This window comes from Varroa destructor, unplaced genomic scaffold (genome assembly GCF_002443255.2).
Source record: "Varroa destructor unplaced genomic scaffold, Vdes_3.0 BEIS01000005.1, whole genome shotgun sequence".
Classification (NCBI taxonomy): Eukaryota; Metazoa; Arthropoda; class Arachnida; order Mesostigmata; family Varroidae; genus Varroa; species Varroa destructor.
The window spans coordinates 20,592,335-20,664,423 of NW_019211458.1; the positions used below are offsets into that span (position 1 = coordinate 20,592,335).

Consider the following 72,089-nt stretch of genomic DNA (forward strand, 5'->3'; position numbering starts at 1 on the left):
TCGTATCAATGATATGAATAGGGCGAACGAAAACAAATGATTGAATCAACCTAAACTGTTTATTTCCAATTTCGAAATCGAATAAAAAAAGTACAGCATAGGCGAACTGTCAATGTAGTGATTAAGAAATACGTTGTTATGTTCTGCTTCTTTTTTTTATTCATACGATCATATTTATTACAATGCAACAAGAATTTAATTGATAATTGAATCCCTTATACTACACGCGTTGGCGTATTTGAGCCTGTTTAACTTGCACTACGAGGCAAACGGTTCACGTAAAAACCTATTGTTATTATCCTGTTGTATTGATTACGTTTTACGGGCAATACCCTTTTTCTGGTTCGTATGAAGCTCGTTTAATCTCGCAGCTATCTATATTATGTGGCGCAATCAACTGATTCTGAAGGTGATACGAAGTTATTACAAAAGCTGTCGCTGCGTCGTTACTGAACTAACAACCTTACGTAAATGACTCTACTAGAATAATCAGCACGGACTTATTTCAACTATTGATGTCCTAGCTTATCCGTGAGACGATCCACCGGTGATTTCTGCTGCAGAAGAAGGCGGGCTGAAGGAGCCCAACAAACAACGGTAAGCAATAATAGGACCAGAAAAGGACAGGAGGCGCGAGAGGAAATTTACTATAAAGCAACAAGGGAACTAGCCTCTGACTCGGTGGATGTTAGCTCGTGAAGTTACGTTACTTCATATTTTAAATGCGCTGGCCAGGTTCCAAGAATAAGCGGGGGGTTTGTGCCATACGAAAAACGTAGAAGCTGCAGTACATTTTGTTTGGCGTATGACGCCGCTGGCCCATGACCTACGTCGCCTACGACCTGCCGAACCTCCGGCCAGGGCCCGTGGCTCAAACAATATGTCGTTATATATTAAATCTCCTTTCCTAAACTAGTGCTAGCAACGCTGCGGCCGCCGCGTCAACCAAAACCTGGCCTCGTTTCCTCCATATACTGTGTCTGTACGCGAGTATATATATAAATACATATATATATATAGAACAAAGAACGCGTAACGGACATCTGCTGCCGATATGAGCCAAGGCGAGCCATGCTGAGCCCCCCAAATCGGCTGCATGCCACGAGTCAAAGTGGTGTCGGCCTTAGACTGGGGGTTGTATTGCTAGCATTACAGGCCGCATATATGGTAGAAAATATTGCAATAGGAATTTGTGAGAGCTGCCTATTGTTGCTCGCACGGGAGCAGCCGTGTAACCACATTTCGGTGATGCTCAACGACGTTGTTGTTTTTTCGTTGGCCTATATCGTGCCGAAGGTATATGAGTACTAAATAGAAAACCGAAAAACGAGCTGAAGCGATGAGTGCCGAACCTCGGAAAAAAAACACTTTTTTTTTGCGGCAGAGGCACAAGCTAGGAAGAATTTTTATGCTGGGTGACTTTGGGTTGATTATCTTTCATTGAACTGAACCTGTCGATGGATTATCGTGCCGACGGTTCTACAGCTTATACAGCATTAAATCGATCCATTGAAAATGCCCATTTAAATTAGGAAATAATGAAATGTCTAGGGAAGCGGTTTATTGCAATATTATGTCAAAGCTAGGGCTTTACGGTTTTACGTACGAGGCAAGTCTTGTCTTCTGACAGGCACAATATGTGATAATATCGCCGGCTTTAGACAGATGGTCTATGTGGCCGTATCATTGTGGGTATTATACTGTCTGAGGGCTAGCTTCTTATGTTATCTTGGACGAGGCCCGTCCAGACAAGATTGTCTTCCCCCAAGATGTTAGTATGGCAGCATATTGATATATTTATACCCCATCCGATGAACGGCTCGGTCGATGCAATGGATCCTCGGCTTCGATAATTATGACAATATCTGTAAAGCTTAAGTCCTTGTCATAGGTGAGGTAGCACAGACTAAAATTCCGAGCCAACTTTGGGCGTGTACGAGAGTGATCACCCAGGACATTGTAGCCCCTCCCCCAGGCCAACGTTGATAGCGCTGATGCTCTGAGGGTGACATTCACACCTTTTATGGAAGGAGACACGATAGTTACGTGGTGTATCTCATTAGAGAAAAAACGACATAGTCCTGCCATTCTGAGCTTCAGCCAGGACAGTATAATCTTCTCAACTGAGGTTCGATTGTATTCGACTTTAATCTAATCAATGTGTTATACTTTTGGTAGAAGTTTTTCGCGTGTGATTACATTGAATTTTAGGCAAAAGAAAAATGCTCAAAAAGTACGATCTTTCTCCTCGCCTGAACAAAGACGAACGATGTATTTTCAAAACGGTAATGTCCGTTGGCTGATCGGTAAGCCGCGGATCTATTTCACTTAACTATATAGTATCCTTTTTATCAGCAGACCCAGTGCTACAGGAACTGTCTAGCGTCAAATTGTCGCAATTGTTGAATAAAGAATAGCTCGATAACGAACGAGTGTGTAACAATATGTTGATTTTTCCGACCGGCTGATAAGTGACAGCTGTCGCCATTTGCAGTTGCTTAGACACTTGTTTGGGTTATTAAGCTGCTGAGACGGGGCGTTCGTTTTCAATGGCAAAAATTCTACCGTTTCTATATGTTTTCAGTCGATGACATTTCCGGTGATTAAAAATGTCGTTGCGACGGCCAGCACTTATTAATATTTGAACTTAGCGAGTGCACTTCTACAAGGTACGCTTCAACCCAATTAGCGACTTGCATGTAGCATACAGGTATGATAAATGTGGATAATTTTTTTTTATAAAGAACACACAGGTGGTGCTTTCTACAGTAATTAAGGGAACCGAGTCTATGTCAACGTCCAATGTCATATAATGGCAGTTTTATTAGACGCTTCGTGAGTTCCTTGGATTGGTGGCCATTTTCTGCTTACAATATTGTTATTGACCATAATGTATGTATTAACAAACTAACTTCGGCGGCTTCGCATATCAGACGAAAACGCCATATGGATTATAATCAACGCAAACTGTTTCAGGTCTGTTCCTTTCAGAAGAAGCAATAGTTTGAAACGTGCCCTTTGTCTCGTGCTCTCAGGAGGCTTTGCAAGGCCAAAAGGAGCAAGGCATGCATTAGACGGAGGAAAGCTCTCACGATAATCGACTGCACGAATGGGCCTACCTCGAGTTCGTGTCCGGGTTATCAGAACACAAAGGTTAGAGAAAGTATCCCCGAATGGATTGAACATGACTTGGAATGAGGAAACGTGCGTGATACACACTTCTTGGACTGCAGTGAGCTCTTAGACACTTCGGATTTTACAGTCCAGTATAGTCACTTGTTTCTTGTTCAAAAAATACTTTGTAAGTTATGTTAGCGACAAAATGTTCAGCAAGAACCTAGCGCATCTAAGTAGTACAAGACCAGTTTAGCCTTCCTGGGATACTGTTGTAAAAACAGCTTAGTGAAGGTTAGCAGAAAGCATATAAGAGTGAAACCGTACGAGAAAGAATCGGTTATCCTCAAGCTTCAGACTTCAAAAAATAAGTAGCAGTTATAGGGTCCTTTCTGTTGACTGTCAATATCTATATATATACATATATATAACAATTCGATAGTACAAGACGATTACAAGTGTCGATAACCATTTGGCCTCGTTACTCAATATATGAATTGATTTAACAAAGCGAGGACGTTTGCAAAACGAGCCTATAGCAACATCTTGTAGAAACCAGAAACCTTACTGTTTCAAGGGAAGCAAGTGCGTCACAAGTAGGAGATTCTATCTACAATCCGCATACATATGTAATCGAGTAGATAAATACTAAGTTCTTAAAATATCAACAGTTGAAGTTCGACGGTGCTTGGCCTTACCGCCATCCTGTTCAAACGGAAACAGAATGCTCGTACTGACTGAGAACTAGAAGCTCAGGATTTGCAGCCGAAAGTTAAATACCGCTTATTTTTCTACCAACAAAGGATGTATCTAAAAGAAACATCTAGAGGAAATATCTAAAGGACTGCGGACCAAACAGGAAAGAGACATGCGTAAGATCGTGCGTTTGGAGAAGCCAATAGGCCCTATGAAGAATCGCCCGATATTTAAATCCGGCCAATTTCAAGATTAGCCCAGTTACTCCTTCTGTAATCTACGCAACTCAATATACGTTCATTTTTAGAGTCTTTCAGTAAGATAACGAAGCCAATGCAAAACATCGAACGGTTAGAACGACTATTTTCATTACGATGGCGCCCAGTGTATCCGGTGCCGCGCAAGCTGCGCGAAACATCAGCCCAAATGAGGATCCGAGGAACAGTCTCTACCAGTCTCTGGCGCAAGATCTGGCGGGGTTCTCTGAGCACAAAATTCGGACTCAGTTTGTGATTAAAGTCTTATCAATTCTTTCGTGTATGCTGATGATCACGACGAGTGTGGTCAGCATTATCACTGTGAGCAAAAGTACACAGTTGTTCCTTCTAGAAAACTGGTGGCTATCATTAGTAGCAGGGATTTTGCTGTTCAGTGTATCGATCATTCTTGGCTGTTCGGAGAAGTTGCGAAAATCGTTTCCCCTAAACTATGCACTGTTGCTTGCTTTGACTTTGACACAGTCGATCCTTCTTTGCTATGTCGTTGCCGCCTATGAGACAAACAGCGTGTTCGTTGGTATCTTCATTACGTGCATAGTCACGGGGGCTGTGGCGACATTGTCTGCTTCCACTACATATGATCTTACCCAGCTAGAGTCTCACCTAGTGGTCGCGGTTGCCGTGCTTGCTGTGGTCCAGCTGGGGGCATTCGTATTCGTACCGAGTCTACGGAAGATAGACACTGTTTTCGGTGGGGTAGCCGCAATGGTATTTTGTCTGTACATTGCTCTAGATATTCACCTCTTGTTAGGAAACCAACACAATCAGCTCTACCCTGAAGATTACATTGGGGCTGTGATCACGCTCTATATTGATGTCATTAATCTTTTCATCAGTCTATTGCATCAATTTGGCAAGCGGAAGGAATCAAATGCTAGTTGAAATTGTAGTGCAAGAAGCAGATGTAATAAGGACATTTTGCTGTACCTTGCCTTTCAAATTTTACAAAATAAATTTCATGTAATGACAGTTTGGGTTCGGCTCATGCCAGCTATTATTTTACTTATTGTTGTAATAATTTAACGTATGGATGGGTGGGATTATACCTAATTGTATTGTAAACAATTTGAAACAAACGCCACTTATATCCAGTAGGCGTAGTGGCTTTGATATATCAATAATAGTAACTAATGCTTAAAAAAATTAGAAGTTAACGCCGAAATAGTTATACGGCGCCATTGAAGCAAAGCTAAGAAGATCGATGTAGAAGCACGACAATCTTGCTTTACCTAGACACCGATTAAGAAACACTCTACGCTCGACGGCAAGTCGTTGTACTGGGCTTATATTGCACACCGTAAAATTCGCTGTTGCCCATTTTCTGTCATTTGTAAAAAAATACAGTATGACGGTTGGTAAGCTCTTCGCATCTGTTTCTTGGCGCAATCCCTTAGGCGAGCAGGGAAGTTCAATCTAGTTGCTCAACAGTACAAATGAATCACACAACGAATACTGCGTATGCTGCCATGACACCAAAACAATTCGTCCGTCCTGACAAGCGCAGGCATTTCTCTCCCTGTGCCCGTAGAACACGGACTTCTGATTCGCTATGTGGCTTCATGCGTAGCGATGTACAGTCGCGGATGCAGCCGACGTGGCGCACCAGCCATCTTTCACGTTAATCTCTGGGACGTGAGCAGGTCGCAAATGAGATCCACAATTGCACAACACATACACTCGACGACATTTTGCCGAGGACGGGCGAGGTTTTCCCTGCAAATGGTGAAATTCTTTCGAAGGGAAAACCACGCTAAATCATGGGTGCACTGCAGCAAACGAAAGACCGAAGAGATGGAAGAATTGGCGGGGACGTTTCAGTTCCCCGGGTGACAGCTAAAGCAGAACGAGTAACGGTCCAGTAAAGGAAACGAACAAGGAGGCTTGCCGAGTAGATCGTGGGAGATATGCGCCGAATGGCTTGGGAGGGAACAGTGTTTGTTCTAAGTTGTCCCCTTTCCGTCCAGCTGGCAAAAGCTGAAGCCAAAAAGACACTACACAGCTCAATGCTAAAAAATAAATCATTTTAGCTGGATGGTACATTTAGTCAAATTGGAGTTATTTACTCTTTCTTTATGTAGAATATTAGCTGTCTGTCTTATTTACTCTTCGCTCTAACAGGTACTACTATTGACTTGAGAAACAAAAATATCACGGGATGGACGAAGTATAAATCTCTTGAAAAAGCTATCCTTAAAGAGGCCTATAGAAGTAGGGTAAGCTTTTTAGGTTTATCGAGAGGTACTGATGTTAGACATCTGTCTAAAGATCCACATCAATATGCGGTCCTTGCGTTTAATACTGCGTTAGACTATCTTCCAGTAAAATTCACATGAAACCTTTTCGTAACGTATAGCCATCTTTTTTCAAATATGTTAATACTATATACGCTATTAGCGGTAGCGCTTACTCGACAGTCAGCTTTCAAAAAATATCCAAAAATCCCGACTCGTTACTTGAATTAGTGGCGAAACAGAATTTTGCCGTAATAAAATAACAATGGTTTGTGTAAGGGGAGCGCGATTAGGCAAAGGAACACGTTTACGATTGTTGCCGAAGTAATGGGCCGAGCAAGGTCCGGTTTTCGTTCGTAAAATTTTGATTTTTTCTAATTAGCATTAGGCATTTACGAACTTGACGAACGGTTCAACCTAGAGGCTACCCGTGGATAAACAAAACTGATTGATCGTTGCTTTTGAACATGGCCTATTTCTAGGAGAAAAACGAATAATTTTACATAGGCCTTTGGTATTCAAAGCACTCTACCAATCTGAGCTCCTATGAACCGCAGATAAATGACGTATAACTCATCATTCTCCTATAGAGACAAGCTATATATTATTATTTATGGCCATGTTGTACTGTCTTCGGTGAGAGAGATCTCCTCGTTCGGGAATTGTTTGACTATTCTATATTTACTCGAAATGAAATCGAGATACCGGCCATTAGTTGTCCGCACGTGGCAGAAACAATAACTTGCTGCGCCACTCGCACTTCCCCATCCGCTGGAAGCTAACGTTCGAGTCAAACAACGGCACGGAGAAAGCTTATGACGGTATCTGCATCAACCAATAATCAAGCAATGTATAATCATTTCGGCTAGACCCCTTCAGCACGTAAGTGGCTAGGTCTCCAGTAGACCCGATCCATTATTCTAGCGGCAATCGTAAGCGTGTTCCTTTGCCTAATCGCGCTCTGCTTACACGGACCATTCTTATTTTATTCAGACGAAATTCTGCTCTGCCATTAGTTCAAAGGATGGGTCGGGATTTGTCGATATGTTTGTGAAAAACCCCAAACATGTCGGAGAATTAAAGTTATCGCACTTACTGGAAGTTTGTGGCAATTTGTACTTTGAAGAATACTATAACTTGTATCTTTGACATTTCAAGTGTTATAGAAGTATGTATTTTTCTAAAAAAGTAAATAAAATCATTTTGATACGATATATGCGAACAGGTCTACCCCCACTATCCTAGCTGCCTCAATGTATTTACTGCCTACGAAAATATCTGCATTGAAAAATAACCAGTTGGGAATCGCTGCAACGAGACAATCAAAAACGAAGATTAGTCGACCCGCATTTTCAGTTAAAAAAAAAGTATGATTTACGCGTACTTGTTGATTATGACTCGGATATGATGTTCAATATTTTGTCACCCTTTTAATTTTTTTTTGTTTTTTCGCTATTTGAATTTATTGTTACACTTGGCTAACGTGTTACCTATATATAGGTTGAAGCTTGGCTTTCTCAAGTAACTGGGTATATGTATACATGAAACGTTTGAACAGTCACGCAACCACAAACAGTCCTGCAGAGAATAACATAATTAGATCAAAGGCGTTTAACAATACTTGCAAAAATACAAACATCTCATAACAAAACAGAAAAATTTTAACTCGATACCACAAAATGATCATCGAAAATCAACACAATGTTTGGAGACCCTTTGAGAGCGATTTACATTTAATAATAATAAATACTTTTTGAAAACTCACAGTATCAGCATGATTTTGAGATGTTTGAGCAGTAATAAACGGCAATTAAATAGCTTCTGTTGAAGTGAAGTTTTTTTACAGGCAATTTTCGGCTTCTATGTCAAGTCTCAAACGTTTGTCATACATTACAAAAGTTCTGTAAGAGTCTACTATTAAAACTTCTCAAAGACGTTTCTTAGGACAAGATATATTATTGTTGACCTCTGTACTTCTGTCAAAGTGCGTATTTCCAGGTATTAATACACGAAACCACTAAAACTAAATGTTTTAGCTTCCGGTCCGGCATCGCCGTTTCAGATAGCATTTCAGACAGCTGGCTCTACGCACGAAACGAGATACGTCTATGCTTAGATTCAAACCTATTTCACCTCATGTCCCTTATGTTGATCAAGCAAACATGCTGTCCCAGTATGTCATCATGGGAACGATACGACTCTTACCACTCGTTTCTTCACTAGTTATCTATGGAGCAATTTTCCTATCTACCAAAAAAAAAAGCCTTACATGTATGCAAGCAGGCGTCAGTCGATAATTCGTCTTTGCAATTAAACCAGTGATCTATGATCGCAGTCCCCAGCAACTTTATCCGCTAGTCTTCATAGAGGAGCGGGCGCTTCTTCCATTGGCTCGAGAGGCATTGGACATATAGCGATACAGACCGATAAAGTGAGTGAAGTAGCCTGGGAGCTTCTTCAGTTTATCCTATTCGACGGATATTATTTTCACTCAAATCCTTCTCGTTTCTAGCCGATATCACAAAGCTGTGCTCCAGCCACATCCGACCTCCTTCCACTTTGGTTTTCTGAGACGGGCAACAGCCCGTCATATCCATAGGCAAAATAACGTGGGATACAGATTTGTCATTTGAGCAGACGACAAACGGCTAGTAACAACTTGGTTCGGCGTCGGCTGCTGTACCAAAAGCGATCCGTTCCTTCGTCCGTTAGCTGGGTGAGGCAGAAAGGCTTTAGAAAGAAGCGAACGCTCCCTTATTTCTGCCACCGTGGGAAAGGCAAAAAGGAAGTAATGGAGGCGACACTTCTGCCGCCGTTAAACCCCCGTAAACAAATACAGATACGAAGCCTAGCTGGCGTCGCAGCCCAAAACGCACGAGAGGAGGAAGCCTCAAAAGCCGGTGATGCCAGGGGTAGCTAAGGCGGCTTCAGCAACGCTTTTTCCGACGCCGTTACCGATCCGCCATCGCCCTCACGAACAGCTACCGCAGGCAGACTACTCTCCGCATACGTCACTAGGATAAAATGTATGATTGGCTAAAGCTGAGAGAGTAGGAGACAAAGTGCGCACGACGGAAAAGAGGATGCGATACACAAAAAGTACAAAAGCAAAAAACCTTACGTCTGTAAAGAGAAATCCAACGATGAGAACATGAAATACATCAATAGATGGACAGAGACAGGCGGCGAGGAGGATGACGACGCTATAGAAGGATATGACAAGAGGACTAGCTGAAGACGTTAGAAAGGAGACGTATCCTTGAAGGTACAACATAGAACAACAGAAATATCGCTCGAGATGACAAACAAAGGCTGAATAGAGGCCGGTGGAGGATTGTCACAAACAAACTGAAAAAAAAAAGGAAAATGGAATAGATCAGTAAGGACTTGCCTAGCAGAACCGGAAGACTGCAAGCAGGCGGGGATTGATCAAATAAAAATGGTAGATGCGGGGCAGACAGGGAGTCATGTCGAAATGACAGAGTGCGATAACCACTGATTGATTGCAGTCTAAAAAGAAAATAGGACCAATCTTCACATAGGCTATCTGTTTCTGACAAAGAAGGCCGCGCAAACCTTTTTTCAGCGTCGTTAAGGGACTGTTGCAGAGACAGAGTTCTCGCGAGTTGAACCGGCTCGCAGCAACTGTTACCTTCATTCACTATTACTCTAGATTAAATTCATGCATGTCGCCGTACTGGAATCGTAATAAACTCAAGTATGCATGAAATAAAATCTCAACATCGATATATTATCTTTAGTTTTCCGGGTGTCTTCAATACAACGATTAGTCGGATCCGGTAGTCCTATGGACAACTACACGCAAGTAGAGGATACTTTCTTATTATGACATTTGTGCAATATAGTTAGCTCGTATTCAGCCCCTTTATTGTTTCTTTGTTCAGGTCATGATCGACGTCGTACAGATTTCTCGATACGTTTCATTACTTATGACCTGTCCTTATTTCGGTCTAGAAATTAACGCACTGTATCCTCAATTAGGAAACAGAGCGTAGGTCTGACATGATGTTTCTAGTCGCTGAATCGGCAAAATTTCGACAAAACGCAATAGGATGACCCCAGAAATTCCCTTCCGTAGGTTAAACCGTTGAAGTTAGCAGTAATATAAGAAAAGATCTCGACTAATAACACCAACTAATAGCGGAGCAGTACTACATTTTTCTTGGATAAGTATGAAATACTTACAAAAACAAAGAAGGAGCCGAGTATCTAAACGCAAACTGTTACAACAATTTAAGCTTCGTAAAGGCTATTCGCAAACTATTTACCCAAAGCAAAATCTGTCATCACTTTCATCATCATTTATTCGTCATAGTTTGCGAGTGTTGAAATTATTACGCAGCTTACAACCTTGTTCAGCCGTTGTCATGTCTTTATTTGCTAGTGCCTCTAAGTTAGACGTGAACATTGGACACACAGTAAATCGATCAGGAGGTTCGACTTGATCCTTGCGAAAAATAATCGAACCTTATATTTCACAATGATTTCTGCCGCAAGCAAATCGAGGAATGGCACATTTAACGCGCCATTACTCGACGGTTGCGCGACCGTGAGCTCTGGGTATTCTGAGGCATTCGCGGGTCGCGGGCTTTCCATCGATACGAGCTACACCGTTTCACGCGAGGAATGCGGCCTCAGTTTCTGAGTGAAGTACGTGAAGGTGGCTGGGATGGCATGCTGGGCCTGAAAGAAGCTCGGACCCTTCGCGACAAACATGACACACAGCAACATCCTAACAGCGGATGAATACCTCCTGTAGACAACTAGTTTCGCTCTTGTTGCGTCGCTGCATACCAAAGCGCGTCTCACCGCTTATGAAATGAATAAAGATATTGAAAGCATCGATTGAGAAGTTACGTGCGGTTCGAACACGAAGTTTGGCGTTTGCGATACAATATTGTACCTACCGCTTCCTTTGTGTCAGGTAGGTTATTATATAAATGGTACTAAAACGAATCACTATATATATATACCTCGTAGTCACCGACGTTTCGTGACAATGAAGACACAATGCTTATTACAAAACATTAAGTATATAGATTACTTTATATAGATTTATTTATATGCATTTAATCATGAACCATGTTCGTATACGGTACACACATACACGTACAGTCTGTTCTCTGCGCTGTTCTTATAGTAATGGAGGCTCGCCGCATGCCAAATGCATTCTATTGCCATTGTCACTGTTTTTGTTATAGCACAAGTCGGAGTACGGCTCCACGATCTCACTAGCCACAAACGGGTAAATATGGCTACAGTCACAATGTTTAAATGCAGGCAGCTGACACATGCGTGTCACTGCTCAGGTTGACCAAGTGGCCAGGTCGAGTTGTACTTTAACAGAGGATCGATCTCTCGCCCTATCTTTGAACTGAACCTCAGTTCTCTTTGCCCCGCACAATGTGCTCAACCTTGAAACAACCACACTATATAAAGTTATCTAAGGAATCGTATGACTGTTCGAATATGACCGTTGTCTTATTTCGCTATTCGAAACTACGGTAATCTTTCATTCACTCCAGATAGTAGCAATGGCTACTGCGAAACCATTCAGTCATCTTGTCATGTTCTCGCCGCATGTCAGTCCTCAATACATGCTAAGGTCGTCCTGAAAATTGCGCGGGTTAGCTGTGTAGTACATGTTTTTGTGCATTGTAGGACACCTGCCCTCCTTAGCCCGCTTGAAATCGATGTTAGTATAAACGACCCGGTTATTGAGCGGCTGTCGGGGCCGACGATTGTTCCATAGCGGTGCTTTAGGGTTGTCCTGGTCGCCCTGCATCAACTTGCGCAGTAGATACAGCTGCTGTTTGGACACCTGCAAAGCCTTATTCATGACTAGCCAACGCACGCTCTCGACACAGCCGGGCTGTGATAGTGAGCCGGCATATGTCATATATTCTTCCGTTGATGGCATCAACTTTTCAATCTCGAAATCCTCGAGTGTCGTTTCTTGGTCTGGAAATATGTAGCATATGTCAGCTCAGCCTCAAGGACATTAGATCTATAACGTATTTTCCTATATCTATTATAGCTAATGAATGTGCATCGTAATTCGCGAAAACCTTGGCCAGACTGCGTCGACGACCTTGTTGAAATCGTTTGCTTGAAAAGTACGCTCGTTACCGTTGTCATGCCAAATCGTCACCGATATAAACGATAGAACTCATTATTCTGTTTAGGGCGTTATGGCCATTTCTTTAACTTACCTCGATAGGTAATTTTATGTAATTGACTGGTGATGAAGCGAAAGTCGGGATGCGATTGGTTTGCCAGCTGCACGAGCACAGCGATGGCGATGAGTCCGCTGCTCTCACGAAGCTCAATAGCCTCACTCAGATTCGAATGTAGCTCTGAGTTGTATCCGAGAAACTGGATCTGTGACGAAATAAATGAATGGATGAACTTGATTTAGGATAACTACTCGGACAAACGCGATGAAACGGCAAGCCCCATACTAAGCTATTTTAGCAAATATTTGGGATCAGTGATTTCTAGGCCAATGGCTAATTGTGCACTTGCTTCTTTCAACAAAACAGGCGCTTAAGGAAATCATTGTCCAATACACTGAAGAACTGTCATTGACTCGCCTCATATATTTGTATGAAACGACAGTGTATACACCATGAAGTTCTCTATAAATACGGAACTTTAGTAAATATACTACATTGGTCACATCATGAAATACGAAGATACGATATGAACACGGACTCGATGTGGGTATCCGCTATCGGCCACGGCCCTGACCCGGGTCCGGTATGCAAACCCGACTTGTTTAATCGTTTGGCGAAATTAAAGAGATGGGCAGACGAAACTAATGCAATTTGAAGTTCTCTTGCATACTCCAGTATCTACGAGAATTCAGATAAACACTACGCGATCAAACACGGCCTAGAGCATATCCATTCGTCGATGATAGTCTCGCTGAAAAATCCAAATCTAACCATTCTTTATCAATGAGAGAAACATTTCTAGGAAGCAAATCTGAATCATGTGTGTTAACGCGGAACCAACTTAATTCTACTCTTACTCTAAAGGGTACTTACCTCTGCAGGAAAATGCTTGCCAGCAATTGTATGCTCTGACCCATGTTCGTCGTGATTGCCATAGTGAATGTGCACCTCACTAAGAGTGTATTGGTATGACAACGGGCCTCCACTAATATTCACTTTGGGGGTATCGTTCAATTTGAGAACAATATCGTGCCCCGTGTTTAGCAGTATTCCACTCACCTAGAATCACCGACATCAGCATGATTCGCAGTTTGGGTCAAAAAAATTGCGTATGACATTGATCAAGCACTATATTATATTCTTGAGACGTGTGGCACGGTTAAACTCGAACGTTTAGGTCGAGCATATATTGGAATGCATTTCGTGTCGCATACCTTGACCGGATCCATGACGAAGGGCTTAAGGCGAGGATCGAAGAGCAGCTGTTGTGGATCTAAATCAATAGGTGACTGAGCCCTCCCACGACTGCATAGATGCCAATCAGGATTGAGTAGACCCCAAAAATCGGGTCCAGAGATCCCGTCATACGTCCACCACTGCTCCCAGTTAGCCCATGCCGTATGTGCTGGAACCAAGAATTCGTTCCGTTAGGAAGTTGTCTCATTTACACTGAATTTTTCCCGATGCCAAATACGATATAATAAGATATTAGTACTGGTCTACATCTACTATTACTTACGCAGACGTCTGAAGAGGGTACAGATAACTGAGCCAAATTGGCTATGACACTAACATAAGTGTCACGACATATAAAACGATGGAATGTTTTGATTTTTTAAAACAGTATTGCAGTTGAGCATGACGTGGTGAGATCTCATCACCCCGAATCTGTCTGCAAGTTTTTACAAATAAGCGTATATGTTCTACATACACTTTACGCTAACTTGTTTTTGTGTCGACGAAAACAGCTCTCGGCAAAGTCTGTGGTCGCTATTACCAGTACGTAAGGTTTTTGGTATTCGGCAACAACTGGATCCGGCATGCCGGACATTAGGGTGTCTCCAAATCAAAGTTCCGTGATGTGCCAATAACATCGCACCATATTTGCACGTATGGTAACCTATCTAGTTGTTGGGCTATGGCCTGCTACGAAAAGACGAAGGCACATCTCAAAAGAATGATATGTTTTGCAGAGTGTACCTGTGCATAGGTTATCGTATTCAATCAATCGAGCTATAGTATTTAGATTGTTTGAAATAACTCTATGTGGAGCCGAAAGGTCCAGTTAAGTCCCAAAGGCTTTTCAAAATCAGCCTGAGCTTCTTGGAAGCGGTTTCGATGTTTTATGGTGTACCATATGAACCCATTAATCCAACAAACGGCTAAAGCTGTTCACAAGTATTGACTCTAAAAACTACTCTTGATTCCAGCATACCGCACACAGAAATTCCTATACGGCGGTAGGACACTACCTCCTATGCGCAAAAGCGCTCGACACAAGGACAACGACCATCTACCAACCATGCGGGTACCCTGTGTTCTGAATTTCGGCAGTCGATCTACGGATCGGTGGCTACCATAGCCAATGTATCCACAGCTGAGGCCCTATGAAAGTCGTTCAGCTGTCCGAAAAAAGGAAAAGGACAAAATATAGGGACGAGGAAGGAGTAACTCACTGCGTGACTGTATAGCCAGTAAAGTAGTACAACCACCGAGAACCTCTTGTGAATTGCTGTGAGCAAGATGCGCACCTGAGCCCAGAAGCTATTCAGTCCATACGTACATAGAAGAAACTATGTGATATTGGTGTGGTCCTATAGTCTTTTCACATACAGACGCTTTACGTACATGGGTGGGCCCAGTGAGATGGACTTCACTAGCTTCCATGATCACTGCCAACCACCAGACCACATTGAGCGTTATTTACAGTCGGAATACCGTACATACAACTCGTCTAGGATGTAGAATACGGTGAGGAAAAATTGACCTAAATACAACAACGATAGGATGGAGTAATCATAAATTGCTTCTAGTTGATGAATGTGTCAACTTAAGCAAATGGATCGAGACAAGAAAGCTCATTGATCTAATTATGTGAGAGTTGATTAATTAATGGAGCATGATGACAAACATGAGGGACTGCATTGCGTTGTAAATACGACAGCTTGTCGTTCTGAGACCTGTATCTATCCTGACACTTGTTAATGTATAATTTTATTCTTAAATACATGTTTAAGGAACATTGTCTCTTTTTCGAGAAATTATCCTCAAAACATTATCACTGTTTGGGTCAGATTATAGTTATCTACGTGTCTGCGTCCTGATTGAATACTACGGAAAACACGCACTAGACCGGGCGTAGTAGATCATTATAGTAAAATTTTTCTCTTGTCTTTATTCTCGGTTAACTTTGTGGGCTCCTACAGTATGTGTAATTATTTAATTGCATACATAGTGTTATCCGTAATTTTTATCTGTTGTTACAAGATCTTAGATCTCTTCTTGTATTTTCAGTCCGTTCTGATGTCATGTTCCCTATTCTAAATATCTTCAACCGTTTTTCAAATGACTGCCGGTCAGCGTCACCAGGTCGTTACGATCGCTCGCATCCCCCAACCACCCCCAAATGGAGTCAGCTGATATCGTTGATTCCTGTGCCCGTTATTTCGGCCTTTATTAAAGGTATTTGTATTAAATTGCCACTATAAATATTTATAGAATAAAATTAGCTGGATAGAATCGGGAAATGTGCCTCTGCCCGCAGAGGAACTCTGCCAGTCAAGACACTCCAGTTTAATAGATAATTCCTACTCTCAATAGCGCAAAAAACAGCAGGACTTGTATCCTACTTGGCTAGTTCTTGGCATTTCTACGGCTTGGTCTAAATTTGTGTAAAATCAGTTTTCTTTCATTGCTCGTAAAGCGAAGCCTGATAAGCAGGGCTGTGTATATTTTAGCGGCTATCCACTGATACCATATCATATATGTTTCCATTAAGAACAAAATTATTGGCGAGTTTATGGTTGTGTTGGAAAAGGGTAATATAACATTCACGTGAGAATTTAAGGATCGACAGATAAACTTAATTGGCTTAATCCAAAGAGGTATCATTTAATAGATAAATATTTCAAGTTCCACGTACGTTCTGTACATAAGCCGTTAAGCATTTTTTAAAGGGGCCACCTGACAGCCTGAAACGGGGTGTGTCTACGCCTGAATCCAAAGCTCTATCACTGAAAATTCGAATCAATAAGCATTGAAGAAACAATCTGGTAGCGCATCTGGGGGCGACCAACGGGAGTGAAGAGTTGACGCGTCCCTGATTGAAAAAATCATGACTTTTCAACTTACGTTTGTTGACTCCAAGCTAGTAGAACTGGCGCCTGTTTGAACGACCGAAATCCTGAACTATATATAATCAATTTCAGCGCATTTATGGTGTTTAAACACTTTTGCTATATCTAAGCGTATTAGTTCGACGGTGAGTATCGGCAGACGGTACCGCACGTGTTCCGCAAATGAAATCTTCCAAAAAATAAATTTTAACTACCGAATTAAAGTATGTACTGTATACTTTTATTTAGCATACGACTCAGACTCGATCCTGCAAATGTGTGTATTGTTTTAAATAAATTTTTGACTTTTGAAATTCCCAGATATAAAGCCCATAGGCTCATTTGTTTGTTACCTAACAAATAGACCTGCCTGTGCAATAGTCTTTGCGACTTTATGCAGAATTATCAAATCGAAAGCGTCTGAAGTTAGCCTCCAACGATTGCGTTTGAGCGTCTTGAACGACGCTGCAGAACGTATGTTTTGAGGTATACATATAAGGTATAGCTTCACTCGCGCCTTGACATCATCGCCCCATGGTCCGAGAAGTCAAATAAGGCACTTTTCTATGGGGAATAACCGTCAGCTTAATAGCATTTCTGTTTTCGTCATATTTCTGACCACAAGTTTAGACAGTTGGTCACGATTTTTTTCTTATCCGGAAGGGACTTTGTGTTCGAATGCACCGCACGTTTCTGTGTACCTGTAATACAGTAACGGTATAAACCTTCTTAGAGTAATTATTTCTGGCATCCCTTAAACGCTAGCATGTTTAACGTGTTTGCTTATTGCTGGATACAGGGGAGGATTTAAAGACAGCTGATTTTCACTCAGAATTGTACCAGTTATTTCGGTTCATACAAGATTCCACTCTTGTAATTGCATATACTAAAAACACTGAAATTTCTACAAAAAAAGATTGGCCGTTTAAGCGTTTGCGAATTGGAACAGGTTACCTTCAGCCGTTAAACCTACGGCAATCCTTCACAGTTTAGCTGTAACCAGTAGCTAACAAATACAAACATATTTACTTAATACCCCATATATACAGCATCCTCGCATATTAGTAGGCTTTAGTCATACTTAGTTTACAATTACTGCTTCTTTTAACTTCCTAATTTTTCAGTGCGTATAAGCACAAGTTTTTACCTAACACTAGCACTATATCGGTATTAACTATAAGCACCCATACGGGAGATCTATAGGTTGACGTGTTTAGTACGTATTTTTGCAACGGGCTATCATCATTTTTATTGTTATTATATTCGTATGTGTTATCGCGCTGTAAATATCTCCCATACGATACATACGGAAATTTACTTATGCTTTATAAAGAAATTTCTCTCTCTACAATCAATTCTATCACATGTTTGGTATTAATTAATTAAGTAATTAATTATTACCATTAATTAGTTGGAAAGTATGGCTTTCGGTTATTTTCAGATCACTTGTAAAGTTCTTTTTGCTCTGTACTAACAGCCAATCTACTAGCCCGTAAGTATTTAACGAACACAAACGAGGGTTCATACTTCTTGAAAATATTCAAGTTGCATTCAACATGTGACAGTTAACAGTGATTCGTATTAAATTAAGGACAAGGAAAATTTCTCCTTTTAATATTCTGATCATGCTTTAGAGTTTTTTAGGAATCATAAAATGCTTCAAGTTTCGCGCCTTGTTTCGAGACCCTGGAACAAGTGATAGTTTACTATTCGAATATATATTGGGCCTCTAGCTAGATCGCTATGGGCTAAATCATCAAAACGTTTAGCTAAACGATCTAGCTGACGACACCAAAGACTGTGCCTCCTTGTAGATGTTTACTTTTCTGCTTTTCAACAGAAAAAGCGCAAGTTAGATTTATGAGTAACTGTAGGATTTTCCAGCCGTAAGTCTTCTAAACAGTTAACGTATTTGATAACTTATGCCCCGTCGAACGCCTGTCGATGGCACATTTCTGTAATAACAGCGTATTCTCTCGTAGTGAATAGGCTGAGAACTCAATTAGCCGAGGAGACGGCAATGACGTTTACTATTGTGTTTTGCAAGGAAAGGATTGCTTTTACAGGTACAGCATGTCTCTTTAAGGACGAAATAAAAAAGCAAGATCATTATCGAGCATGTGATCGAAAACACTCGACAGCTACTTAGAAAGCGTGGAGTGCCACGTAAACTATGTGTTCTTATGGTTACTGCCCTTGCCGATACCCGAGTGACCAATCGATTTAAGAGCATAAGTATGAAGGTAATTAGCGCACTGTAATACGTTTTACAATGGCACTTGGAGCCGACCGTAGTGCTAAGCTGGTGATCTCACATGAGACAACAACCCCTTACAATACATAAGTTGTTATTATATATTTTAATTCTTAACAATAGAAACAGAAAGTTTGACATCTTAGGGTATTTGATAGGCAAGTACGCTAGTCGTTTTAAAGTTAGTCGAACTCAATGTTCACAGCAGCTGAACCCGTAACTGAATCTGAAGTTACCTTGTCAGCCAAGATTATTGACGGGATTGTTCGAGGCAGGAAATTATGCGCATATCTGTTAATGGTAGTGTCTTGGTTTTCTTTTATCTAGCATTTTCAAAGACGGTTTTTCTATTGACACTTTTTAAGAACTACACGCAGATTAGCAAAAACCGTTTCATATAGGGAAGGACAGTTCAAGAGAACATGGGTTTGATATTATAACAAGAGTTTTCCTTAGTGACCTAGAATCATAAGCATGTCACGCTTTATTTCGGTATTGTCCAATTATATATTATGCTAACTTCAAAAATGGTATTTAAAAACTGCATCGATTCTCACAGTCACCATCAACTGTTCCGGTATGTTTCCCGGTAAATCGAAAGGTTAGGTCGACAACAAGTAAATTGCGGTTGCATCAATAAACGAAAAAACCCAAAGGACGTGTTTTTTTTTTATTAAAGATCGCTGAACAGCTGTGCGACTGACAAGATTACAGTTCCTTCATAGCTGTCTAGCGGGTAGCACTTCTTGATCTGCTTACCCAAAAAAGATTTTGGGCTGGGCTGTGTTGTCATTCATGTTCTTCATATAAAGCATTTTAGCTAAATGTAGCTGGTTCACTAGGCGAGATCCAGGCCCAAGGTACTAGCGTCAAACGGGGCTGCCCTTATGCTGAGTGTGGACATTAGTAACGAAGCTCGGGTTCGCCGATAAGGGCTTTTGGGGAGAAAGAATGGGGGTTACAGGTAGACATCGCTACTTTCCTCAAGCATTCAAAGTTGCCCTCGTCTAAGTTCTCCCACTGCCGTCATCACCACTTCACATAACTGGGACCAGTGAGCGTCTCTCGCTCTGAGCAAATTTCCGCGGTCACGAAAGTGTCTGGTGGGAGTCTTGGCAGGAGTGCAAAGCCTAGCGCAGGGCAAACCTAACGGTTATTCGCGAGCAGCCCTATTTCATTAGGGGGACATTGCCAGCTAGCTTCGGCACCTCGTCATATGCTATGCCCATCTATGTGCTTGTGCAACGATGTGCGTCACCCGGTCTGCTACTGGGGTGATGATTTCGGTTGTAAGATCCGATACATCACCCAAGTTGCGGCAGCTATACCTTTTCCCAACCCAGCTCACCCCATTTGCGTCAGTCGTCGTCGCCCCGACTCCAGCCCCGAGGGGTTGTCGACATGGCACCGTGATACGCGATTCCCTCCAGGACTGTGTTAGTCATTTCGAGAGCAAATCTCATATTAAGAACCAGACTTAGCAGGAACGCCAACGGGAATTTGGGATGAGTGCAGTGGGACGAATAGAAGAAAAGGATGCTGCTGGACCACGCTCAACTCATCACTTCCCTCCGCTCACTTCGCTTGCGACCCATTTTCATTCGAAGCCACAGCCGAACACTCTAACACCCAAAGCCACGAAACTCAGCGCCTTATCATTCAGTTGTCGGGACCCGTCGTGGGAGGAGCCGAATACCCCAGGGGAACCAGTGAGCCAGTCATCAGACCTAGTAAAATCGACTAGCAGAAAATCTTCAATCAGTATCGATGTCATATTGAGGTGGTGAAAGACAACATTATTTTAGTTGTATTAAAGAGTCAGAAATGCGAGATAGTATTAAAGGGCACTATAGATGGATGAAATAGAGGGCCGCTGAAAATAGCGATGCGAATCTGGATATGTCTTGCGTGGTTTGCCCAGTACACGAATGATTTGAAGTAACTGTGGCGGCATAGACTTCATCGAAGGCTATATCTGTACTGCCATTGGCTTTGAATCAATCATTTTTTCGGGGTCAGCATGGTTATAGAAATGGTCAGCGTTTTAAGGTAGAGTAAGCTTGTAATTGTTTCGTTTATGTCAACATCGCGTTGCTTAGACCTCTTCGTATGCTTGGCATATACCGCGTATTACTGATGAACGAATAATTTCACAGATCCTTTTCAATTGAAAACTTCCTATTTCTAACTAGACTTCAGCTAACGTAAGGCACACTGTTACCTAAGTACTAGCAACCCGCTTATACTAATCAGAATAGCATGAGAATTTTGCCTCTCAGGCAACGTGTTCTAAAGTGTTATAGAAGAGAGAAAATACTTGCCGTATGTATGATATATCAGCAATGTATACGACCACGCTCCGATCTATTAGATGTACACTTAAAGCGACGCACTTAAATCCAATAGAAATGCACGACTTAACGAGTGGCAGGAACGAAAACAATATGAAAAAAGAAGAAACGTACTGCTCTAATAGACAATAAGACGCATTGATATTAAGGCAGCATTTGAAACACGTATATTAGCTTGGTGCCAATTGAAACGAACTACAGCTTATCAGGAACGAACTAACTGACTCAACTAGTTAACACCTTCTCCACAGAATATATCAAGGTGACGTTTACACCTATGGCTCAACGAACGCACATGCTTCTAAGAAACACATCTGTACAGAAAGATTTTCCCCTAGTTTGTCGTCGACCAAATAGTTTCCTTTCCAGCTTACCATTTAGGAAAATTACAGCGGCCACCAACTTAATCCACATGTTCTAAGCACGTAGCCAAAATACTGTATTGGTTATCCTTTGTCCGGTGAGCTCACGCTCTGCTGCCACGAGGCGTGTTTTTGCTTGTCGAACGCGGTGTTGTCAACGTGTGGCGACACTATTTCACGATGCTCTCTTTCGATCGTGGCTCCGAATGGTCTCAGTGCGTGCGACGCTCAAAGCGCTATTTTTGCTGCGGCCACGGTCGCAGACTTTTGTTTCATCATGTACTCATAGTAGGCGTTTGCTATTGTTCTTGCTGCAGTAGGGGCAAAAAACGTCTGCGTGCGCTTTCCGTGCACCCAGTAGTTGGTCAACGTTCGAATGTTACTATGGAGCTGCCCCGGTTGTAACTAGCAATGTAGCTGCTATAACAGCAACCATATGTACTGTTGCGTGGCAAAACTTTTACAGGTACGGCCTACGCGCAGTTTCCCGTTTGACGTACGACATCCGACTGGCAGATCTCATAGGAGCTGCCTCGTGGAGAGTTGGGAGGAGCCATTGCCCTTGGTCCCGCCTCCACCCTCGCCCACGACGTGTCGTTCCGACGAGGCAAGCTACCGCGAACGGCAGATCCGTGCTGGCTGGCCTCGCTCCAACGGCCTCGGAAGGCGCCCCTGAACGCAGAGAGGATGAAAGCTGTTCCATCCTCAAAGAACGAGCCCCGACCAACCACGTGGTCATAACACCCGCTCAGCCGCTTACTCCCATTAAACTTACTCTGTTCGGGGGCGTCATACCTACATATATTACTGTAGATAGTGAAAAACCGTCTATGTGAGAGAAAGAACTGGAGAGGGATAGAGAAAGCTGGAGAGGGTGAGGGAGAAAGATGTGGGGAATCGGAGGACGTAGGGGTAAAGCCACAACTTCGGCAAGATAGCAAAGAGAGAAGCCGAGTTAAAACAAAAAGCACAGGCCGTGTAGAAGGGAGTAACCACTACAGGTAACGTGCGAATACCGACGTCCTTGCTGTCCTAGCCTAGAGCACGGGATTCTCTTGCTGGCATTTATAACTCTGAATACACAGTCAGCCCTGCATACGAAGGCCGAGCGGTGGTGATGAAGCGGTAGTAATGTGTTTGCCTGCTATAGTTAGGGGCACGTACGCAAGCCTAGTTTACTTAAATAAACCTGTGGTAAAACTATATATGCATTAGGTAGCTGGACCCTTACGACTCAATAGCATCATTTGGCCCGTGCAGTCTGATGCGACGAGCTAGTTGAATAGTTTTGGCGGGCCAGTAGACCAATGTCGTAGTAGCTACACTGGATTTTTGTCTTAAGCGTATGTAGGGCTAAGCCATGGACTTTCTGCAGTAGTAGATGCTGCTGCTGCCAATCTAGACGCCCTATCTAGATTTTTTTATCTGGTAATGGTTGTGCAATATAAATGCTTGGGTTTATATAACCATTTGGCAGAGGTGCGCAATTTAGGACCACAGTCAAAGTAGCTAGAACGAACGTCAGATAGGTTATTCAAAGCGTTCTTGATATGTTTGTGGGGCAGGATGGCTGATATTTTTCATTTAAAATACTAGTGTATTTCTGCACGAGGATATGGCATACTCCATTCGTAAGCACTTATTAGGAGACATGCAGAGACTGAGAATATTAAAACAGGTTTGCGATAGCAACGAGCCAATGGCCAAAGACCTGTGGGTCTTTGTTAATAAATCTAATATATTACGAACATAGTGTACGGTATATATTAATAAAAAGCTCATTAAATTTTATGTTTCCGTCTGTCAACGTAATTTGCTGCAGCTTACTACGGTACTTTTAAAATAATTCATTGAAGATTTGTCGAAACCATGACATAGAGCCTACTAAGCGTTACGCAATAAAATCGCTACTCGCACGTTTTAGCTAACCGTAACACCATTCGTTATACACCCCAAAAAATACGTTGCCCTTATCCTTTTCCAAGGCGTCGCCTATGAACGGTATTCTAGACAATTCAGGCGTTAGCCTGCAAAAGGCAGTTGAGAGCTTACATCATAATCGTATCACTCTACAGGCCGCTTCCCCGTAACCAGTGAGGAGTCTAATATTATTATTATTTAATATTATAATTAGCCACCTGAACGAATGACTAGAACCTAGAGAGACGGTCAACTGCCTTCGTAACATATCAAAGGGCTAAAGCGACGTTTAGAAACAAACGCGAATGTGAATTTGTACTGCAAGCTTAGCTATTCTAGATGACTGTACCATATCACCTTATCGTTATGTTTTTTTTTTTTTTTTTTTATATAAAATATATATGTATATGCGCAAGCGGCTTTAGGGAATCGATGAACGATACACATTTAGCACGTAAAGTTCTCCGATAGAGTTTCGTGGCACGGAATCACCTTCTAAAAACCTGTACCAAATATGGTATATAGAAGCATTGGATAGCTTCACCGAGTCCTATTTTAAACGAGAAATTTCTAAAACGGTACATAGAAAACATTTCATTTATTATCGTAAATTAATTACTCCATTCAGGATAAGCAAAATATTATAATTTATATATCAGTATGCCAAAAAATCGTTTGAGCCTTAGCTGTCCTAGTAGTTCGCGATGCCCTATTTCATTATTAGACTTAGTTAAGTAAGACAGGAAGTTTTCGAAGATTTTGACAAGTTAGTCTTGTCATTAACTATCGTTTGTTAAAGAACCCATTACGCTACGTTGCGTTCGAATAGGAACTTGACCCCTATTGTTTTCAACTTAAATTATCAATATCTTACAAAAAATAGAAGGATAGTTTATTTTGTCATACTTTTATGCTGTTTATTCCTCATGTAAATCAGAACATTAAACAAATAATTAGAGACACTGTGCCAGTACTAGGTTTCAAAGGGTTGCGTAAATAATTTATCTTGTTTTGAGTTTACTTCGCCTCTTAAGACCATTATAATACTGGAAAAATTTATTATATATATAAAATATATATATATATAAAAAAATATATAAAATCGAGTTATATTAAGGAAATAGTTTATGGAATTCTTTGTCCTTCGCCAAGTTGGGGCGATTTTTTCACGATTGGGCAGGATGTGGTGTCTCAGTTAAAACGCCCTTGAATACACAACATCAATAACGAGAAAGGCGATAGTCATAAAAGATAACGAGGGATTAGTGCAGTGGTAACAACAATGGATGGCACAAGACAAGAACGGCGACTAATGACTAAATCGCGGATGATTGAAAAAGACGGCAATATAAAATATGCTGGCAGAAGGGGCGCACAAGCAGCTACCCGGTTGTGGCATATTTTACGGGCTGTGTAGGGGATCTGAAGCGACGGTTGGTCGCTCACAATGTAGGAATTGCTATTTAGCTTAACGTAATAGGTTTAGGGACACGTTGTGATCTGGGTTCTAACCTCGAGTTTCATACGAATGGCCGACGAAATGTCTAATGCCGATCCCGCACGTAACATCGAGCGATTGTTACGTCAACTATTGCTTCTGCATTGTGAAACTCACACGGCGGCTCCGATTGCGTCAAACACAGATGTAGCTGTTATGTTTCTACTTCAACATAGTGTCTTTGCTAGGGGCCAATAAATAAGCCCCTTTACTGACCGTTATTCCACTGCTAAATAACGCGAGCACATATCACCGATTAGTTAAATATAAGCTCACAAATAAGCATATTTCGAACTAACACTTTGTTATGATTACGCTGAATCCCTCTAGACTCGATAGTAGGAAAGCGAAACTTTTAAGGGCCGTTGATTGACGTTACTTCCGATCGGAGATAACGGGCCGGAAGTCGCCAAGACTAACGGAAGGGACGACCAAACGAAGGCGGTCGGCAGATGACTGTCAAATGGGCGCGCAATTTTAAACGGACGTGTACCCTTGTCATTTAGATATCGTGCGTCAATAAGCGCGCAAAGAGACGCCTGGTGTCAGCCAAACAAGCTAGGTTCGTTGGGGCTTTCGCATCGATTTTCGTTTTCTGTGGCGGCGCCTTGACGCCCGTGAGCTTTAACAGCTAGTTAACACCAGCTGGACGTGTTATTGTGAGAAAGCCTTACAGCTTGCGGCAGTACTAAATTGCATTAGCGATAATTGCCTTAGGAATTGGCGTCTGCACGGTAGGTACGTTGTCGGTGGGAAAAGTCAAGCATCTTACGCATCCTTGGCTTAAGATGGTGTCATCTATGGGGCTATTTCTGTGGGCTTACAGAGCAATAGGAGGTTTTTCGGGAGTCGGCTGACGGGTACTGGAATACGCAGACCTCAAAAACTGCATTACAATAATTTGTAGCCATTGCAAGAAACATTCTGAGAATTTTCTTTTATGCTAGATACCGGAAATCGCCTGCGATTCTGCATAGTTCTCAGAAGCCTCAACATTTGACCAATGTTTGTTTAACGGAACCCACAAATAAGTTTTTCCCCTACACGAATAGCGTAAGTATTGCACTTTATGGCGCAGCCCAAATTTTCAAAAAATATATCGGGTGGCTTCATTGCGGTCAGTTGGTTCCAAACATGATTTACATTTTCGGAACCAAAAACAGGATCTTCTTGTTTATTTATACTCGATTAGTTCTTTAAAGTAGAAATTTAGTAAGAAACAACGACCACTTTCTTTTTTTTATAATATAGGGCCTCACAGCCTTTAGGAGATACGCCTAGTGATACCAATATCTATTATATATATAAATTACACAGCGTGCAGCAACATTCGCTCGATACTTTCAAACAAATTCACCGAACGGTGCCAGCCACTCTCCTAGACTCCTTAAATTCGAACCGTGAAATCGGACAGGTAAAATAATTGCCGAAGGCTTCTGCGCAGTCTAGACGCTGGGGTCGGAAGTTGAAAAGGGCTTTAGTTTGTCTTTTCCCGCCGTGTGAAGCTGACGTCGCATGAAGTCAGGCCAGTCGAGTGTCTCGTCTGCCATCGGTTTCGATTCGCCAAGATAGCTTCTTGGTTCAAAGTACGTAGATGCCACGATCGTTTTACTCGAGTATATTTGATCTTACTACTGCACGATTCGGTCTGCTGTGAATTTCTTCACACTTCACCGAGTGTACGTAAGAGTTAATTAGTCGAGCTGCCAATCCACCATCGGGTATGTTATCCTCGTAGCACGCCATAAATAGTTCCTCGTTAACGTATGGAAATGACTCGGTTAGATTACTACTTGTCTTTTTAATATACGCTCGTGAAATTGTGGCTTTTTTGTGTGAAAAAGAAAGTTGAAGAAATTAGCTTATAGATACTCACTTGAAAAGTACGAGAAACTATCTATGTCATAATTCTGACGGATATATACTGTGTATGTTGATTGACGCGTAAGAGCTTCGACCCTTAAACTGGTTGTAAATAAAAGTGGCGAAATCGTATCAATGTTAATTTAATCTTGCCGCTAATATGATAGTATCATTACTTTGCCCCTGGCTCCATATGCATGTCAGGCTTAGGTAATTTGTGCAATATATAATATCTCTTTATCGAAGGTGGAGCATTGACAGAGCAGGAGATAGCAATCAATTTTGAGTAGTGACCGGGAGTCTCCAGGATCAAAGCCAGCTGAGGAAGGAAACGCAAAAAAATAGACGCTGCTACGGTGCTCGAAACAATCATTGGTAGGGTGCCTTGGCGAAACCCTGCAAATCCAGAGAGCGAATACAAATAGGATTACCCGAAGGATTTACGTCGAGTGATTGCTATCGGCGTTCAAGTCGACGCCTTTCAATAGCATGGACACTTGCCAAACACACAAGTGAAAACGAAGAGTTTGGATGAATGAAAAAATGAGGACGCCTTGCCTAGATTGGCCTCTTATCGGTCCTTTAGACCAACATATGACAGAAAATCGAAAACAACAACACTTTTTATTTTTTTAGGAATATCGTTCTTCCAAACAGCCAAGATGTCTTCACAATTAAAGGCTTCATAGCGAACAGATCGTGTAGTAGACCTAAGCTTTATGCTGGATATAATCAGTTTTACAACAGATATCCCGGTTGAATGTAGTAACTATGAAATGTTGATTGCCCGGACAGGTATAATCCGTAAAAACGATGTTAGCCAATCATGCGAGAGCTTATTTCCTTTCCTGCGTCAGCTGTGAAGAAATGTGATTTATACAGTGATAGTCTTTCGCAGAGGAACGGCCAACTGGTCGTTTTAATGCTAAGCAGTAGGACGGCAGGGGGAGTGACAAAAGCCGCTATGGGACAATCATAGCTAGGCGTCCTCTAAATTCACATTGATCGTCCCGCCAGCTAAGGATTTTCTTCGGCCGTCCAAAGCCACAAGTGACTGACTAAAACCGGAAAGCAAGATGAACAGAAGGAAAAAACGAAGCTTCTGAATAATCAAAATAGATCATATATGTTTTAGAAGCGTGACGAATAAATAAAAATTTAGTGACAGTATGAGTAAAAGGTCGTTACGAGTACGAATAGGGAGCACGGTAACTTCAGTGGCCACTACCTAGATGTCGAAAAACTACGAGATGCTAACACAGCCGCGGTGATTTTCACATGAGGATTATGTTACAAAGTTATTGATCAGCCGTAAAGTTCTAATATTCTGCTTTATAGTATACATGCGTTGTCCTACCAAGTGATTGAACCTACTACAGATATCTTTCGACACTAGAAAACGACTAGAAGCATCAGCCTGCGGACGCACCCATTGTAAGTAAAATTTAGATTAGTTTTGTGCTTCTATACGGAAAATGTAGGCTGTCACAGATGTTGTTGCATTTTTCACACTTTTCTAAATGAAAGCTTAACGGTGTTAGAGGCCACATGGACTCGAGCGCATCCTCTCATAGACAAACAGTACCAATGCGTTGCCGATCAAAAGATTCACTATTGTTAACTTTGATGAAATTCGTAAACATGCAGTGTTTACATGAAACAGCGTAATGGAGTAATACTCGCAAAACGATTATATACAAGCAATGATGTATTAAATCATGCGCATTTACTATCTTAAGCTTTACTGTCGTTGTCATTGTCTCTTGAGCTTTCGCAAAATGCATAATCGTTGCATAATAAAGTGTATCCTATTGAATTTAGGAAACAAGCAGACGGGATTCTACAACTTCATCTTGCCTTTTGAACGTGTTATAAACCTTGGCTTTTCTCGTACTTACCTAGGCTTACTTTAGCATGTCTCTTCAACAAACGTATACCTACTTTAAGCTACGCCAACTTGGCATCTGCTGAAATCCTTAGAAGTAATTCAGTTACCTGTGCTTCCGTCGAATGGAGTTTGTCCACTGCTACAGAGATTATTTTCGTCAGATCTCTTTTTTCTACACACACTTGCATACGCCTTAAGCCGCTTTCATTGGCGACTATTATTCCTAAATGTCCTTTACGAAGAGAACATGGTGTATATCTACCGACGACCCGCAGCCTCCCAAAAACACTCTTAGCAGTTCTATTCGGCAATCCCCTTTGAGGTCTCAAAAGGGGACCTCTATATCGTCCCACCTTCCAGCGTCTACTGCATGCCATCACATCCCCATATCCACCTACGGCTTACGAATGCTTCCCCACTACCATAGACCGCATCGTCGTGTCGCCGTGTATGATCGTTGTTGTCGCGAGCGGATAGCTGGCCGCAAGGGCTCCCAACGATCGGCAGTGGCTGTGCTTTCGGCTGCGAGGGATGCCGCTGCCAGTGGATACACCGCGTTGGCTCTGCTCAGTCCCTTAAAGCCGGTGACTCTGAGCCGCCCCTCTCGATCTCTGGGCGCTTTTCCCGGACTGCGTTTGGGTGTCCGAAGGCAGCGTTGGGGATGTGGGAGAGAAAATCTTCTGGCTCAGTGGACAAGCTTGGCCGCTTCGGATATCGTCGGATGCCTCGAGCCTCGCAGAGGCCTCTACAGTGGGCACGAGGCAGTAACCATTGCCACGGGACGAAAGTACGATGGACGAAGGTCTTATCGGAGACGGCCATCCAATACTTGTGTGTACCATGGCCTGACTCGCGGCTGGCTGCGCCTCGCCTCGTCGCGTCCTTTAGCGTTAGGTGGTGTGGGAAACAGCACCTTCGACCCAGCCTTCTCGATCCAACAGTAGCCTACATCTCAGCCGTAGGTCGTACTATGCATGTGACTACTGCAACTACACTACAAGATCCGATGCTGTTACATATGACATCCGCCTCCCTAGTCGTTGTGGTCGCTGGTGCGAGCATCAACATCGTCGGAGGCACTTTCGCGTTGAATCCTTACCAATGGCCGGTGACTATCGTAGTGGATCATAGGTGCGGGTCCGCGGGCCTGACTGCAGGCTAGTCTTTCGGGCCATTCGTGCACATATTCATCTACATAGCTATTTGCGGGAGCTGTAGCCTATAACAGTGACTTTCTCCGTTGCAGGTAGTTGTCGGGCGACTGGCGTCGGAAGGAGGGAGTAAGGGGTGAATACAGACAGAATACAGTTGAATATAGCCATCGATTCTGGCTGAGCATGTGATGATGCAACGGAACGATACTGTTTGTGCTTGCTAGTTCATACGTCCCACGAGTGTTTATCATAGTAGAAACGCTGAACCAACGAAAATTGACTGCTGTTATTGATGCGTAGCGCATAATAGTCATATTGTGTGTATCCGAGTTAACCTTAGGAACCTGGTCTTGTGTAGGTCGATAAATATGACAAAGCTAAACGGCCGTAACGGCGCAGGTCACGCTGGAGCAGCTGAACGATTCGTGTACGTACGTGTGTTCTGTCTATGGGATGAGTGGTCATGAACTGAGTGCGGTCGTTGAGCCCTCAGCTATGATGAAAGTTGAAAGGGTTGCAATTAACGCGTAGGATCCTTTTCTTGTAGCAATTGATGGCTTAAATATGAGTGAAAAAATTTTAGGCTTATCCGAATTTTTTCATGATTTATTTATTATTACCTTATTTAAAAAGGTTTTTAAAATTCATTTTTGCAGAGATAATCTGTGAATCGTAGAAAGTCATTCTGTTATTTATTCCTTCTTTTGTATTTTGTTATTCATTGTTCCACCGGGTTAAGATTACTATCTTATTGGAATTTTTGCCGGCAGTGGCGGTATGAAAATGGATTTGGGCGACGATTTCTGCAAGATTTTTTTCTTTAATCGGAAATTCAAATATATATATATATATATTTGAATTTTCATTAATTCAATCTATTAGCCAACTAAACATTAAACAGTCAAACTAAAGATTTTTTTTTTACGAAATTTTGGACCTTTTACGAAATGGAGCACTTTTGAAGTTGGCTGTCATTATTTCTGAATTGGCAGCTTGTCATTATTACCATCACTAGATCGTTCAGTGACTGTAATATATTTCACATATGCAACACTCCCATAGATCTCTTCAAGCCGCAGAACTTTTTTGCACATTTCTCCTTTACTCAATCAACCATTTCTTTTTCCGCCCAATATCTACATAAATGTGCATACACACATATCGACGCTAACTTATCCGTCACGTTTCGCGTCCTGCATCGTTTTTCGAGGAGCACTTTGTTCCCCCTCAGAGTCTGTAGCCCCCAGGGCCTCTCTTGGCAGGTTCCTGGAGCTCCAAGAGGACGTCGAGGTAGAAACTACATTGCACCATAACACTCCCATAAGCATGAGCCACCACTGGCTGCTGCTGCTGGCGTTCCCGGCGCACTCACTGCTATTACGTGCACTGAATACCCACCTATACACCCCACCGAAGTTACCCTGTCAGCAGTAGAAGCCGCATGCCCGCTACTAGCTAGTAAGCAGCGGCAGCGGCGCTGCCGCTGCAATGGGGTCGAGTTGCCCAACTAGACCTCGTTCACCTCGTTCTCCAAGCACTTCGTGGTAGCGCGCTTCGACTTGTCCCAAGTTGGCTCAGTGGCTCACATGTTCCCTACTCTAGACTCGACCCCGGAAACGACGATTAGAGCTACGGTAAGCGCACACTAATTTCTACGCAGCGCGTCGAAGCCTAAATCCTCTCTGGTGTTTTGCTTGCCGCTCTAGTAAAAGTACTTAGCGCGTTTGAACACCCTCAACCCGTTTCCACTGTGTGGGCTCGGACGTCGACGTTATTCCATACCGTTCGCTGCAGGCGAATTTTGAGGGCGCTTGTCATGCAGCTAGCAGTGTTCGAATTAACAGCAATTGAGCGCCATGCGTACCGGTACTTAATAATTCACGAGTACTTGAGCAGCGGCGACGACAAAAGGGCAAACGGGCGCAGGACTACCCAGTCATGGTCCCCTGTTGGCGATGAAGCAGGCTTCGACTACACTTAGGGACCGTTGAATCAGCTCCCCGAACGAAAGCAGCTCGTTAGCAATGTTGACGTCCTCGAACAGCGTAGAGGACCTGCGACGATGAGTAGAATCCTGTCTTTTAACAGATATATCCCAAATAGACCAACAAACGTTGAACGACATTGAGGCACATGAGCTCCTTCAAGAACAGATTCTGGAGAGCAATGCCCTATATCAAGTTAAAGGGATGGAGGGAGGAGCAACTCTAAAGAAACGGTAAGGAAGCAGACAAACAGCTGATATCGAAATTGAGCTAATTTTTGTATATGTCCACGTAAAGAATTGCAAGTTCTGCGTATCCCTGTGTACACGTGATTATTTGTTTGTGTATACCTGATTTGTAGTGTACAGATATGCAGAAATACAAAGTTGTACGGAGGAGCTTTAGCTACAGCTGAAAACAACAACGTCTAACATTGATCGGGTTATGGTTTTCATAAAAGCAGTTATATTTTTTAATCAGTTTTAACCAGCGGATGTGAATTTTTTTTGTATCAAAGCCCGCGCTTCTTGTTAGTGACACTTATAGTATTATTCACGATTAGGGGAAACATTTATGGGAAAACAATTTTTTTGTTTGCGATCTATTTATAACTGTACATGCTACACTGTACGAAGGCTCCGATACTTGTTTGAATATACAAGAATATAGGTGAGTTCTGATAACCGAGTGTCAATGATCAATCTAAGTATAACCAAAGCTTTTTCTGGTATATTAGCCAACAGACATAAGGACACGTTGGCGTTTTTGCCTTGTGAGATCGATGACAAATACAGTAACTGACGGATAAGCGATCAGAAGATAAATTAATGAGAAAAATCTTATAATATCGTTAAAAGGTGCCTTTATTGGTCATGTACACTACCATGATTCTCTACAGATAATAAACATTAAAAACATATGACAAAAAATTTATCTAATGATTCCGACGTCTTTCTGCGGGCTTCTAGAATTTCGCTCTACGTAGCAATCTTGTTAAGCAGTAGAGGTTCCTCACTTACGTTTCTCAATCTCGAACTCATTCTCGTTCTCAATCCTTGAACTATTAGGTCTAACATAAATTACCGTATATATAAACTGAATATTGGCAATTACCCAAGTTTTATATTATTTTATTTGAAGCAGCATATAAACTTATATATTACCAATAAGTTTAGCCCAAAATGGATCTATTGTAAAAAAAAAAAGTAGGTTAATAACCAACTACAAGAAAACGCATTTTTTTTTAACTAAAACTTGTCAAATACCCCAGTTGTCTTACTTTATTATGACAGTAACCATACTTACGTGAAGGGCACTTGCGTAAGGGTCCGATTCACTTAAACAGAACGCTATACTAATAGCTTATGCTAGTCAAGAAATGCATTCATTTTGGTAAATTCTAGTCTCGGTACAGATTAATCCTAATCCTACATCTAATTGTAACCCTGAAGAAAGCCAAGCATAATGAAATAAGGTAGCAATTAAAGAGGTTTATTCCTCAACTCTTCAAGTTTTAGTTATGTATATCAATCTTCATATTGCTTCCATAAACAAAGAATCAACACAATGCAGTACAGATAGATGGATACAGAAATAATTAGTAGAGATCCTGCAACTATTCTAACTACGTCGTTAAGCTGCAAGAGGAGTCCCTTTCCATTCGAAATATATATATATATATATATATCCAGCGTGAACCAATAAAAATATTATCTCTGATATTGTCAGACTATGATGCCTTATGAATCTGAGAACTTCTTTTCCCAGCATAGCGACGATACAATATCTTTTGTCATTTCGAGCTGTCGGTGGTACGATGACAGCACCGAAGATCTCCATGTCGTCTTCAACCCACGTGGTCTGCTGCCTGCTGCCGACTTCAATGAAGAGTTCCCTGTATAAAGAGAAGATCTACTGGAGGCAAACCATTCTCTCTCTCCCGAGGGCGGACCTACGCTTGCCTGCTCGCCCTCCTCCGCAGAGGACCTCACCCGATGGAACTCCACAGCTCGCTACGCTCCGTACGTATAACGTTAGGCACGGCTCCACCCGTCACAGCGTGAAGCCACTTTCGACGGACGTCAACCGCAGCAGCTATGCGGCATCTGCAGGCGTAATTCGTATTAGCGTTGACGTGCCGCAAAAACCCTTCTTCAAAGCGAGTAGGACAAATTAAGCAATGGAAGTAACAACGAGTGGTGATACTAGCCCCCCGAATCATACGACTATAGCCGTTGAATACACGTCTTTCGACTTTGGGAAAAAATATATCACTTAGAGTTCATGATCAAGTTTTGCCATTGGAATACACTTATACGTAATGAGTCATTAATGTATCTGTAAATACGCCCGCTTGTAAGAGTCAGCAGGTTTTTTCGAGTGCAATAAAAGATTATGTCAAGAGGACAGTGCATCACCAACTGAATTTTTAACACCTGTCCAATCATAAAGAAAAGCTCAAAATTATACAATAAGAGCAGCCCTAAGGCTATAGGGAAAACCATTTAGTGTATAAAATCTCGCCATATTATTTACTCTAAGAGCTCTATTCGGTTAGACTTATCCCTAAATATCATGCCTAAACGCCATGCTTTCGAAACAACAAACCGTGCGCTTCGATCTCTCTGTTACATTGCGCCCTGTACAATGATTGGATAGTCTATTCTATGATAACTCGAAATCAAACTTTAACCGAGAGAATCTTTAGTAGCAGAACAAGATTCTAAATTTAAAAAAAGCTTAAGGCTTAATGCTCTTCAATACTATCTTGTTATGAGTTATGTAGGGCTTCTAAATGAAATTGCTGCTCCGATAGTCATATGGATTTTACTTAAACTGTATTCTATTGCTTTTACATAATAATAGAACGTTAGATCTTCAGATCCACGTTGTCTGCCAATCCATCTGATAAAGCACCCTTATCCAATAATTACGCTCATTGATATTACATCCGTATCGCTTGCGATATCGAAGATGTGGTCTGAGCTAATTACGACTAGTAGTGAACATACGACGAAATTTCAGGATCTGAGGAATCAGATTTTTAGGCTCTACGAAATCCTAATCGGCATCTTTGCGACCGTGGTAAGGCTCAATCGCCTAATGACCTCAACTCGAAACAGCTACCTTCTGGTACCAGTCCTTTCAAAATTATGTAAAATATTGTTTATACATGTTGATATATGTTAAAATATTGCTAAATAAAATTACATACTGCATGGCGTCAACCCATGGCGAACCCATAGATAAAGCGCGGATATCCCAGTGAAAGCATTTGTAGAAGTGGAATTATCATTAAAATTGAATGAATAACAAAATAACAATACGTAAACGAATAAACATAGCTATAATACGTACCATTGACACACACTATGTGTATTCGCGTTGGCTTTCGATGACGCCAAATTACTGCCTATGGCAAATATAAACCCAATATAGGTTCGGGCAACCCGAAAAACTCCCTCTGCCTATATCGAACGATATTGCATGAGCAAAAATATCGTTAGGGCATGCTCGCCGGCTAAGGTTCGTTCATGTTCTAGTCAAGAGATGTTTTTTACTAAATGTTTCTTTTCATTTGCTGATGGTGAAGTGCCATTGCCCTTGAAAACACCCAGCTTTGCTCCCAATAGAACAGCATTTCTGACATTTCTTGTTTGTCAACGTGAGCCAATATCAAACAACCCGGAATCCGTGTAGCGTATCCGATGAGGACTCCATAGTCAGGCATACCGCAGGAAAGAGACTTCGTAAGTTTAAAAATTGCATTTTCGATTTATGACATTCATTTTACTCAAGTTCGTTATGGGGCCCAATTTGAAAGGGCGCTATTATTAGGCAAGCTTACGGTTCCTCGTTATAAAGTGCGTACGCTACCCAGAATGGGTTGGCAAAATGAACGATGTATCGAAAATGTTGGCTTTTGCCACCCGACGTACCCGTTTCGGAAGCCTGAAATAAAGGTAACAGTTTGTGATCTGGGCGACAGACAGAGTATAACACTTAATCACCACTAACAAACGAAAAATTAGAAAGTGAACGTGATTAGCAAAAACGACCATTATTTATACAATATTTATTGCTTAATCTTTGTATTATAGTTCCCTATACTTATGACACATGCTTAAATTAATGTCGTCACTAAGATAGACTAATGGACTTGCTCATATTTTAATTAATACGAAAAAACCGACGTCCTATCGATTAAATCCGAATTCGTTACCTAAACAACAGCGTCTGAACGTTCAAAAGCTCAATTCCAACTACAGATTCTTTTGTCGTACGTCCATCCCGAAACGGAAACATAAATGATTCACTGGCTTTAGTAACTTTAGTAAGCAAAACTGAGCTATAGATGTTGTTCGAATAGGAACTCTCTGGCATTTATTGCAACAAAGGTTTGGTCTTGGCAAACTCTCGAGTTCGATTGCTCCAGACAACGGGCACACCTGCTCTTTTGTGTGACACGCAGATTCAGCTAGCAGTAAATTGGACGCCGACGTCTGTCAAGAGTAACGCCAGTCGCGTGGCTGTTGGTAACCCGATCAATTTTTGTGATGCATTACCTTTCTCCTTAGTGGAGTTTCTGTCATTATTGACATGCTTTTACCGCTTCTACTGTTAATGTAACCGAGTGATTCCAGCCCTGAGAACCAACGACCGACCTTGATGGCCCGTTAGAATTAGACTTGTGTTTGGCAGATAAAGGTCAGAAACTACTCATCGCAGAAATCCTAGCGGACACATGCTAGGCCATGCCAACTGAGCCACGATAGCCCCGCACCCTCGCCCTTCCCAACAGTTACCCTTTCTCTGCCAGCAGTTTGCTAACAACAGTAGCGTCTGCAACGGCGACGATTGGTAGGGAGCATTTGTATCGTTAGTAATTACGAGAGAGGAGAATAGAAGGCGAGTGACGAGGACCCAAGCGACAGAATGGAGCAACCGGTCGGATCACACAGTCGGATCAGTATTGTTACGTAGCACATAGCTGTTACACCGAGCCCATTGCGCCCACCGACTGTGTTATACGGGATGGGTTGGGTTTGCAGTGACCGTGGATGGTGGGCTGTTACAGCTTAATACTTTTGCACCGATAGTCCAGTAGTCACATGAAGGGGTTTGCCTGGACCCGCAGCGAATAATAGCGAAATGCTCATAGTGTTTTGGACATAGAAAATAGAGGATCATGGAATGCCTTATTTTGTCTTTTGTTGAACAACTGTTAGCCGCTCTAAAGCACCAGTTAGCGTAATAAAATAGTAATGCAGTTTCTATAGAGATGTATGTGCCAACGTAGGCGATGTGTATCCGCCAGTGCGCAATCGCCGATGATCCATGCTCTAGTAGCTGTTCTAGTTGGGCTCTAGTCCCCCGACTGGAGCTGCAGAGCCTGCAGATTTAAAGGGGTTGCCCTAGTGGTAGACGCTACGGTGATACTGGGTCTGGCTAAATGTGGATTAACGGTCATATAGCCCTGTGCTGATCGTCAACTGTTGGAAGTCGATTTCGCACACTGGCTAGTTAGTCAAAATGAGTCACGTTTCCTCTGATTGAACCCACTATTGTGGCCATAAGGGAGCTACAGCATATAACCGCCCCAGTCAAAATCGACTTCCCAGCTATCCCGCGCGAGAAACACGCGACTTGCCTAGGTACAGTAGATTATACGACACGCTTCCGTGCAGGCCTGACACCGCAGATGTGGTGACGAATTACCCAATTATGCCAAATATATCTAAGGTGATACAGTAACAAAGTGGCGACGGCAGTAATGGTTTCTCTCTACAGAGGTCCGAATCAGCGGGCTGACTCTGGCAGAGTGACGATTAATCCCCTGATAATACAATGATGACGTGTTTGCTTAGTAAAACTTCAGGACACGGTGAGTGGTCTAGGTTCGACACAGAGAGTGGATAAACCTTATGTCGTGCTGGGAGGGGCTAATCGGCTGAAGCCGTGCTCGACGACTGTGCCGGAGAACGCAAAACGTTTATCTTTAAATAGGGCTATGAGAACAATCAAGACTGATCTTAACAGGTTTTTCTGACTGTGTCGATGTCGTAAACGTAACCTATGAGTTTCGGATCCTGCGTTGATATAGAATAGTAGTGTCTACTTTTCTACACACCTAACGTATCTCTGTACGGCGAAATCATACAGTTTGCTTTACAAATGTTGCGGTTCAGATTTTGAATACATATCGAATATAAACAATTTATTTTGATGGTAATTGATGAATCGATAACAATGCCTGTACGTTTTACTATGCAGCTTTATACGTTCAACGTTCACTCCACGATATTGACTATGTAAATCGCCACTGCAGAAGTTAGGTCGTTACGGGTACATCGTTGGAAACATATTAATGACTCATGTATGGACTTTTGACGCTAGATAAAATGTTCCTCATTGATCTCTTGTTATTTTTACTTCACTTTGTATATGACAATAACCGATTGGTTCGTTGTATTTCTTGACAGGGAGCCTTCATGAGCTAATGATTGTCCGTCTATCAAAAAAGTCCACCGTTCGAATATCCCTATATGAGTAATTGTTGCTTTGGATTTGTCCTCTGTTTAAAATTCGCGCACGTCATATGTGTAGATGCGCTGCGTTTCTCGTCAGCTCAAGGCAACGGCTATTTCACAGGAATCGAACGTTCAAACAAACAGAATATGTTTATAAATGATGCTAATATGTTCTTCAAAGTTTTGCTCAAACACTAACACACCGACGAACACACTAATCGTCGCTACCTTTTAAATTCTGGCCTACGCTATCTAACGAACGCTGGTCACGGGGTCGTTATTGACTTTACGGAATCAGTAGGCGGGCCTGCAGCGAACATCGCTAGCGCACCTCAGAACCTCAGATCCGCCATAGACAAGAGAGCTGGACGAGTTTCGAGTACACAATTCCTGAACACGCCTACCCCGCAGAGATAGAGCAATCCGATTCCGTTGCAATTTAACAGATCTTAAAATTTATTATGTATAATTATCCCACACATTTACCGAGGGTGTGCGTAAAAAAATATTTAAAACAACTCAACTTATAATGTTAAACAAATAGAGAGGCTAACTGAAACACGTAAAAAGGAACAGAAGTGAGAATGTTTACCCTAATTATTTATACGATAAACAAACGATCTCCAACAGACAAGCGGGGCCATCCGCTCCACCTTATGCTCTTCACTGCGATTCCATTTACTTAAGTTTCTTCATTAGATAACAAACTTTCTTTTGATGTGTTTATACAAGTTCTGAGGCGAAGAATTTCGATTGGCTTATTATTTTGCATTTTTTTGCAGATCAGAAAACTTCGCTTGTATGCCACTAACAGATGAAGACATGATGTTCATGAACTCCTTTAGGCAGCCGAAATGTACGTTGGCCACCGATGAACAAAAAAACCCGGGTATCTAAGCTTATTACGGAGGCTGCTTCTATGGAGCCATTTAGCCAGTCAGCTGACTTGAGACGAAGTCGGAATCATGATGTGTTAGGTACAGGATGAGCAGGTCCAAACGAGTCAGTCCTTATCTATTGGCTTATCGTTCTAATATGACGCATTCAACTTATGAACGTGATGCCTGTGAGTTAAGAAATCGGCAATGTATGTAGCATATGGCGCCTGTAGAAATGCGCCTGTAGGTTCTGTTTAGTGATATTAGACTTTGGTTTTTTTTTTCTTTCAATGTCCTGATACAGGTTCCCTCTTGTTGTTATAGCACTTCCAAAATTCTTAGCGCAAATCTATCGATAACCGACTGTTCGATGCGCATAGGGTGTGCGTTGATGTTTGTCATCGCATCAACTTCCTGAACGAACAGCTGAATGTGTACCTAATACTCTCAATTTCGAGTCCATTTCTGGTTCCGTCAAATTAGCCTTTAATATCCAGGCGCAGATCACATCACTTCTACTTACGTTAGTCCATAGCGTAGCTCAAATCGTACAGCAGGAAATTGCGGAGAAGATTCGTGAGCCACTGTGTTTTCGATATGGTACGCCCGTGGGACATATAAGAAGCAAAAGGTATTGAGACTATGATTAATAGAACACTTTTATTTTTTGCCTTAAAAAAACGTTGGCCCTTGATGTGAAACATACCTGGTGGTTATAACGCTTCCAATCTAAGCACGGTCTAAGGCCAACATGCAAACACACTTGGTCGGGGCATTTTTACAGCTGTAGTAGTAATCGAGTATTTCGTACTCTGGAACATGCATCTTCAGAATGTTTAATGAACCAATTCTTTTAAGCAGTATTCACTCGTTCAACTAACGTAGATGGTATTTGCTGGATCTTATCATGTATAGAATGCTAGACTGGTCTCAGCAAAATGCTCTTATCAATGCTATCCATACTACCAAATACTCAGTCTTATCTTGATACGGTAAAGTGCGATGCTCTAGGACTTTAAATTCGGTTCGCCGTTCTATCGAAAGTATTGAAGAACTCATAAAGGACCTGACATCACTTTAGAATCTAGTAAAAGCCCTACAATCGAAACATAATACATTTTCGAGCCCAAATATACAATGCATATATATATATATATATATATATATATATTTAGATTTTGCCCTTCATCGATAAGGAGTCATGGGCTATTTTGAATAAATTTGCTAAACATAAGTGCAATTGTCCAAAGCCACAGTGCTTCAATCAAGATCTCCGAGGATCGAATTTTTGTTGGCAAGGGAAACGAGTATAGACATGGAGCTTGAGAACTGTATCTTTAAGGCAAAACTGAATTCACTGCCTATAGTTCCAATAGATGTATAGGAGAATGAAGAATAAATTACGAAATGCGACCTTTGCAATCGCGTGTTCACCTAACGTCCTTTGCAAATTCAGTTCTTTTGCAAAAAAATTGTTAAAAAGGTAAACGAAAAATTTCTGGATTAAACTTCAAGTTCAATCAACAAAAGTGCTGATGGGTTCAAAAGACCCAAGCGCGTCCCATGTTATGACCGTTATCAATACTATATAAATAGGCACTTTCTCGTGATGAAGGTTCCCCCAAAAGCTGTTTGCACAGATGTTCGAATTTTAACAGGCAACTTATGCAGAACTGGCTTATTATTATTGTTCTTAGTAGCACTATTAATATGGAAGGTACAGATTCTGTTTAGAAAAAACTATTTCTTCTCCATAAGCACTCGCTGTTACTTGATTGAAGGCAACTACAAGTTACAAGGATGGGCGTTACTGGTAAAAAAGGTACACTTTTAACACCTGTCCTGTATCGTCTTTTATGGAAGTCAACAAGCTATCGAAGCCACCCGGTCGGCATCTTTGACCATGCGCGGTTTGGACTGCATGTGTAGGAAAATCTATCAATAATGGTTCGTAAACTAATAATGGCATTTTAGAATCGAAGTATATACATCGCGCTCGGACTAGCCATCCAGAAGTTTGGACCAGCTACAGGCCCTTTTGAAGGAAGAGGGCAAACAATTTGCTAGCTATTCGCGTGTGTCTATTGCCAGGTATGTGTAATCTATGACGCTGACTCAAAAGTTCGAAGTCTGAATGTTCCATAAGATGATTTTTCATCGTCTTTTACCGTGCAACAGCCACAATTACACATTTGTACAAAATCGTTATTGGAAATAAATAAATCGGTGAGAGACGGCAGAAGGTCGCAAAGCGTAACGGTGAAAACATAATAAATTCACCGTAACATTATAGTTCTTAGACCTTCTAAGATTTCTTTCTTTTCAAATGTATAAGGCTGTTAACAGCAAGCGCGGCACTTGCGAAAAAAATCAAATGCAAACTGAAAATGCTTGAGAGGTACCATTTTCTAAGTATTACTATGTCGGGCAAACATGACGACAATTATGTTACCAGCAAAAACAATGCAAATTCCGCGGTATTGCGCAGCAATGAACGACCACGAATTTTGGCAAACTACACTTAACTTATGTCCATACGCACATAGTTACATTGGTACGCAGCCCTGTGCCCTGAGTCACCAGCTTCCTCGCGGACAGCCAAGGGACAATTCCTTCCGACTACTCCAACAGCCGGTGCCATTTATTGAGAGCTTGTCTAGGGTTGACAAAAGTCGTACACTTGTATACCATCGCAGTTACTTGGGCCAGTTGCTCAGGCGTTGCCCATGTATGAGTTAATGTGTGCTTCGGACGATGAGTAGTACGCGGGCCGGGACTATTGTGACGTCTGAGGAATGTACGAGAACAGCCATTGCCTACAGAGAGGCAAGGAATTTGTCCGATTGTCTCTCTCTCTCTCACACTTCCTCTAAAGCTTTAAAAGACACCACTCATATATATATACGCATATCATCGCTAATGCTATCCTGCGCAGTCTTCCTAGATCAGCCTGTGACTGCGGAGTTGCTCCATCCTGAAGCATGTTAATGACAAAGGAATGTGATCATTAATCACAGTTCATAGAGTAGCCGAGGAGCGGTAAAAGACAGACGATGAGTGAAAACACCGACGTCGCTTCAGCGAAGATCTATCTGTCTTCTATCTATATGTATTGGGTAACGGAAGCGGTAGCATTTATGCATATGACGTAGAATTCTGCACCAGGGTGCGTTACCAACAACATAGTGTATCGATCCGAAAAATCTGACCATTTTCAGATAGGCATATAAATAAAAACCTTCAAGAAGCTGCATAGCTTGACGTTGTCCTACAGGAACACCTTTACACTCTTCAGTGTGTCTAACGGATTGATATACATTCTTGGAACTAAAATCTATTTAAGCGGAAGACATTCGTTCTTCTTTTGCTAAATGCAGTTCGCGTTATGCGCTTATCAACGTATCAACAGTGAACAATCTACGAAAGCGATTTTTCTTCGCTTTCATTTAGTTATCAACAATGGTGCTCTAGCCCGTGTTGCATTGTCAAGCTTTAGTAATGTTAATCGTTGGTAGTATCCGATCGCCGATGGGATTGGCGGAGTGCTGAAGTAAGAACTAACCGTAAAGGGTAATGATGCACCATTTTTTTGTAATTGCAGAGGCTAAGCAACGCCCTTCAGCACTAATCAAGTGAGCCTTAACTGTCATTTTTAGGTAGGCACACGTACCAGTATGGCAATGTACTAAGCCTCATAGCTGGAACTCTACCTACTTTCCCTTTGTTCGTATTCGGCGTTCTTTCATGGCTAACGGTCAACATTTTCAACGCGATATCTACCGATAACTTAATCAAAAGTCTACAATTTTCTCGAATTCTACCTACATATCTGATCCCGTCAAAAACATTATTATATTATTACTGCGACAATTACCTTAGTTAGCCCCGGAATCACATCGACATCCATGAAGGCGGGTTTGGGCTCTTTACCTCTACTCTATCGGGAATGATTTATGAATAACTTGGTAGCCGGGGTCGCCGCAACGTTATATCAGATGGTGTCGCTGACCCATGTGACCATAGTTGAACGCCAGAGGTTCGGAGCTAGGGCTAACGGCCTGTCAATGAACGGCTGGTACCGTTTGAAGCGTTGGCCTTGTTTAACCTCTATTGAACCATATATCCGCGTGTCAATGTTTTTTTTTTTCGTTGCACACAGAGTATAAGGAGGTGTTGATAGGAATAAAGGCACGAGTAAGTAGAAATCGCTTCTGCAGTCAGTGGAACAATTTACGAGAGAAGCATGCAAATTGAATGCAAGCTAGATAATTATGCCAAAAAGGTATAAACATGTTTGCTGTGATAAAAACGTGAGGCTTCAAATTTTCCGGTTCCACGGTTGGGTTGCAATCCTTAGGTGTCCCTATTGCGCACAAAGTAATGAGAAACCTTTGAATTTTAAGTGCTGCTTTACCCATACCACCAAACCAACCTTCCCACGTTCTATTTATACACCGAACCGCAGTTAATCTAGCGTATCACGTGGGTTACTTTCACGCGCGACTCCTAGCAAAGAAAATTCGCAATGCATATACAACATACGGAAGCAGGCTCACGTGCCACGTGGCATGCACATCTGAAATCCTCATAGCTAAAACTGCTGCCTAACTAAGCTTAAGCCACAGCACTAATATAAGGTTCGCAAATCCACACCTGGCCGATAGCAAATATTTAATATGCCCCTCGACAAATAGTCTTTTGTCTTCAACCCATGGCTTCTCTACATCCGATGGATTCCTATTTGCACAACATACAATGCTAACCCTCTGTTACTGAGTTGGCACTGGTAGGCGCAGTATAGTTGACAAGCGCGGGCCCTGAGGCAAGATAGGGCTTCTTAATCATACCTGTTCATTCATCATCTTGCCATTCACGTTTACAATATTTTTTAAAAAAAAAAAGTCACTGACTAAACCCACAACTCTTGTCTATCGCGAACTTACCAAACATCGAATTAGTTTAGGACTTTCATATTGAAAGCGCGAAAACGAACTAAGGGATCTTTGGCAAATAAATTTCAGATCTTAAAAGAAAAAATCTAACAAGCGAAGAAAGAAAAGAGCGAACCTATCGTAAAGGAGAAACCACGAATGAATTGTTGTCTCCGAGTCGGAATATGATCCTAAAGAGCTAAATTCCATTCGTTGATTCTCGTTAGGAATCATAAGGTTTTTAGAAAGAATAAAGAAATCACCAGCTATCGTCAAAAGTTTCTCTTTGTTTTAAGCGAGATGCTAGGCATCTGTTGTAAGATAAGGTTCTCGTCTCAGTTCCGGTCTCTTTGACAAACCACTTCGGATCATAACTAGTATTAAGTGTCAAACAGTTGTTTCCAGTACGAAAATATACGAGTGTGCTCGATCTTTTGGGTACCATCAAAGTGTGTCATGTGCCAAAATTAACACCTAATTGAAATACGTATATATATATATATATATATATATATATATATATACAAGGCCCATTTACCTAATAATGTAAGCTAGAATAGGTCGTAAGTTGACGACAATATGGAGATGCTAACTGATAGGGTCTGGGTGTCCACACGACATACGTAGGGCCCTTGTCGATACAGCAAGTGGGCCGATTTAAACCGACGATGTCAAAGTGACAAATCTGTTTTTCTTTTTCCATCTCGCTAGCGTGCGCCTGCTCTTTGGGTTTCTTTTCCCCCTTAAAAAAAGGTCGGTAGACTCGATGCTGTTTCGTGTCTCTAGCAGACGAAGTGCCATTGGGCCCAGTTTAAACTACGCGCTTCGCTCAGGTCTAGTCGATTTTCCCTGTTCACCGACCACTACCCAATGTTCACCCGCATCGCCCTACGGATAGACAGCTGTGGCCGAATGCACTACAGCTCTTGGGTTGGTCAGACCGCAAAATGTCAGAAACAGTTGTACATCAATCGAAAACTCCCTATGGTACGCACAGCCGATCTTCAACTGAAAGTAGGGTAAAAGATGGGGGGGCAAGGCCCAGCGTGTCTTTGAGGCACTTGCGGGGATATGACTGCATCGAGGGCGACCGTTGTGGTAAGGCCCGATGGTCTCTCAAACGAAGGGCCTTGTGACTAGGAGCGACCAACCGATTTTCAATTGGGCATCTAACCTTGTCATGTTGGTGGAAAAAGGGGGTCACTGGAAACGGATGCAAAATGGATACATAGAACACATGAGGAGTGCTTTCAATTCGGAGTTGCGAATCTAAACACAAGAAACTAAACATAAATCTCGTTCAAGGCACCGGTAAGTGCCGAAGTCCTTATTTCTTGATAGGACGAGCACAACATGCAATGTAATATATTCATTTTAATCATGCTAATTGTTTTATTTGTAAAATAGATCTGAGTACGTTTTTGGCGAAACGGAGAATATATTTTTCTACGAGTTTATCAGGTTAGCCAAGCGTGTAGTAATGATGGTACACGCTAAATGCGACTTAGAGTATCTTGTCACTTCTGCGTCACATGAAAGATATGAATTTGTTTACATTCAACAAGTTGACCTACTGGACGTAATGAAGGACTCAATCGATATACGGTGATCTGACGTTCACAACGACTTAAAATCGACGAAAATCAAACTACTGAATCAAACCGAACTCTTCTGCAGTAGTGAATTTGCGAGCATCACCTTGCCCTTATGTTTTTGTCACGGTGGCCGGAAAAGGCACAGTTGTAAAATATTGCACAGAGCCTTCGTTCAATTCATTGAACACAGGGAATCAACGTTTGGGCACTGATGAATGCTTCATTTCTCTCACACCGAAAGTCCTTCTCGGAGATCGTCGCTAAGAGGCTCAAAGCATTATGCTGCCAAGCTGGAGAAAATCCTGGACTTAACAGCAAGTATATTGCAATGGCAATCACGTCTCATACGATGATTAATGTGGGCTCCATATATCATCTTACTCACCTCAACAAAAGAGGTACAAAAGAAACCTCGTCATTGTCCTATTCAATCAAAACTCAAGCCAAGAAAATTGATTATGAATTCTATATTATTATCTGTGCGGCGGCGCGTTTATTCATCATCATATTATTACTATCGATACATGATGATATGCCCACTTGTCTAGCTCAGACTCGGTGGCCTTGTGGAGTAGTGAAAGCGCTGTTATGGGAAGATGGTTTTCGTAGTGAATTTTTTTTTCGTTGAATAAAAAACGTACGTATGACGTACACGAAGTACACAGTGTAATACGCTTCCTCTAAGCAGCAGAGAACGATTTCATATACAAGCAGTTTATATGGTCAAGTCATTTCTACAATTTCAAGTGCTATTGTGTATGTGGAGCCGAAGTCAGCAAGCGGTCGTTATTCAGCGTCTACAACTACCCAAAGTATCGGTGTATGCTATTATGTGCATAAATCAACGAAAACATATGCCCCATGAGATGAACCGAGAGTACACCACAAAGACTAAGGGTACAGAAGAGGCTCCAAAATGCTTCGACACATCTTACTCCCTATTGCCGTCCTTCCCGCCTCATATTATTGAGTTTTTATTCTCTATTTTCTAGCTGTATCGTTATGGCTGTAGCTAGCGTCGGCCAAGTAACCGCATCAAGAAAACGAATATTAATATCGAAATTTTTAGAGTTATGACCGCTAGCGTCGTCAAACGTCGCTTCAAAAATAAGACATACATTATTTCAAATAAGATCAATTTACAAACTTTCGTTAATAGAACATTAACACAGAGTTTTAACAAGCGCATTATCATTCGTGTTACTATATCTGATTCGAAATATGAGCAGTAGCTAACGCTCATTCTCTCAGTGGCTTCATCCGTTCCGATGACTCCGAAGATATTCTATTTCGATATAGTGATTTGCACTCTATCAGCCTAACTCCACTATCATTGACACTATGCGTACGACGTTTGATCTTGATGGTGGCCATAATAATGAGCCGGCAGATAGCGATTTTCCAGAACACTGCTCGAAACCCTCTGCCCTATGAGCGACGTATCCTAAACCGGTTGAACTTGGCGGTCCGAGCGAGCCCGAACGGGGGCCGAAGGCCGGAAATTGTTGGATATCTTGTTCTACGAAATGAGGACGTACTTTAATAAAGTTAAATGAATCGGCAAATTCGATAGCCTCCATAGATTAGCGTTGACAACCCCATTGGCATTGTGCCATAGTTGAGGCTTGAGTTAATTGAGAACTACAGATTGGTCTTTCTTTAATGTCCAGTGAACGACTTTATACATTGAAAGTTTTCGGCACAATGTTTATAACATGAATATGTTTACGTAATGTTTAATTACAACAGAGTTCTATAAGGGGTTTGTTTTGTAGCTATTTGCTAGATATCATACCTATTACAAAATCAACCAACCACTCAATACATTGATGGATTTTAACTTTTATCTATAGGATAAATTAATGCAATAAATTGAAAACATAGTCCCACAAAGTAACAAATCTACAACTTATTACTTCGTTAGATCTTTGACCGTAGACGACTGCAATACCCGCACGAGCTAACGCTATGTAGTACAAATACTGAATAAACTAACCAAGCCCACTTTTAACACCAGCAGTAAAGTTTATGATGCGAAGGGAACTTAACTGAAAAGAGAACTATCTGATTTGTTGGCAAGTTTTATGGTCTCGGTTTAGCAAATACTTCCTTCCATTGTACTGTTACGCGGCCACTAAATCCGAAACGACACCAGTTCATTTTGAACCGAGTCACAACTTACCTTCCCCATCAGCTTTTATTGATATATATTATTAAACTTATTGCACTTCAGATGTTTGTTGAGATATAATCAATATTTTAATGTGGAAGACGCTTCGTATAATGTTAAACGAGTAGCGAGATACATAACCGACTATGAGGCTTACGTTTGTTTACGCTCTTCAACCATCTTTTTTAGTTGCTATTCTGGTACGCTCCTTACCTTTTTTTTTAATGCGTACCACTGATAGAAGATAACTAACTAGCAGCCGCTTCATTTAGACCAAGCTGTATGCGCGTATGGTGTCGCCGTTAGGCATTTCATCAGCTGGCTGGCTTCCGGCACAAAGCGAACCGTGTGTCCATACCCGGATTCGAACCTAGGCCACAACGTGCATGCCCCTAGTCACGCCCAAACTCGAAGCTGGTTGTATAATGTTAATACGCATTTGCTTACGCAATTTCATCTTAAATCACCTACGTATCAAAATTTGAGTGTATCTGAGATAGGTTTCCTTCTACGTCGGTAAATGATGCTGTAGCTTTATTTGTAACAGTCAAATTGCCTCTATAGTATCTTTAGCTTTGTGGCAATGCGCGGCATTAGTTAACTACTATTAGATGGTCAAGGGTAAGACGATGTAAGTTCAAAAGGAAAGGAATGCCCCTCGATTTTCACTGCCTGTGTACTGAGGTAGCCTCTACACTACAGCTTCCTGTATGTAGTCCCTCTCGATGTCACCGAGTAGCCATTAAGTCTCTGAGTCCCTTCCAGATTAGCCGATAATAATAATTAGAGGTAGGGCGCTTGATGTGTCTCTTAATAGCCCGAGCAAAGTATATGCTGCCGAAGACTTTGGTCCTTCCCCTATCGAGGACAAACTGAAACGGCCAGTTTCTAAAGATGTTCGCTTTTCGTCCAAGAAGCCATCGAACCGTCGCAGAGAACTGAGCTAATCATCGTTTTCTGTAGCTCCCATTTTAGCGTAAGACGCATAATAATGATAATGTAGTCCAATAAAAACTAAATAAAACAAAGAACTGTGATACTATTAAGCCTCATTGAAGCTGACCTCAAAATCACGCTTTTACTGAGGAGGGAATAGTTGCTATTATTAGCTTGATGAAGTGCAGGCTTAGAATCTAGACAATTACTTAGTTTGGACTTCATACCGTTCCACTTATAGACATCTTCATAGATCATTAGCGAACGTCGGTATAAATATAATTCAAATAATACCTTTGCAATATCGGGTTCGGTACTGGCTTTAAGCATTGCTACAGATGGATCACTGCTAGAGCAAAACGAAGTGTGTTAACGCTTGAGTATCAGTATAGTCTAAAGATAAACGACTTGTCGCTTTAATAATTACAGTATAGTTTAATACATCACTTCGCCATATTTACAATAGTCAATTTACGTAGGAACGTATCTGGTGATTCATTTTTACAACGATTTCAGATAAGGCTATGGGAGGACATCAGTGCACTCAAGCACATGTGGCTGGCTACTTGACTGGCTAGCTAAAAGGCACGCACAAATATTCGATGTGCAGTGAAGCGGAAGCTAGCGGGGCCCCTGACCGATGGTACAATGCTGGATACCTCGCACTTTTCCGACAGAGCTGATACCGAGGGCGGACCACCGTTACGATGCATGTAAACACCCATACGGCTTCTATAAAGAGCTTCTTGGCAGTGACTGACAATAGGAACGAATCAAAGTGTGCTTAGCTGGTTAAAACTTGGCTAGAAAATTGCAATAATGAACTGGGCTGGGCCTATAAAAATTTTTGGAAGGCTGAAAAACTCGAACGCGCGTTCTACACATTAAGTTTTACGGCGCAAATAGAAATCGACTGTCTGGACAACATATGAGTAACGTAATCTATGTAGACCGTTGCGTGTTGGAATTTAGCGACAGTTGATGTTCGCTGTTCTAGAACATGCGATGTAGTCGCCTACAAGGCTACCTTCAGGAAAACAGGCTTACAAGGTTGCGTCAAACTAGATGCAAAGTTATTCTTGCAGTTAGCAAGTTAGACTTGCTAAGTTATTCCTTAACCAACAGACGAATAACACAGAAAAGTAAACAGTTAAAGCAACATCTGGCCTTAGACGCGACAGGCAACACTGTAGCCAAGTGGCTAAAGAAAACCAGATAGAAGCTACGAAATTCGAGTGAGTGTCTGCAAAAGGAGCCCGTTTAGAAACAAGTATAAGACTTCCCTACGCAAGTGAGCACGTTAGCGACGTTAGCAGTGGCGACCTTGGAAAAAACAGACGGTGACCAAGACGGTTACAGTTACGGAGATAGATACGTAATTTATAGTGGTGTGATTAAGTCAAGCATAAATAGTTGGAATACGCCTAACTGCCTTAAAGTTGTTGTTCTAGCGGAACTGTGTTAATAAGCAGATAGGTTCATCAGCCTCTCAGTTTATTTGACAGTATGGTAAATTTAAACAAATTTTTTTCAAATTTATGTGCGATACTACAGCCTTTCGGCTAGACTCTTAGTACGAAACAAAATGTCTTTGCACCCGGCTTCGAACCTAGGCTACGATGTGTCTTTGAATTCGGTAGGCACCGTACCACTTCATTGTGACGTAGAAAGTAAAATCGTGTACAAATGCATGCCTTGTAAGGTGTTGTACATGGATCCGCTGTAAACATTCGGTTGCTATCTTCGAATATATATATATATATATATATATATATATATATATATATTATTACTCGTGGTGTTAGGTCAAAGTTAGGTAGGAATACTCTGTTCTTCGATTTTCTCCGCTTTCCGCTGCCTATGATACGGTCGTAATACGTAATTATATAAATGATTTACTAATATCTTTCTACTAAGCATCTTAAGATGGGCCACCCTTTTTCTTTTTGCTCTCCTCCCTAATTTCGCCGGTGGCTTTTTTCACCGTGGACATGTGGAAACAGCGGCACCGCCCTCGCACCGCTTACCATATGACTGATTGCTGCCAGCATGCTATCGGTGCGTTATATGCGTCATATGCTTTATTATTTGGTAGTACGAAATTAAGTACTATAAACACTATTCATAATTCTTATTATTCTGTCAGCATTTGAAGGGTGACGCTCGGCCGCGTCTAGAAACATAAACGAATTGTACTAATCTCGTTCGATGAACAAACGTTTGGAATAGGCACCATATAGCTGTAACGCTAAAACCTTCATTATCTTCATTCGTTGCGAAGATTCAATCGTAGTTAGATTCCGCTGTTGCACTGGCTGGTTCCTCTGCATTCGGTTAACAAATTACAATAGAATTTCGAACCCCATTAATAAAGATTATATTACTTTGTCTAGTCTGCCGTAAACTGCTAGCTTGGTTTTATTCTGCCTGTCGCCATTCGCAGTTTGAGTATTTTCAGCGCGGCTTCACTTGAACAAGTTTCATCAAAACTCGTTGACAGATGAAATACGTCATCAAGCCTGCACACGCTAGCACGTAAGTCCTTCAAACAGCCTTCTTCGACCACCCACCTACTGAAAGTTTGCACCGTTCAAAATGTGTCACAGTCATCATATTCTCCACCCTCATGTGTGTGTAATTTTCCAATTATTCCTGACACTTTTTCTGAATTTCACTTTTGAGGTAGTTCTATCCGTCGTTATGCCATCGGAGGACGGAACTCATACCCTTCTGTGTATTAGCGTCGATATGGCCCTAATATTTGCGCTTCAATTTAAAGAAAGGAAGCGCATAGCAGGCCTCCCCTAAACCCAGCCGATTCTTCATCTGAATCAGCAACAAGTGCTGTAACGTTAACAACGTTTTGTGTCATAATATATCTACTTTCTCGTATTGAGCTAATAGACTTCGTTACTATTGATCTTTTAAATTATATTAGGCACTTTATTTTGTAAGGATTTTTTCGAAGCTTTCATTTTATTGTTGTATTGCTCTCAAAGGGACAGCAAATTACATGTACATATCACCTATACAGCATAAATTGCAATGCTATATAATATATCGTCTAACAAAATGTTTGTTGTGGCCTTAATAGACACGGAGGTCCGGTTTCAGTTCTTTTTATTGCCTGTGGCCGTTGACAAATGAATGCTTATGATATAACTCTATTGAGGTCTATGCTATAGTATACTTCAACCACCAGATGAAGACCAACGAAGGATGATAAATATATAGAGAATGTATTGCTATTACACAAATAGCTTGATTGTTTTCAAATGTTTATTAAGTAGAATGGAATTCTTTAATCGAGCTCAATTTCAATAAGCTTTGAAATATATCGAATTCATTTAATTTTTAAATAAAGTAAAGAAATAAATGAGCGCATCGTAGCTTTGCGTTCTCATTGCATGGCATAATGATTACTAAGTTAGTCCCCATAATCTTTTTTCAGCCAGGGGGTGTAGCATACGTCATTGGCAATTTACAAAGCAATGACCCTTGACCTTTGTTAACCAAAGGCTTGGCCGTCCGATCGGCTACCAAATCGGCTACTGTGAAGCTAGTAAAAACAATATTGTTTATTTTAATTGCGGCCAATCGGTAATAAACAACTCAAAATAACTAGATAAAAATTCGGACGCAATTATGATGTTCATTATAGCGAATATTGTAATTAACTGACTTCATAAAGGAATGACAATAAACAATACAGGCGATTTGAAATGCTCTACAAACACACCAGTAAACGTTAACTACCTAATTTACCTAAGGTCGATAGAACTTTTTCACGTTCATTCGTCACAGCAGTACAACCTTACAGTTATAGAAATAACAGAAAATAAGGGGTAAAGTCCGTAGGTTGAATGGCCACGTTCAGGAAGGAAATGGCACTCCGCGCTGATCTGGAGAGCCGAATCTTGCCCCACCATCTCAGATAGGTATCTGCGTACGTAATAATTGCAACATGCCATCTAAACATTCAATCGCCTAAATTTGATTTACACTTGGCATTTGAAATAGAGACCTTCTTGTTTTTCAGGATGTTTAGGCTGTTGTCCTATTTCTTTTCACAAAAAGGCCTAATAGGTTTGAAGCTGAACGGAGTGTGAACTGAAGTGATGGAAAAGGCTAGCTGTCGATAGACGGAGCGTAAAACCCGAAATATTTAGATAACTTAGCCTCGGCTTGGTCAATTTTGCTTTCAGCTATCGATATTTAGTGAAATTATTTCACGTTCTTTTCCTGCTGCAAAATCACAGTTTGGGTTCAGAATCGTTTTGACCTCTCTTCTAAACGAACCGTACCACGAAATGATAATTATGCCACTTAGTGACCACCAACCCGGTATAGCACCTCAACAAGCGGAGATATTTCGTTCGGTGTTCAAACGTGTCGCGGCCGGAACATCCGCTGTGATTATTGTACGTTCGGTACATACCCGCTGCGTATGCAGACCTATGTCCTTTTTATATGGACCAGATCATTAATAACAAGTCTCCGGCAGAAGTCCTCCATCGTCCAACCCAGCCGAGTTCCACTGCAGCTGCTCTCCGGGCGTCAAAACTTGTCCTGATCAGTATGCGAGCTGTGAGGGCCAAAGGGGAACTGCGACCCAGGTAGGGATTTGAGCCAAATTCGGGTTCTGTCCGATATCAACGTAACAGTTTACAGTTGTCACGATGTTTTCGCAATTTGACTGAATATTTGCATCGAGTGTTGCTGTCCGCAGTACTACGTACAAAAATACGGGTCGCCTAACCTTAATTTTATGTAGGAATCTGCTCAAAGCAAAAAATAGGTCCTGCTGCTCAATATTGTGATATTCAGGGTATGAAACATCTATGGTTGGTCTAAATTTGGACGGCCTAAAAAATAAGTGGAACGTTTGCTGTACTTAAAGGCGATTGTATTTATATTCCAGCTCCCAGTGGTTTTATTGTAGGGGACTGATGTTCTCTAACAACTAAGATTAATACTCTGAGAAGACAGAGCCAAACCTATCGATAAGGTGCCATACTTAAGCTGCTAGCTGCGTGACAGTTTACCCTCTAATGGCAGAGATTTTCATGATAGTAACTATAACCATTTTAGAGAAGGTCTTTCTCCACTTATTATAAAATCATTTTCCAAAGTCGGGCTATTTGTCGAGCCACTTACACACACGCATGTATATATATATGCGTGTGTGTGTATACATATATATCGCATTATTTAGCGTTTATCTTTGATTCGGTTCGTACGTAATTTAACTTCATCGCCGGCCGAGCAGTTTGGCGACCTTTTAACTAGGGACGATTTGCTAATTAACAGGAGTAATCTGTGGGAGCGAACTGTTGCTGCATCCTTTTGTGCACTTTTTTTTATAAACTACAGTAAGAATCTCGTTCAATTTAATTGATTACATGGTCAAGTAATTAAATTGTATAAGTAAATTCATGCGTTTAGGTATGGATCCATAAGTGACCGGTCTACACGCTTGAAAGCAGCGTGTCATTCTAATGTAACCCCGGTCTTTTTGAACTATCGCTCGTAGACTGTTGTACAGGTTAGGGTATAAGAACGCGAGCAACCTATCGGCCAACAAATAACCGTAAGCAAATACACATAAACTATTCTAAAACATTACCACATCAGTATGATTTCTACGCAAGGTGCTCTTTAGCAGAATTTGCTATTGATCAGCGTCATGTGCATTTGCACCCACATTTAGGTACGCATAAGACAAAAACACAGATACACATACACACATACAAACTCCCAATATACTATGAAAAATACATTCGGCATTCTTATATAAAAACAGTTAGACAAAAGAGAAAGAGGGAATGGAACAAACGGATAGGAAAACAGTGCACGTTGAGCGATCGCGACGTGCAGCTTTATTACACATGCACAAATCTACATGCACGAGCCCACTTCATGCAAAGATACCCACCGACATCTAGCGACACCGAAACGCTGTGCTGTCGCCGTCCAAACGCTGATCGATAGGCCGACGTGCTCCGCCAACCAATATGAGTTAAAAACCAAATTCAAGAGGTCAAACAGTCGCCATCGTAGGTGCGATACACCTGAACTGCGGACAAGGTCCTCTTCATGAATGCTCTTGCATTGTCAGTAGTATTGTTCTTGTGCGAACCACCCCAGGCATCTCGTAGTAACCCCACCAGGAGCTGCTTTATTGATCAGTACTAAGGCTCAAAAACGACGAAACCTGAAAAAAACAGGCAGACAAACGATAGTAATACGTCAAAGAGGCCATTAAGCACGGGATACTGTTACCCTAACCAGGAACGTGCAGTCGTGCGATCGTCGTTTTCGCACGAACTGACAGCTCACTGTGGCTATATACGGCGCGCGTTAAAATTTTAATATTAGTTGTCATCGCTTAGGAGAAGTGCGTGCGTCGTCGATGTCTTCGTCAATTCTTGCCTCGCACAATGCTTCGGCGCTTACAGCTTTGGATAAAGAACAGGTGGGCTACACGATACAACAGTCCGATTGATGCAGTACCAACATCTGCACAAACTACATTGTATATGTAGTTTATTCGCTATTTTGTGCTAAAGTACATTGATTGTGTCTTATTAACAGATTGACTAGCAATGATTTTCAAGTCTAAGGGATTTCGTTGATCGACCAACAAGAGATCTAACCGTGTCAAGCATAGTAAACAATAAGCGATGCCAAAGCTGCCAGTGACAATCTGATACTAATCTACGATTAAATAATAATATGTTTATCATTGAGCGGTTCGTGAGCGTCAAACATTTTTAGTATGACGTGTTGTTTTGATTTTTTTCCATATTGTAAACAAATTATGATATGTTCTTTCCATATTTCTCAGTATCTAATTGTCAGCTAGTGTCTGATGTGTGCTCTGAAGCACGCTTTGGCTTGCTTCTAGTTAATTACCGCTTATGCGTTCGTCCTCGTTCAACATGTAGCGTATCAATTTGTTGTACAGCGATGCATCTATTGCCCAGTATTTCGGTTGTATGTTTGTCACTGAGTGAAAATCGACTATTTATCATCACTAATTTGCTCAAGTCATTGCCCTCGATCGAACGTTCGAAAAAACCGTTGATGGCGGCATCATTTATACAATAGATCAACGTGACAGCCATAATGTACGAACCGTTTCATATGTTTAACATGTAAAAATGGCGTCTGCTTTCGCGACAGACTGTTTTTTTCTGTAGTCATGTAGCGCCGTTGGTATGGGTTCGAACATATACATGATGTCCTTCTTCTATTAGTCGGCTTATAAAGCCAACATGGTTTCTGTGGAAAACACGCTTATCCGTATAAAGCTTAGCTTCTGACCTACTGTAAACCTAATACTTTGCGCCATTTCGGCATTTGGTACATAGACTTCTGCCAGCTCATGGGTACATATATACCATAATTTTTGGGGGAGATGGGGGACTTTTAGGCGTTCCAGTGTTTCGTATACACGAGCGTACACGAAATAATGCTCTTCAGGGGATTGTCAACTCTAGTGATTTCAGCTATATAAAGTCTTGACGACGTACTCCTGCATTTCACGATGGAGAAAAAAGTCATTATAAATGTGCATCATTGAGGGATATATATATTACGCGACCACACGCATAAAAATGATCACGGCTCGATTAGGACTATTTCGATGAAGGCATACCTATTATCTGAGATAGCGCTGCCAGTCACTTTTGCCTAAATTGCGATGGAGATGTTTCTGTATCCTCCTGAAATTTAAGGCGTATACTTGTGGATACTCCGCCTTGAATCTACCTAACCGTCGTAAGGTCGACTGAAGTTTTTGTCAGTTCTGCGTTAGACTGGCACAATCGGTGGATCTCCAAAAGTCACAAGATCTCGATTCAAGTTCGCTCATACTAGTTCTTCGATTGTATCCTCGAAGTGTATTACACTTGAAGCCTGCTAATGAGAACCAATGTTATCATAAAAACAGTATCACTTACATAAATATTCAGATATACGTACACATGAAATATAACGCACCATTGTGACAGAAAAACATTCGGGAAGCATGTTGAATTGACGTCGGGGAAGCGGTCGTCATGGCAGTGTAACAGGTAGATATTCATACCGCTTTTTCCGACTCATATCAAGTTGTTTCTCGGTACTTTATCGGCGAATTGTATCAAAGTTTTTTCAAATTTATCTCGTATTTACAATGAAACCTCAGTACTAGTGTATGGACGCCAAACTGGATTGAATTGTACGATTATGTGTTGCCCTCGTCTAGGGCGAAGTTTGTCAAGGAGTAATCAAGAAACTGTTCCCGGCCAAACGTTACGGATTCGTTGTTCTCGAATGCATCCATCATATAGGAGAGGCTCATTTCAACTACTCGGATCTATTAATGGACGACAGAGACAAGTAGGTGTTAACTAGCATTGCCAGGTCGATCACTTTGCTTCGTGGGTAGATTCTCTGCGTTTATTCAAACGGTAATCATTACATATATTATATGCGCCAGTTAGTACCGCGGTCTCCATTTTTTTTCTAGTATGAGAAAACTGTACCTGATTACTATTAGACTTCGGTATCTCAAAGGCCACACCTCAGTACTACCGGCGAACTCGTTGGTAGTATCTAACAGAGGCAAGTTAATAGTAGAGTGTTACAATGAAGGTAGTAGCGACGGTGGCATACCTACTGGCGATCGTGCAAGAAACCCAGGACACGAAGATTCAGTCAACCTCATGCCAGACTGGCTTCATCAAAATTGACCCTCGTTTTTTCAGACGAACTCTTAGCGGCAAGGTGAGTCCGTATGTAAGTCAATGCGTCTTCCGTTTGTGGTTTTACAGAAATGCTCTGTGCGTCGGATGGCGTCTCCAGTTTACCGTCGTTTCGCAGGACAGACCAACAGCTCACTGCGAGTATCGAGCTCAAGCGGTAAAAGTTTCGATGTCGCTTTGTATTATTCTATTCTAATGCATAGTGAGTATCAAAGTCAACCAGTCCAAACTATAATGCATATATACTTTTATCTCCGGTTTGCTCTGGAGAAGGCGATGCGCATATGCCAGCTGCGTCCTTTAAATGTCTCGACTGTTTCTCCCGTACCGAAATGCGTACTTTGAGGTATTCTATTTAGTAGTGTGTGGAACATTTTTTTCGGTGCCATCGGTAAGTAATTTTAGATTGCGTACACGGATTGATTGATTACATAATCGATATGTTTAATCCCTAGGGAGACGGTGTTGTGTGACGCAACACTTGTATGGCGTAGCACACAAACGTGATTTGTGCCGACTCATTATTTTAATAGGTAATAATATTTTCAGGCGTAGCAAACCAGTAATTGATACGACCTCTTTAATTAGCTTTTGCTTGAATTTCTCGTGTTGCAAGTCGGGTATCATGGATCAGCTAGTTGCACAAGGAGTCTTGCCCTGCTCGACTGGATTGCATTGCTGGATCGGTCTGAGTGGAAACTAAGTTATTATAGATGTCCGAATTATATGTGTTTAATTGATAGACGTTTGAAAATAGATAAGCGCGCATAGTTGTCTTGCGACTTCTATTTAACGGTGAGGAAAATTTATTCATTTGATTTCAAGGTTCGAGCCTTTCCTGTGATGGTCATCCAATGTGAAGTGTACGACGCTTCGAAGGAACCTTTAGAATTCATCAGTAGTGAGATCGGAAATAAGCGCATATTCTGCTACAAAAAATATTTCAATGGGAAAGTTGAAGTAAGTGAGACCTTATTTTTAGTAGTTTCTAATGATATTGGACTAAAACTTTAGCGTTACTAAACGGTACGGCACAAAAAGGCTTAAGTATAACATCAAAGTATTTAACAATATTTTGGGGATGGGAACAATGTGGGACACAGGTATGACAGTTGTATACTTTGAAGTTTCCCTCAACAAGCGAAACGATTAAATCTATATATAGGTTTCGATTAATTTAAAGATGACTGATGCCGCTTATTTTACATGTAAAAAATTAATTAATTTACAGCTGCTGCTTAAACAACTGTTTTTTCGCGTACCGACAGAGACATCCCTGGCAAATGTCTTTATTGCCAATCGTGCTGCGTTCGGCTTCTAAAATGTCAGAAATCATGTGCAAGACTATGTTTTATAGATTCGCAAATATCTGATTCAGTAAAAGTCGTAAGCGAATTAATGTTGGTACGCTTAGACTTATTGAAATATTAGTGACATATAAAAAAAATCTAGCGGTCTTAACTTGGGCTGAAATTAGGCTAAACGTCTCAGAAACCCTAAAGCGTGAAAAAAAATTTTAAAGATGCAAAGCATAGAAAAAAAAGCCTAAAAGTCATAGAACGTCTTTGTAACGAAGCAACACATAGTCCTATTCCAAAAACCGTCCCTAAAATCTGCAAAAAAAAGAGTAGTTATCAGAAACATCTGCATCAAACTACTCACAAATGCTTGACTTGGACATTTTGTATAAACGTCAATCTGAGATGTAGGTTACTTTCTCCTTTTTTTATTTGTTGTCAAAGAAACGCAGCGCTTCACCCGAATTATAATAACAAATTACATTAGTTTACTATATATCTACTGTCATTCTCCACGAGCTTCTTTATTTCTGAACCAATTTATTCATTTCTTCTTGCCAGAAGTTTTCATATCCGGCATTGAGAAACTCGTCCACTTAAGTTTCAGGACCCCTTTCATTGTCAGACGTTTAGAGAGATTGGTGGATGCAAAAGAAGCTCTTATTTAACGTAGCTCTCACGACTTTTGTCATGTGCGGCCTGGCATTATTTCTTTGCCTTCTCCATTGAGTTTTTTTTTATCGGAAGCCCAGTTCCATGACTAAATTAGGCCACATGGAGAACCATAAGCGCCTTGTTTTTCTCAAGTGTATAAAACCCTTTCAGTCTGACCAAACGCAAACCGTCATGTTTTTGAGATTGAGATCTGGCATAACTTAGGTGTTTGTCCCAAGACTACCCTTACTATCTTTTCTTTACGTTAACGAGAAGATACCACTTCTCGTCACCAGTGACAATTCTGTATGGAAACCTGTCATCACGGATAAGTGCTGCCCGGTGTCGGCGGGATGTTCAGGGTCAGTGCGCTTTGTCTAGTTCAAGAGACAAGTAGGCTATTCGTTTCTGATAAAATTACAGATATTTAATATATTTGACAATGGTGCTTGCAACCTATCTTCAGGAACAATTAAGTAGCTCGTGGTGTCGTAGCTGATCGTGGTGGGGTACACTTCCCGGGTTCAGGACTCTATTGTCGAATTTAGCAGATTTCTACTATCAGTTCTCTCAATTATGTACTCTTTATTGTATAGGGAACAAATATCTCAGACTGCTTCGGCAACTTTTCACCCCGGTAAAAGGCAGGGTAGGTGTCAAAAGTGAAATTTCTTCGCAAAAAACCTTTCTTTGTCATTCAGTCTGACCCTCACTCACTGCACAACTCATTACTCTAGTCCTAGTTATATATATAAGTAAAGTGCGATATAACGGTATGGTAGTGTTTCACGTTTTCGTCTGCTTCCTCCTGTTTAGGGATCCACGTCCCGCGAGACGTGTCGCGCTGCTATTTCATGGAACCAGCTTAAGTAAGTATATGCCTGTTTATATTTTATAGCATCTTTCATCAGCCTGTATATTTCGCACTTCTGTCAAGTAAAATGTAACATGTTAGCGGCGATTTTCGGTACTGCATGTCATGGAAGGGGTCCTTTAATCTTCCGTGAAGCACCATAGCCTATAGCAATACTTATGCGTATTGTTCGTCATCATCAAAAATCGGTAATTTAGAGCACCTCAGCCCCTCGCTTCGCATTGTTCCCAAGACACGCCCGCAGTACCAAATACACCAGGACAGCATACCCGCACTCCACATAAAACACCGGAAAGGAAAACTATCCGTAGGGACGTTTCGAGCTTGGGGTTTCCGCACACTCTGGCCAGCACTCCAGCCAGCGTGAAAAACTCGATCAGCAACGTACACATAGATCGTACGAGACTAAAAGGCTACCAGCTGAGCTCTGGCGACCTTCCTTCAGGTCGTTCTCTACATACAGTGCTAAGTGGTCCCCGACGACCTGACGACATCGGCGCGCCATATTCACATTCGGTAAATGACGATGATCGGTGACTATAACTAATGGGTTTTTCTGGTAATTTTCAGTACTGATAATCATTCCAAAAAAATGCGCACTACAACCCTTGGAGCCAATGGTAAACGCAGCCTTCTATTCTACGATACTCATTAAAACAAACGTGATATTTAAACATTAAATGTCATCACTGCATTTAATAGAGTACGATATCTTTGATATGAATTTTTCCCTGACCCATGGTCTAATTATTTAGCCCACAAAGAGATCGAGGGATCTTGATCGACTATATTCACCTTCTCTGTTTGGTGGGCAGTTCCAGCTACAAGTAGGAGTCACTTGCCCTCGAACCCCCAAGCCCTATGCGGGAGAGCTTTTAGTCTTTTTTAAAGGCTTCCTTTGTTGAATGACTTAGTTCATCCTATACACATCTAAGCGAATATTGATCAAGATTTCACATGGTCTACTAGCGGGGGGCGATTGGTTGGTCAGTTATAATACAGAGCAGCTCTGGACGCTTAAAAATTTGTTTGTGTTTTACGTCTGCTACTTAAGCCGCTGGGCATCTAGACGGATAGATCCTAAGAATTGCATCTGTGCCCATGTTCGAATCTGGATCACCACGGACCAGATCTAAGTGTCGGATGTTGTGTATCGAGCAGTAATTCTAAAACGGTCGGAACCGTATCTTCTGAATAAAAGATTTGCAAAAGCTTAATTTTATTCTTAGTTTGTTAATTCAACAATTCTTGCTCTCTCATTTCTGTGTATCTAAGAAATGCAACGGCGTGTCATAATGAACACCATAATCTATTCTCTTCCGGCATTAACCGTGACAGTGTTGCTATCTATGAGACAATTTATTCAAAATTTTAACGCGTATCATCGTTACATAGAAGCAATGGATTTCTTCATAGAACGCAAAAAATCATTCGTTGCCAAATTCGAAGACTTTTATTTATTTATTTTTTATATATGTCTTATATAAACAACGCGGAGAATACGAGTTTAATAGAGAACACGTTTGGTGGTGATATTAAAAACACACTTTCTGCGTGACGACTGGAATAAAATGTTGGCTAGACTGTATTGTATAGCCTTTTTTACTTATCCTAGTAAGAATTTGAGCGGACATCCATAATTTTCAACTGCTCTACTTGAAGATGTTATCGCATACTATTGGCAAATAGAAACATGGGTTGAAATTTATACTGTTCTATTCATTTTGTCCATTAGAATCCAACCTCTACTCCGAAAGCTGAACGAAACTTTCAATCGTGGATGATCACGCCCGGGATTGACGACGTATCTACCAACACTTCGGTGGATGCCCTTCAACGAGAAGTAAGTTTTTTTTTAATAATATTAATTAATAATTAATTAAAGAGTTAGTTGTGGTTGCTATCAATGCATATACAGTACAAACTTGAGTAAGGAACTTTATTTAAGCTCAATTCGTATTCAAGGACGAGCTGCTTAGTTAGATTCATCATGAAACCTCCGTACTTACCCAATACTGCATGCACGTTCACTAATATGGTCCTATCGGTTGTTTGCTTTATATCATAGCTTGAAGGGAAAAGTTTGTCAGGGGCTAACGTGACCTGTTATCTTTTCCAGGACCAGTCGGCGAAACACAACGTCTGGTTCGATTTACGTACGCCACAAGTAAGTTAGTTCCTATGGCGTATTGAGGCCGCGGCTGTATTGTGTCGCCTTCATTTCCATGACTAAACTATACGTGTATCGTATCATCGGTCGACTGAACCAGAGCTACGGGGCAGATTACCGGAATCTTAAAGAGGTCACCGGTATCCGTTCAACAACTCCCGTATTACTGTAACATATTTTTATCTACTATCCTACCTAAGCAAATGCGACAAAGACCACTACCAAAGTGTCCAGTGCTCTCTGTTGATTCTTTTTTTTTTTTTTTTTATTAGAGAATAAACTTAAAACAAGTTACCTATACGGATTTTAGGAGCTCGAAAGATTATTCAATCCGTTGAAGGCATTGTTTGAAAGATCTTGAAACTAGATAATGATCATTATTATTTTTATTATTGCTACATAGCGTTATGGTTTATAGGCCTGCTTTGTGTACGGTCCTGGTAATTTACTTAATCAGACCTGCACAGGCACACAAAGAAAGAAAGGCACAGCATTATTTCTACTGATGGCCTTTTTTTTTTTACGAAGTTGAAATGTTTCAAATTGATACAGTCCGTTTTTACACTGCACGTTCTAGGCACTATTGCAGACGGGCCTGTTTGGTAGCTTGATAACCATGCGAGAGTTATGTGCAGAGAAGCGGCAAATCTATCGCTTCGCCTATATATCTATCCTTCTATAACTGTACTTAAACGCGGAGCACTCAGGCAATGGATTTCGGTTGTTGGAATATAGTTAGAACGTAGCGTTAAGTATGCATATGTATGTCTTCTCCATTAACATTCGGTGGCCTAAAATAGTTATCATAAGGATGCAATAGCGAACGAATTACGTAAGTAACGAGTTTCTGTATTAGAATTTAGCTTTGCATGCATCTGTGATGGTATCGCTCCCATCTCAATTACTTGAAACAAACTAAATGCGATCCGATATGTTTGACCATCCCTTTTAGGACGTATGGAACAGACGCGTCGTGACAACGCCACGAAATCTTTGCGAAGAGTTCACAGCTTGCGATAATACGCTGGACTCGCCGTTGCCAACTTCAAAAGCGAACTTCACTGGAATGGACGATGCATGCAGCCGGTACAGATCGCAAGTAATCAGCGTTTCATTGGCTGACGGGCTAAAGCAGGGTATTCCAACCACTTGTTCGGCCTCCTGTGATAATATGCTGCTGCAGCAGTCTTCGCTCGACGGCATTAGTCAGTACGATACAAACGCAAAAAACGTCGATCCAGTCGGAAGCCGTCGCTTGTTCCCGTCGTCACTTGGCACCCCGCAGCTAAACACACTGGGATTCAATGTACAACATATGCATAAGAACAATTTGGCCTTCGATTCTGTGCTCGACCCATACCAGGACTTCTCCACAACGCGAACGCCCCTGACTAGTTATTCGGTCCAAGTAAACGCTTTGCGTCCTTCTGAGCACGCTCTGTCGAAAGCGCAATTTGATGCGATGCTAGGCGATTTCGACGCGGGTTCGATAGCGACGCGTGGACAGACAGGCCAAAATCATTAGTCTTTATAAAAAGAAGAAAAGAATCCCGTTGCCAAGATCTAAGTGATGTAGTAAGTTTTCCTAAGGATCATGTAACAGTAATCGGCTTACACTGTTATCGAAATGTTTAATTATTTATGCAAACAAATGTGCCATAGCTACAACAGGGTAGCTTAAGGCGTCGTACGCACTCGCGGTTACTTGTTGAGCAAATTCAGGGTCCAATTAAGTTTCGTAGATTAGCTATGGTCTTTCATTGTCAAATTCAAAAGCAAACCAACTGCAAGTTTAAGGACTAGAAGTGATACTAACGTTGGCCGCGATGCCCCGGAATGGACGAAACTGCGAGACGGCATTGAATTCATTATTTAGAATCAACTGGCTCCAAGTTAATAGCGATGCTGCAGCTACAGCCACAGCAGAACAGATCTGACGATAATGTTTACCAAATATTTAATTTAATAATTATTGGTTTATACGATTTTTTTTTCCATAAGCAACGGCGTATATATGTGTTATGTTAGCGTTTCGTACGTTTCGAAAACTGGCAAGTTGATCCATTCTTACATGGAAACGTTCGCGTGTTTTTATAGAAAACTTTGTTTGGCTTGTTCTTGTAAACTTGTTGAAATTGTACACAGCTTTCGAACCTTTGTAGGCTCGGTTATCGAACAGAATATAGAAACAAAACAGCAACCAATCTAAATGAATATTCGAGTATAAAGCAGTAGGCTCGGCCAGGTAAAACCTAGCTTCAGGACGCTAAATATTGAGTTACAGATTCGTCCACAGATTGTTGACTGCCTTAAGGCGTCGACCTGTTCAACAGGACGCCAGAGTGACGATTTCGCATTTTTCGCCAGAGGGCATATTCGTTGTTGTCTTTTCATGTGTGCCTCTGTAGAGAGCAGACGGAATACAGACTGTCATTTATTGACCTCACGCAATTATCGTTTACGCGGTAGAGATCATGAACAAGGCATGGTACCAAATTGTCTTCATTGAGCATGTCCGTTACATTGCGGTGTGATCACTATTACCAGCAGTATTATTATTTTAAATAATCATTACCATATTAGATCTTCATACGCATAATACATACTTATGTTAATCTTCATATTACGACACGTTACTCTTATATAATACTTATTAGAAGTTTGTATCATCTCCAAATTACCTGCCGATGATACTCGTGCCGATAGAGATTTTACGATGTTATCATGAAAGCCACTGTAGCGGTCTTTGCCCAGTGCAGCCATAGTTAGCAAGCCAAGTGTTTTTACTCGATCGAAATACATACATACATACATACATAGTTTATAGGGAAGTTGACATATGAATACCTGTTCCTAGTAAATAACAACAGACACAGATATTTACATTGTATCTGAATAACACGATAAAGATTGATGTTACATAATTAGGTTTTAAGCGTTTCTACAATATGAGGAGTAAGTTGTGCGCGTGAATCCCAGGACAGATAGGGGCTTAGCTGGTGGAATCAGTTTTATCAAATTGATGCGTTCAGCCGTAGCCGTTATACATCTGATATGTGCTATAGTTCTCCTGCTGCAAAAGAAATTTCTTCCGATTATTTTTAGACGAAGTAGATAGATTGACAGAAAAATAGAGAAAAAAAAAAAAAAAAACCCTCGGCGTCGCAGTCGTTATGTACGGTAAACAACTTAAACTTCTACAGCGTATCTGAAGGACACTTAACCAACGATAGCTGAACCGAGAACAAACGTATCGTCATCATACGAATGCTATGCACTTAATCTGTTTATTTCTAATTTTACTTAACATGTATCGTGTAGGCTCTAATAAGTTTCAACGTGGCTTGTGGCTTAAGTGCTGTCTCTAGGTACATCGACAACGGTTTGATAGTGCTATCCATGTGTTAAACGATTTTAAAACGAACAAGAAGAGAAAGTGCTTTGAAAGCAAATAAATAACATGTTGACTAAACTTTAAAGGAAAAATCACCTACCACGTGTCCTCATTTCTCCTAACAAGTAGTTCGTCCTTCTAACGCTCTCACCAACTGGTCATTCCAGGTTGGGAATTCATTGCTGAAGTTGATTGACCGCTGCGTCTGGCCAACGGAGTTGCGTTGCTATGCCACCTCGGCCCTATTCGGGCTTCGTCCTTCCCCTGATCGAGAGTCATCAAGCTCCTAGAAGCACACATGAATGCATACACTTAAATGAAAACTTTTCACCGACCAGCTGTAGTTGATTACCCGCCGATTCACAATAGACCTTACATCATCAGATTCCGTCTATTTCGCACGATAGTGGTCCTGTAATTTTAAGACGCTACCATCCGCCTTTCGAACAGGTGCAGTAGCATACTAAGATACGTACGGGTACATAGTCATATATTTGTCATCTAAAAAGATGACCAGATCCGATTGGCAGACGAGCGCGTTCGTCGTCATGTCTGGGCTATTTTATAAACTCGCACTTTATGATGAATCATTGTCTATTGCTATCTGATGAGGCTGTGGGGTTGAGGTGCAGAAAAAATTGCCCATTATTGTCAGTGAGACTGTTTCGCATTTGAGTAGTGCGTGACGTTCATGCGGTCGCACTATATGGTAGCGAGGTACCACGGACGGATGAGCGCGCCGTATATCGGGTCAACGAGTGCTAGCTTCCTGTTAGATGGAACCACCGAGAAGATGAGTAGCTGATGAAGCGAGACTCAGTGCGTACTCTATGCAAAAATGATAGACGCGTTACAATTCAATTCGCTAATTGTAGCATAGAGCGTTGAGTATACTCCAACTGCTACTCTGACGGTCAGCGTCAGATACGATTGCTTCTAGAGCTTTAGACGACGATCATGCTCACAGAAGGGTGGTCTGTTATGCGAACGTTTGTCTCCGCAATAGAAGTCGATTATCTAGCCATGGAACGTGTTTTTCCAAGTGATGTTATTTTTTTTATTGCTGTTGTCGTATCGGTCGTAAATTCGCTAGCCCGAATCCGTCAGCATCCAAAGTTCGATATCACATTCATAATAAGACAAATCTGTGAAGTTCGACAACAAAGAGAGAAAACACAAAACAAAATTCAGGAAGCTAATGTTTGAGCAAAACGTCCATAAACATAGACTTTGCTATCGAGGCATTCATGATATAGAGAACCCTTTTTAAAATTTTGCTTTCGACCAAAAGCAGTATCCATGTCTTAAGTGATGGTTAATCGACTTGCCCCAATTTTAGGAGATCGTCGGCGTAGTAAAACATTTTGTCATTGTTTTGTGTGTTAACAAACCTTATAGACCCCCTACACATGGCCAGTTTTATCAGAACATCCATTACGAGTAAGATATTGTTTGCAAATAATTATTATGTCTGATTAATTAATTAATGTCTGATTAACTAGCTGGATAATAAGAGCACTGCTGTTCGTTTTTCGAGTAGTGTTTGTTTAAATAAGAAACCTACCTATGCCTCATTGTATCTCTAATTAATTTAACTTCAAAGCTTCGCACATTCTTTCATGCGGTTTCCATATTCGTATTTACTACTATACATAATGAGACCGTTAGCAAATGCCACATTATTTGGGCGATGATGGGCTGGCAGAATTTCGAATTATCAGAACCAATAGTCAACAACTGGGCTGAGAATGCACCATCTCAAATGTCTCTATTAGATTAATTAAAATGCTAGAATGTGCGCGTCTATCGAAAAATCAGCTGCGATATTGAATTCCTCCCCCTATATATATATATATATATATATATATACATACATATATGTATATGTATATAAGCTGACATTTAATATATTGCTATAGACATATTTATCTATATAGGGCACAAGTTTATTTTTTAATTTTTTCTTCCCAATACCCTTTTGAGGTTCCTATGTGGCAAATATTTTTTTTATTAATAAATATCACCGCGGCCCACTTGCGCAAGCGAGAACGTCAGCGAGACATTTTAGGTAGACATTTACATGCAATATTTTTAGTGACAGAAGTACAAAAACAATAATCTATTGTGTCTAACTGAAAGAAAAAACATGCGAGGTTCAAAACTACATTTACACCCTTTGCTTAGATAAAAAAAATGTTGTGAGAAAATATAGAACTAGGGCGCGTTTCCTCTGACCATCGGATATCGAACGCGATGCTCGAAAAATGATGTTTGCAAATAAAACCTAAATACGTCTTTTTCAGTAAAACGTTATCGTCATTTCACGAAGAAAAACTTAATCACGAGAAAGCGAAACATGTATTTAGGCGGTCGGGCAGGCGTTCTAGTCGGCGTACAGATAATGTACGAGTGGCTATTAAAGAGGAAAGTTAGAATAGCTTTTTAAGGATTCAATAACAAATTCATAAATTGTCTGTAGTCGACCGGACATACCCAAGATATTCTATGACAAGTGAACTAAATTAGGAATCTGAGTGTTGCACAGCTGACGTACATACACACAGACAGGACTCAGATGAAACGGTTAATGAAACCAGTTCAGAAGTGTTCCTTAAGGCTGATCACACGGTAGTGCCGACACGCTAGAGTTCCTTAAAGCCTTGTTGTGCACGACAGCTGAAAATAGGAAAAATGGTACTTAGCTTAGGCATAAAGAGAAAATGCGACAAATTACATTAAATTAGCTTTAGTATTGAATACATATATAAACATACACTTTTATTTCTATTAAGATTTTCTTATTATATGTTAAATTAGTCAAAAGCTGCACATATTTTCCCTAATCGTTCAGTTTGTAAAAAGAAATCAACAATATAATTAAGCCTTAAGACACTATGAGCCCTCTGTGTGCTAACGGTTTCTTTGGTGACAAGTTGCATATCTTACGTTTTTTTGTTTCGCTTATGGATACATTACGATTATCAAAACTCATTTGCGATACCCGTCGTCTAGTCCGTTGGAAAGGTCTCATTGTCACCTCATCGTCACCAATCCCTGTGTAGCATTGCACTTCACGGCTCGTTCAGACAGAACATTTACACCTTCCAGGTACTTTTTCCTGTCAGCAGAACCTCATGAGAGCAAAGATAGACTAGCAGAGAGAAGAAGCATATGTGTGGATAGGTGTTTGTCCGCCTTTGCCGCAACTATTCGAGGTTGACCGCAGGTCCGCTTGGCCATTGGAGAAGCATTGGCTTCCAATAGCGCCGGGTTAGGTTGCCAATAGAGTCAATATCTATTGAATATTTACACTGATAGTCGTTTCCTCGTCGGTACTGGCTTGTGGCGAATATAGAAGCGGGTGGATGATGTCGTTTTGGCTGGGTCGGGCGCGCTCGTTGAAAGGCACAGCTGGTGTGCAGGCATTAGCTGAAGGTTCCTGTCGCTGGAAGGTTCTACTGTCGTTCGTCAAATCGAAAAGTTCCTGGTGCGCGTCGGCGACTGCGCGGTGCGACCAAACTATAACGGTTACGAGTTATAAAGGAGCCGACTGTCCATAGCCAGTAGATGGACAGGGAGATCCCAGATGAGGCGGTCAAGCAGCGAACAGCGACGAACGTCTCTGAGTAAAGTGGGTAGCGTGTAATGGTTTCGTTTGACTTGGCCATTGCTTTTGTCGGCAGCGACGAAAACGACTTTCCGATAGTTGGCGGAGTCGCATCTATCGCCTTTTCCGTCTCTCTATCGCTTTCTGGGCAGTTGTGGGTGAAAGCTGGCAAATCCGCAAAGCTACCGATATCTTGTTGCTAGTGCAACGCATTCATAATGATATAGAACCGGAAAGAATACCTAGGTTAGGTTTGGGCACAGGGCGGTTAATCGAGAACGAAATGGTGTGGCTTATTGATAAGTGACGGTGCTTTGCTTTTAGCACTTCATATTATATGTATCCTAGGCAACGCGTCGTGCTCTGATTTCCTAACAATATATTCCTCATTACTAGAGGTTATTGATCATAAGAGTTTCTGGTTGTAGCATATGAATACAGGAAATCTACAGTACCGTTTCATGACATAGGTAGATCAAATTCGGTAGTGTAGCCTATCAGAACTCCTAACTTTGTGAAGCTTTGCTTCGATGAGCGGTTCCTACTGGAAGAGAGACCGCGGGACAACTGGGAACAATCTCGCACAGGGCGCCTTTAAACTTCACGGGCACTCTAGAATCTTCGCGACGATTCGTCCCATTGGCACAGTAGTTCAACCATTATAATAGGTAAGCTGTTTGTGTATTCGATTTATGTTTTCGCCTTGATTAGTTAATATTCCCTTAGCAGACCTACTGCTCATCTAAACCATCGCGTGCCAACAATATTCGAATGTTTATTCCTATATTTTAAAGCAACTGTCATAAACAATATACTAACTTCATGATTGCTAGCTTCATGCCATAAATAGAGATCAATTCAGATAAGGCTCAGCCGTAGTGTCGTTATTAATATTATTATTTCTAGCTATGCAGCGAAGTTCAACCAAAATCAATCATAAGTCTTGCACACACAAATTGCAATAGTTCTCACTAGCGATGGCTACATGTCTCCAAACATGTGATGGGCGATGAACTTTGAAACTCCTCTATTTAACACCACATGTTATCATAATGCGTAAAAGACGTGCGTCTTTTATCTTAAGACCGTATCATGAATCACGCCGCTACAGCGAGTTGCCCTAAAATGAACACTTCATGTATAACGTAAGTGAACGTCCATGAGTGCGGTACCCCTCGGATAAAGTGAGGTATCTATTCTATATTTACGCTGTAGGTAGGGGCAGCAGGCCAGACTAACCCGCCTCCCTGTGGTGGCCCATGGTACTACGATGCAGACCCGGTAGCCGCTCTGTGGAGGCGCAGGGAAAGGACGACATGGCAAGTCCCTTATCGAGACATTTCGCCGGTGGCAGTACGAATGGTCGAAATCGGGTGGAGTGTACCTACGCTTGCCGAATGCCGATGAGTTGAACAGAGCTATAAAACAGTGTATCGGGCGCGAATTTGCCTGCTTTAGCCAGTCACGAGCTCGCAGACATAACGCACTGTGGAACCCACGTTAAATTGCTTCTGCAATTGCGCTTGGATTCTACAATCCTGCTTCTAAAGTTCGCATTGGTGATGCCTTGAATTGTCTTATAATGGAGCCAAAATTTAGGTCAATTATGTTATCGATGAAAACTTCGCATAGTTTTGTCCCAGTAGAAGTGTTTCAAGTTGCTGGTACATCATATCGATCCGTTGAACTTTCGAAACCTTTTTGCAAAATCTAGTGTACCAGGTCAACAACAAAACAATTCTGGAATATCCGTAGCATCTGGTAACGCTTAAAGAACAAACTACGAATGAGGACATCGACTTATTTAAAGGATCCGTTAGTCAAAAGGATTCAACCAGTTAGGATCATTCTGACTATCTAGTTATTGAAACAAAAACAGCTGGAGAACGCGTACGCTCCTTTTGTAAAAGGTGTCTGACAAGCACACCCATTGAATTACGTAAGATAAATGATACATTTGAAGGTTTTTTTTTCGGGCTTGTTGCATTAGATATACCGGTAATTAACTATTAACCGTTTACTGCTATTAGACGTTTTCGTAGCAGCTTTTCTGTGGGATAAGATCAACTCACAATCACATTACGGAAAGCGCTTAAGAAAACGCTACCGATACGACAGTCGCGATACGCTTCAGCTATGTACTGCTGTTCCCAAAAAACGTATGACCTTGCCTTACTTTTAAGCACACATGTCAGTATAATTATGAATTCGCCATTTAGTCTTTTCCTGGTTTATTCTTTAACTTAAGTAGTATACTTTTTTTTTCCTCTAAAATTAATTCGTGACAACTTATCTATTGATGAAATCACAAGATAATATTTGAATAGCGTAAGCGTCCATAAATAAAGTTTAAAGCCCGAAGATAATATAATTTCACAACGTGTTCTGGCCAGTCA

The 72,089-nt window shown here is 41.4% G+C and overlaps 3 protein-coding genes and 1 long non-coding RNA gene across 11 annotated transcripts; 3 read left to right on the plus strand and 1 right to left on the minus strand.

The window, feature by feature from the left end:
- The first annotated feature begins 4,153 nt into the window (after positions 1-4,153).
- On the plus strand, positions 4,154-4,995 carry LOC111251151 (protein lifeguard 1-like). The gene has a single exon (XM_022807486.2). The coding sequence runs from the start codon at positions 4,185-4,187 to the stop codon at positions 4,968-4,970; it is 786 nt and encodes a 261-aa protein (XP_022663221.1). The 5' UTR covers positions 4,154-4,184; the 3' UTR covers positions 4,971-4,995.
- Positions 4,996-11,354: 6,359 nt separating this feature from the next.
- On the minus strand, positions 11,355-25,378 carry LOC111251759 (carbonic anhydrase-related protein 10-like). 6 transcript variants are annotated; one of them, XM_086990134.1, is made up of 6 exons: positions 21,611-22,231; positions 21,207-21,277; positions 13,731-13,921; positions 13,390-13,575; positions 12,553-12,721; positions 11,355-12,301 (listed from the first exon to the last, which is right to left on the minus strand). In XM_086990134.1, the coding sequence occupies exons 3-6, from the start codon at positions 13,743-13,745 to the stop codon at positions 11,931-11,933; spliced, it is 741 nt and encodes a 246-aa protein (XP_086846260.1). In that variant the 5' UTR covers positions 13,746-13,921; positions 21,207-21,277; positions 21,611-22,231; the 3' UTR covers positions 11,355-11,930. The 6 variants fall into 6 exon arrangements, with proteins under 6 accessions (XP_086846260.1, XP_086846258.1, XP_086846259.1 ...); XM_086990132.1 differs by having other exon boundaries at positions 21,207-21,301; XM_086990133.1 differs by lacking the exons at positions 21,207-21,277; positions 21,611-22,231 and adding an exon at positions 25,031-25,378.
- A 2,272-nt stretch (positions 25,379-27,650) lies between these two features.
- On the plus strand, positions 27,651-34,681 carry LOC111251760 (uncharacterized). The gene is made up of 3 exons (XR_002673957.2): positions 27,651-28,313; positions 30,014-32,139; positions 33,674-34,681. It is a non-coding gene; the product is annotated as an uncharacterized LOC111251760 (long non-coding RNA).
- Positions 34,682-54,935: 20,254 nt separating this feature from the next.
- Positions 54,936-68,399, plus strand: LOC111251823 (uncharacterized). 3 transcript variants are annotated; one of them, XR_002673983.2, is made up of 10 exons: positions 54,937-55,421; positions 57,198-57,331; positions 57,766-57,853; positions 58,522-58,656; positions 60,465-60,517; positions 60,720-61,038; positions 62,258-62,365; positions 62,642-62,689; positions 63,645-64,267; positions 66,254-68,399. XR_002673983.2 is itself a non-coding variant. In XM_022808854.2 (9 exons), the coding sequence occupies exons 1-9, from the start codon at positions 55,359-55,361 to the stop codon at positions 64,215-64,217; spliced, it is 1,521 nt and encodes a 506-aa protein (XP_022664589.1). In that variant the 5' UTR covers positions 54,938-55,358; the 3' UTR covers positions 64,218-66,181. The 3 variants fall into 3 exon arrangements, 2 of the variants coding, with proteins under 2 accessions (XP_086846257.1, XP_022664589.1); XM_022808854.2 differs by lacking the exon at positions 66,254-68,399 and having other exon boundaries at positions 54,938-55,421; positions 63,645-66,181; XM_086990131.1 differs by lacking the exons at positions 57,766-57,853; positions 66,254-68,399 and having other exon boundaries at positions 54,936-55,421; positions 63,645-66,181.
- The last annotated feature ends 3,690 nt before the right edge of the window (positions 68,400-72,089 follow it).

Bases quoted from the DNA above. Each gene is read 5' to 3' on its own strand.
- LOC111251823 (XM_022808854.2), top strand. From the start codon at position 55,359: ATGTCTTCGTCAATTCTTGCCTCGCACAATGCTTCGGCGCTTACAGCT. The intron at 58,657-60,464 runs GTAAGTGAGACC...CCTCCTGTTTAG, and splicing joins ATTTCAATGGGAAAGTTGAA to GGATCCACGTCCCGCGAGAC. The intron at 60,518-60,719 runs GTAAGTATATGC...TCGGTAATTTAG, and splicing joins ATTTCATGGAACCAGCTTAA to AGCACCTCAGCCCCTCGCTT.
- LOC111251759 (XM_022808712.2), bottom strand. From the start codon at position 21,650: ATGTGGATTAAGTTGGTGGCCGCTGTAATTTTCCTAAATG. The intron at 12,722-13,389 runs GTAAGTACCCTT...ATTTCGTCACAG, and splicing joins GCAAGCATTTTCCTGCAGAG to ATCCAGTTTCTCGGATACAA. The intron at 12,302-12,552 runs GTAAGTTAAAGA...ACATATTTCCAG, and splicing joins ACATAAAATTACCTATCGAG to ACCAAGAAACGACACTCGAG.
- LOC111251151 (XM_022807486.2), top strand. From the start codon at position 4,185: ATGGCGCCCAGTGTATCCGGTGCCGCGCAAGCTGCGCGAAACATCAGC.